Source organism: Cornus florida, unplaced genomic scaffold (assembly GCF_030987335.1).
Source record: "Cornus florida cultivar Cherokee Brave unplaced genomic scaffold, ASM3098733v1 CherokeeBrave_3.0.0_Hap2_Chr10, whole genome shotgun sequence".
NCBI lineage: Eukaryota > Viridiplantae > Streptophyta > Magnoliopsida > Cornales > Cornaceae > Cornus > Cornus florida.
In genome coordinates, this window is record NW_026775580.1 from 82,145,520 (window position 1) to 82,214,178 (window position 68,659).

The 68,659-nt window shown below is 34.2% G+C and overlaps 1 pseudogene; it reads left to right on the forward strand.

Annotated features, from left to right (window-relative positions):
- Positions 1-24,332: 24,332 nt before the first annotated feature.
- LOC132279205 (tubulin beta-8 chain-like) lies at positions 24,333-30,907 on the forward strand (annotated as a pseudogene).
- Positions 30,908-68,659: the final 37,752 nt, after the last annotated feature.

Here is a 68,659-nt window from a genome sequence, read left to right on the forward strand (position 1 = left end):
AAATATACAACTACATCAGGCTCTAAGCTATAAATAGAACTTTTGGATCATATAACTTGTACTTAAATTATCATTAGAATGAAAAGTAATGAAAAATAAAGACACATGCGTCATAAACACTTACTTGGACCCTTAACGATTGCATCACCAGCTACGTACTTCAGCAGAAAAGGCATTATTCTCAACATTGGTTGCATCACTAACAACATCCGTAAACCATCGCCGCCCATCACAAGTGTTCCTCATCAGTCATCATTTGCCACTAACAATACAATAATTCAGTCAGCCAAACTATGTACTTTTTTTCTTTTTCCTTCTTATTTTTTTTTTTAATAAAGACCTTTACTATGTTCTTCATATAGCATATTTAACAAATATATATATATATATATATATATATATATATATATATATATGTTGGAAATGGGGACATTAAAAACATAAACTTTGGATGAGATTTGAAATAGATTCTGCTAATAATTTTTTACGGATCTCTAGACAAGCGCGTTTCTCTCCGCAAGGAGATGAACATGGTATATTTACTTTCTGAAATCCATTTCCGGATGAATGAGAAATTAGCTCCAAAGTGTAGTGTTTTGATAAGCCTAAATGGGTATGCAAAATGTGGGAAGTGTTTGTCCCACATGGAAAAAATGTTGAAACAAATTGAAATTTAAATAAGCTGAGTTTAGGATTTGGGCTTGGGCTTCGGCTTGGGCCTAATTGTAAAGTCCAGATTATTCTTTTTTGGAATTTTGGATTGGGCCTAATTTTGGGCTGGGCTTATTTAAATGGGTTTCACAAATGAGTGGAGTTTTTGGGTGGTTGGTTTTTTGAATTAAAAAAACTACTTTTTAGTTTTTCTAAAAGGTTACACCTTTTAAATTAAAAAACCATATTTTAGTTTTTTTCCAAAGGGTTACACCTTTTTTCGAACCATCATAACCCATAGTTGCACCCACTCGAAAAGGCACATTGCAACCTATTGGAATGGATGTGTCTATTGGTGAACAGACACCATGTGAACCATTGCAACCTATTGGAATGGATGTGTCTAGTGGTGAATAGACACCATGTGAACCATTGCAACCTATTGCAATGGTTGTGTCCAATGATGAAAAGACGCACCCCATTCGAAAAGGCATTTCTGTTTCTATAAATACCCCCCTTTAGATCATTTGCAATTCATTCATTTTCATTTTCTTCTATCTCCCTCTCTAGACTAGAACCCAACCCAAGTGGGTTCAAACCTTAGGTTAAGTGGTTCGAGCCACTTCGATCCTAATCCAATTTCATCGAGCTATATTAAGATTAGTCTGAACCATTTGGTTTGGATTACACCCAATTCAGCATTTCTATAGTATATAGATGCATTTTTGAGTCAGAGAGAGTATTACACGGAGGAGGTTCGCCGTATCCACGAGTTTGTAGTGCTGCTACTGGTGGATGTAGACCGTTGTATCCTGGGAGATAGACGCCACTGAGTCCGTTAGCACTATAGCGGGGCGAATCTGTCTTAAGGACATAGTATCCAATACTAGCCTCGGTCCAGGTTCATTCCTTGCATATTATTATTATTTTATTGCTTTATTTTGTATATTTAATTAAATATAGAGTTGCATATTTAATTAATGATTTATTAGCATATTGTTAATTATCTCATGACATATTAGTATAAAGGTTGTTATATCTTAAAAGTCACATTAAGCATATATTTTACCAACAATCTTAAGACAGATTCCTTCCTTGCGTAGATTTTATTATATGTTTCTATTTAAGATATAAACAAGTAGATATTATACTAATAGTTGAGATATGATAAAATAATGTTATATACATTATTATATGATAATATGTTAAATATTAATGCATTCAATATTATGTGAAATTGAAGCATGTTATATAAGTGGATTATTGAATTATTCAATATTGGTTGAATTATTTACTTTTGTAATATGATATTATGAAGTATATGACATTACCTTAAACATGTATCAACTAGAGGTGAAAAAAGATACTTCGTTACTTTTATCATTGGTTGCACAAGATACCGTTATGTGTATTTGCCACGAAGCAAAGATGAAACCTTAGAAATGTGACACCATATGAATTAAAAAAAAAATTCGAAGACCTTCTTATAAATTCTTAAAAATGTGGGGGTGTCTAACTAAGGTTGTACTTTCTCCTAAGAAAGTTAAAGTGAGACCTATAATGTGACAACCTTGTGGGTGGGTGTGCCGTGGGCAGGTGCAAGAGGCACTGACATGTTATCACATTGAGCAAGTTACAGGTGCACAGTCCCACACTACCTACGTAAGGGAAAGGTAAAGTGATTTTATGTAGTGGTGTTATCTCCAATTGGTACGAGGCTTTTTGAGATAAAATCCAATAATAAAATCGTGCGGGCTTGATCCCAAAGTGGACAATATCATACTATGTGATGGAGTGGATCGTTACATAAAACCTTTGATAGGTTATAACATCAGTGCATATCATTTTCTTGTAGGCTAGAACGTCTACATCTTTTGGTCCTAATTTTCTAGTATGTTTATTGGAGAATGAGCCACAAATCTTTTTTTCTTAAATTAATTATGTGATATAATTAATCATGTGATATAATATGAAACTATATTGTTATGCAAATTCAATATTATTTTTACAAAAGTTTATTATTTGAAATTATAATATTGAGATATATGGTTGAATTACTTAGTGTGCGTAGTAATTTAATTTTACAATATAGCTTATTTAATGTGTGATATTATTAATTTTGTATGAGTTCATGACTGGTTTGTGTATTTAATACAGCAGACAAAAATTGATTAGTCTAAGTATGTTAATTCTTCCAATAGTCAAGGGAGAAAGATCTATACTAGTGTCTAAGACACGTATAGCTGTGAATGGGCTAAATAAGAAAAGATTTTTCAATAACGCTAAAGAGTTTAATGTTATGGATACACTAAGTTAGTACACTGAGACAAGCTAAATCAAACTAGTTAACTCTAATATACAATTTAGCTAAAAGCTAAAATGTTACTGAGTTGCAAACAAGGTAGCTTAGTTATAAGCTAAAATGATTAATGAGGTGCACAGAACCTAAGAGGAAGATGGAAAATCTGTTAGTTGGTTCTAGCTCTCAACTTGATAGTAAAAAACACGAGGGTGATGAGTAGCTATTTTAGCCATAAGTTATTTGAGCTATTCATCATATCTGCTCATGTAGGAGGGAATAATACTACTTATAAAGTAGTAGTTTTTGAAGAATATTCTTTAAAACAAATTACTTTACTACCAAGGTAAACTACTTAGATAAGTGTGTACTAAAATTATGAACTACTAGAATTGATAGCTAAACAAACTTAACTTCAAGCTAGCGGTAATAGCTAAAAAGTGGGTGCTCATCATAACCTAGTAGTGAAATATGAGAAGAGTGTACTTAATCTAAGCTAGTAATGATAGTTAAGAACTCACTTTTGACTAGTAATGATAGCTAAGAAGTGAGTGCTCATTCTGTGGTGATTGTATCCAAAGCTTAAATAATAAGATAATTATTTGCTTAAATGATTGAGTTATGTGATGTGTGACACATGAAAGGTTATAACATGTTAATATGACTGACTTAATATGAACTTAAACATGAATAACTCAATTTACAAATATAAAAGAAGTAAAAACAAATATTAATTAGAACCCATTGTAATTAATATCTTTAGCATTAATTCACGGTAATTTCGGTGAATTATTATAAGAATATGCTAAAGATAAAGTGAGTACATATGCACTAGAGACTATTGTATATGCTTGTTGAGAAGCGAATATGGAACCTTGAAAAGGTAGATGAGGTGAAGTATTTAATATATGGTACTTTCATAGTTGAAAAATCATAATAAATACATTAGAGATAAAATTTCAGGATTATCCTAAAGTTGTGGGGAGATATTATCCATAAATGAAATTTGTTACGAGTCACTCATCTTAACAGAAATACTTATAAATGTAGAGTTCTTAATCCTAAGAAATTTTGGATAGAACCAAAAATCATTTATAGTATTATAACAATAGTGCATGTTGTTTCCTATGAGGAAAATATTATGGAACAACTAGAAAAGTTCTTTTTCCAGCAGAAGAGCTGAGTTATTTGTTCTAGTTGAAGAGTAAAGTGTGCAAGCTTATAAGTCCTTGAGTGGATTAAAACTAGTACCAAGACAATGACATAAATGTGATGTATAAGTCATTGTATGCCTTAAAAAAAAAAAAAAAAAAAAAAAAAAAAAAAAAAAAAAAAAAAAAAAAAAATTATTAATGATATACTAATTAGTATATTTGATATGAAAGATTTAACATCTAATAACATAGTATATTCTCAATAGAGTGAGATTGAGATAATACTAGTTATGATAACAAAAGCCTAGCTAACTTTTGTAGATGTAAATCTCAAATATAAATACTAGTCAAAGTATATCATTGGTTGAGATTACAAGGCATCTTAATAACTGTGTTTAATTGCACATTTTCAATCCAGGATCGGATCACTAAAAAACAATAAATTGGGTAGTTGAGATACACCCTAAATCCAATATTGCATAGATCGAGGTATCTAACTAAATTGGAGGTGTAACAGTGATGCAATCTGGATATGGGATATTAAAGACTTCAAATCCAATAGTGGATATGTCTTTTATATTAAAGGTGTAGTTCTATGTTCTTAATATAACTCAAAGTTAGAAACTTTGAATAAATCAAATAGGGAAGTCAATAGACTTCACTTAGAGGAAAATTCAAAGTAAGTCTACACCTGTGCCACTAAAGAAAATGATATTGCTAACAATAAGCAATTTTAGGGCACAAAGTATACAGTTGCTCTCACCTGGAGAAATCTCTGCAGAGTGTAATATTTCTAAACACAACCTTGTGGCCACATATAAAATTGAAGGTTGTACTAGAGAGCAATTGTACAGTTCATCAAGGGGAATGGGGTTTAAAGCCGAAAGCTAACGAGTCACCTTAATGGAAACCCAACCTAGCTAACTGGAGATCCCAAGATCTAGGTTCAAAGGGACAACAGAAATTCTGAGTGACTCACCAGAAGCACTGGGAAGATATAAATCTTCTACCCATTTCTATGATGAGACAGTGTTGCCTACAGCGATGATCAGGATAAGCTACGCTTTTAATGACTCTTATACCTTGAAAATTCAAGTGGTGTTTGGTAGGATACTCTTAATAAGAAGTCACCTATATGAGTGTGAAGTAAGGCCGCTTCTATGAGAACTATAAAGGCTAAGTTTTCTAGAGCACTCATTGAATACCAGGACTTGTTCAGGGCCAAAATGAACACAATAATGAGAACCAACTTTGTGAGGAAAGCTACTGTGTGTTTGTTATTGTCTTGGTTTACACAAATGGCTGAACAGTTCAAGACATCGCGTTCACTGGTTAGCCAGTAAATCCGATAGCAATACACTAGGGAAGGTTCAAAGCCAAAAGCCACCTATCCTGATGCAGTAACTTTTCGATTATACTCTCTCTAGTGTCTGCATGATCATCTTTTGCATTTTACGCAAATTTCCATTCATGTGGGGGATTGTTGGAAATGGGGACATTAAAAAACATAAACTTTGGATGAGATTTGAAATAGATTCTGCTAATAATTTTTTACGGATCTCTAGACAAGCGCGTTTCTCTCCGCAAGGAGATGAACATGGTATATTTACTTTCTGAAATCCATTTCCGGATGAATGAGAAATTAGCTCCAAAGTGTAGTGTTTTGATAAGCCTAAATGGGTATGCAAAATGTGGGAAGTGTTTGTCCCACATGGAAAAAATGTTGAAACAAATTGAAATTTAAATAAGCTGAGTTTAGGATTTGGGCTTGGGCTTCGGCTTGGGCCTAATTGTAAAGTCCAGATTATTCTTTTTTGGAATTTTGGATTGGGCCTAATTTTGGGCTGGGCTTATTTAAATGGGTTTCACAAATGAGTGGGGTTTTTGGGTGGTTGGTTTTTTGAATTAAAAAAACTACTTTTTAGTTTTTCTAAAAGGTTACACCTTTTAAATTAAAAAACCATATTTTAGTTTTTTCCAAAGGGTTACACCTTTTTCCGAACCATCATAACCCATAGTTGCACCCACTCGAAAAGGCACATTGCAACCTATTGGAATGGATGTGTCTATTGGTGAACAGACACCATGTGAACCATTGCAACCTATTGGAATGGATGTGTCTAGTGGTGAATAGACACCATGTGAACCATTGCAACCTATTGCAATGGTTGTGTCCAATGATGAAAAGACGCACCCCATTCGAAAAGGCATTTCTGTTTCTATAAATACCCCCCTTTAGATCATTTGCAATTCATTCATTTTCATTTTCTTTTATCTCCCTCTCTAGACTAGAACCCAACCCAAGTGGGTTCAAACCTTAGGTTAAGTGGTTCGAGCCACTTCGATCCTAATCCAATTTCATCGAGCTATATTAAGATTAGTCTGAACCATTTGGTTTGGATTACACCCAATTCAGCATTTCTATAGTATATAGATGCATTTTTGAGTCAGAGAGAGTATTACACGGAGGAGGTTCGCCGTATCCACGAGTTTGTAGTGCTGCTACTGGTGGATGTAGACCGTTGTATCCTGGGAGATAGACGCCACTGAGTCCGTTAGCACCATAGCGGGGCGAATCTGTCTTAAGGACATAGTATCCAATACTAGCCTCGGTCCAGGTTCATTCCTTGCATATTATTATTATTTTATTGCTTTATTTTGTATATTTAATTAAATATAGAGTTGCATATTTAATTAATGATTTATTAGCATATTGTTAATTATCTCATGACATATTAGTATAAAGGTTGTTATATCTTAAAAGTCACATTAAGCATATATTTTACCAACAATATATATATCACATTGTTGTCGATGACCTTTGGTTTGAACCTAAATTATAATCTTCTGTGGGAGATCAAATTTAAAGGGAAGGGAAAAATCTTATTCAAGCCAAAATTATCACATTGATCAAGTTGGGATAATCATCATTTTATTTATTTATTTTGATAAGTTTGACATCATCATCATTATCCCTCCCTTTATTCCATATATATGAAATCAACCATATATATTCTCTTATTACATTCTTTACTGAAATCCATTTCTCCCATATATTTAATTTTTCAATCGGGTCTAATTATTCCATCCTATATTGGTTAGCCTATTTTTCTTTTATTTCTGTTGAAACTAACGGTGCATCCATGGGTCTAAATTATGCCAGGATCGTGGTCATCCGTCTCCAATTTGCGCCATTTAGGAGAAACAGTCCACCACAACAAAAATACTGTCATGGCCCCCGTGCTGTCTTCGAAAGTCCCAACAGAAAATCGATGCTAATATGAACCTAAGGAGCTTCTGCCACCGGTAAGGGTGTGTAACCTGTGTTTTGTGAACTTCCCTTCCCATACTAGCAAATCTGAGAACTTCGAACCAGCGTATTCACATCCAATAGTAACGATAAGCCACCATTGTCATTGTCTTATCCTTACCAAAATGTCCCCCTAACCCATTTCCATGAAGTTCTCTAATAATTTGTTCCCGTAATTGTACCTCTGGAATGCACAGCAAGTTTCCTTTAAACAAATACCCATCATGCATTCTAAATGGCAGCATCTTCCAACCTGCAGAGCCTTGAAGTTCAGCAACTAGCAACTACAAAGCTGAAATATGGATCTGCAACATACTGAGTTTTCAACTCCTCAACCCCAATAACTTGAGTACTCTGCCAACAATAGATAACTCCAACTCAAAGCATCTGCAACTTTATTAGACTCGCCAATTTTGTACTTCAGAGAAAATTTGAACTCTTGAAGGTATGAACTCCATTAGACATGTCTGCAACATACTGAGTTTTCAACTCCTCAAACCCAATTACTTGAGTACTTTGTCAACAATAGATTCCTCCGACTCAAAGCATCTGTAAATTTATTAGACTCGACAATTTTGTACTCAAGAAAAAAATTGAACCCTGGAAGGTATGAACTCCATTTGACATGTCGAGCATTCAACTTCTTTTGAGAATTCACGTACCCTAGGGCTTGATGATCTGAATAAACCACAAATTCTTTATAGGCTATGTAGTGTTCCCAATGTTGGATTTCACGAACCAAAGCATAAAATTCCAAATCATAGGTGTAATAACAACATTTAGCACCTGACAACTTCTCACTAAAAAATTCCAACGGCCTTCCTTCTTGACTCAAAACAGCCGCTATTCCTGCATGCAATGTATCATACTCAATAATGAATAGCTTCACAAAATCTGGTAGTGTGAATACCAGAGTATCTGTCATCAATCTTTTCATTTGTTTAAAGTCTCTTTGTGCTGATTTTGACCACTCAAAACATTTGCTTTCAATTTTTGAGAAATTGGGACTCATAATGGAGCTGAAAGTGTGAATGAACCTCCTGTAGAATGAAACCAATCCATGGAAACTGCAAACGTCATCCACAGATTGTGGTACTGGCCACTCCTTAATAGCTCTTACTCTCTTAGAATCAGCTTGCAAACCATTGGCTGAAACAATAAAGCCAAGAAACACAACTTTGTCGCACATAATAGAGCATTTTTTCAAGCTTACATTCAACTTCCCCTTACGGAGAACCTCCATGGCTTAGCGTGAATGGACTAAATGCATTTTACTTGTATGACTACATATTAATATGTCATCAAAATAAACCACAAATGAGCCCAAGAAAGGTTTGAGTACCTCGGTCATAACTCACATAAGTGTGCGAGGAGCATTCGATAGTCCAAATGGCATCACTAACCACTCGTAAAGTCCATTTGGAGTTTTGAAGAATATCTTCCATTCATCACCACTCCTCGTACAAATCTGATGATACACCGCTTCTCAAGTCTTATTTTGGAGAACACCTTGGACCCCCACTACCATATCAAACATATCCTCTAATCAAAGGATGGGAAGCCGGTATTTTATTGTAATTATGTTGATGGCACGACTGTCCACACACATCCTCCATGATCCATTTTTTTTTGGATTTATTTAATACTCCTAATTTTCAGTGGATTTTAAAAGGATTTATTTAATTATTTTATTTGTATTTTAATTGATTATGTGACTATGTGTTTATATGCTTAAATGGTTTGATTGTTGTTTGATTTATTTGTGTGTATTTGAGTTATGTGTTATTTGAATTAGTTTTGTGTGTGTGTTTATTTGTAAATTGTTTGATTATGTGTTTAATTGTTTTATTTTATTTTATTTTTATTTTTGTTAATCGACCAACTAAATGGGTCATGGATTACCTGGAAGGGAAGCCTAGATGGGTAAGGATTATGCCCATGATGTATTAGTTACATATATACATATATTGATGTGTGTGTGTGTATATAGGTATATGTATTATTATCATTATTATTATTAATAATACATGGGTTTATTAGTGTTATATATATATATATATTGATGTGTATATATATTGTGTGTGCAGATTGTTACTATTATTATTATTATTATATATTTTTGGATGTGGTTCAGCCACGTCACCAAGGGTCAAGTCAAACGGTCAACACTTTGACAAAGTCCACAGCAAGACAAGTAATAGTCGACCACTGGCCCTGAACTTTGACCTAACATTCGGTCGATAGGCCTTGAACCTTAATCTGGCCCAACTATGAACTATTGATCGACGAGCTTTGAACCTCGATCCGACCTTTTCACAAATAGTTGATCGACGGGCCTTAAACCTCAACCCAACCTTTTCACAAACTGTTGATCGACGGGTCTTGAACCTCGATCCGACCTTTTCACAAACTGTCGATAGACGGGCCTTGAACCTCGATCCATAATGTTTGCCTTTCTTTGATCATAAGATGTAACGAAAATACCATAGTTACTGGAGGATTATATCCCAAACAATATAGATTGGTTTGTGTAACGTTTCTGATTTTTAATATTTTTCGTTTTTGGGTTTTTTAGATCTTTAATTTTTTTTTTTTTTTTTGCGTTTTTTGCCTCGTTTTGCGTGCTAGATACTATGGGATGTGTTGGGTGAGTTCTGAGAGTTGGTTGGGGTATTTATTTGAGTTCAGGCTCTTACAAATGTATTGTTGGTCAATTCAGTATTTTTCAGTTTTTCAGGCTGGAAGGTCCTAGACGTGACCCGCATGGGACCTGCACCATGATTTTTCATGCATAGGATTATTTTTCAATATTGTTGCTTTTCATATTTATTTATTTAGTGCATGCTTGAATGGCTATGTACTAAATCTCGTGCATCCTTTCATTTTATGTTTGTCAAGAAATCTACAATCTGTTGGGAGATTTCTACATATAGAGTCGTTTTGTAAGCTGCCAAAATGCTGGCACTACATGACTCACACAGATTTCTTGGATTGGTGGCTTACCACAAAAAAATTTCCATAGGAGACAGGATATTGTGGAATTTATCCCCACCTTTGTGATTGATTTTTCCCTTAGTAGTATCATGCGGAAGCCAATTAGGTCCTTTCGTTGGGAGCCCCCACGAGAAGGTTTTATTAAAGTTAATGTGGATACCTGTTATAGGTCATTTGAGCACAGGGGCGGAGTCAGGAATTTGTTTCAGGGGGGGCGCCGTATTATATTTTTTTTCAAGCGAATAGTGATGCAAAACAATAAGTCAAAAAATAGAATTGTAATAATGGTGGAATAATAGCATTTAATAATTTGAAAAATAATTATTTTAAAAAAAAGGACCTATCTTAAGAGTCCGTTTAGTAACAAATTTAATTACCAAACTTTGAAAAGAAAAAAAAAAATAGTTTGAATACAGGAATGCAACTTTTTTGTTTTTTAAGAAAATATAAAAAAGAAGAAGAAAAAAAAAGAAGAATATAAAGAAGAAGAAGAAGAAGAGGAGGAGGAGGAGGAGGAAGAGGAAGAATGAAAAGAAAGGAAAAATAAAATATATTTTTTAAAAATAATTATTTTAGTGGGCATTTTTGTAAATTTTTATAAATTATAGGCCTATTTGCAATAAAAATTAATTGGCACATGGGTAAATAATTATCTCAAGGGACATTTTTCACTTTTTTATAAATTATTGGCCTATGTGTAATAAAAATCAATGGCTATTTTGTAGAAAAAAATTATTTCAAATGGGGCATTTTGAAACTTTTTATAAATCATAGGCCATTTTATAATTAAAACTAATGGGCCAGTATGGGCCCCCCCGGGCCTATGCTGGCTCCGCCCCAGTTTGAGCATGTGTTTTGAGAAATTATTTGGGCATTATCGATGACATACGTGGGATATCTGGTTTATACCTGCGATATCTGATTTATACCTCAGGTCCACATCATTGTGAGGTTTGGGCACTGTTCCATACCATTTCATGGGCATTAGGTAAAGAATATGATAATGTCATTATCATTTCTGATTGCTAGAGCCTTGTTGAAATGTTAAACGATGATCTAAGTAAATGAAAAAAGCAAGAGCTATAGGGATTTTCCTTGATCTATGCATAATTTAATTGTTTTTTCTTTTTCTATTTTTATGTATATAAAAATTTTAATCCTTTCTAATAGGTCAGTTTATTTTTTCAGGCTAATTAAATTATTAAAAAGCCTGTTTAAGGGTGACTGTGATATAGTGTTCCAGCACAGGGATAAGAATCATCTGGCAGATTACTTAGCCTATTGTGCCATGGCCAATGAACCTGTCAACAATTGGACATTTGAAACAATTGTAGGAAAATATATATTTGGTATTTGGCATAGAATTAATCATAAAACTAAGTCTGAGATAATTTTCGACATTGACGAGTATACTAAGTATACTTCTTCTGATACTTCTTCTGAAAAGTCTACTACTACTAAAACCAATACATAGTGTTTGTTATTGTACTTCTGAAATAAACTAATACATAATGTTTGTCTTTGTACTTTTGAAACAAACTAATACATAGTGTATACCTTTGTACATCTGAAAGTAATATATTGTGTTTGCCTTTTTTTGATCGTAGGATGTAACGAATACTAACATACTTGCTCGAGGATTATATTTCAAACAATATAGATTGGTTTGTGTAATGTTTCTGATTTTTAACATTTTCCGTTTTTGGTATTTTAAAATTTTTGATTTTTTTTTGCATTTTTCACCTCGTTTTGCGTGCTGGATACTACGGGGTGTCTCAGGTGAGTTCTGAGAGTTGGTTGGGGCATTTCTTCGAGTTCAGGACTCTTACAAATGTATTGTTAGCCATTTTGGCATTTTTTTTATTTTCAGGCCGGAAGGTCCTTGACGGGACCCGCACCATGATTTTCCGTGCACGGAATTATTTTTCGGTATTGTTATATTTCATATTTATTTATTTAGAGCTTGCTTGAGTGGCTATGTACTAAATCTCGTGCATCCTTTCATTTTATAAAATTAATCATAAGACTAAGTCTGAGATAATTTTCGACATTGACAAGTATACTAAGTATACTTTTTCTGAAAAGTCTACTACTACTAAAACCAATACATAGTGTTTGCCATTGTACTTCTGAAATAAACTAATACATAATGTTTGTCTTTGTACTTTTGAAACAAACTAATACATTGTGTACACCTTTGTACTTCTGAAAGTAATATATAGTGTTTGCCTTTTTTTAATCATAGGATATAATGAAAACTAACATACTTGCTGAAGGATTATATCCCAAACAAAATAGATTGGTTTGTGTGACATTTCTGATTTTTAATATTTTCCGTTTTTGGGATTTTTAAATTTTTGAATTTTTTTACATTTTTTGCCTCGTTTTGTGTGCTAGATACTATAGGGTGTGTCGGGTGAATTCTGAGAGTTGGTTGGGACATTTCTTCGAGTTCAAGTCTCTTACAAATGCATTGTTAGCCATTTCGGCATTTTTCAGGCTTTCAGGCTAAAAGGTCCTTGACAGGACCCGCACCATGATTTTTCGTGCACAGAATTATTTTTCGATATTGTTACATTTCATATTTATTTATTTAGTGCTTGCTTGAGTGGCTACGTACTAAATCTCGTGCATCCTTTCATTTTATGTTTGTCGAGAAATCTGCAATCTGTTAGAGATTTCTACATATAGAGTCATTTTGTAAGCTGCCAAAATGCTGACTCTACATGACTCACAGATTTCTTAGATTGGTGGCTTACCACAACAAATTTCCACGGGAGGCAAGAAATTATGGAATTTATCCCCGCCTTTGTGATTGATTTTCCCCTTACTGGTCTCATGCGGAAGCCAATTAGGTCCTTTCGTTGGGAGCCTCCACGAGAAAGTTTTATTAAAGTTAATGTGGATGCCTCTTATAGGTTATATGGGAATGGGAGATCAGGGGGGAGTGTGGCTGGGCATGTGTTTTGAGAATTTATTTGGGCATTATCGATCATAGGATGCCTTTGTACTTTTGAAAGTAATACATAATGTTTGTCTTTCTTTGATCATAGGATGTAACAAAAACTACCATATTTGCTGAAGGATTATATCCCAAAAAATGTAGATTGGTTTGTGTAATGTTTCTGATTTTTAATATTTTTCGTTTTTGGGATTTTTTAAATTTTTAGAATTTTTTGTGTTTTTCGTCTCGTTTTGCTTGCTGGACACTGTTGGGTGTGTCGGGTGAGTTCTGAGAGTTGGTCGGGGCATTCTTCGTGTGTAGGACTCTTACAAATGTATTGTTGGCCATTTAGCATTTTTCAGTTGTTCGGGCCGAAAGGTCCCGGACGAGACCCGCACGGGACCAGCACCATGATTTTTCGTGCACAGGATTATTTTTTAGTATTGTTGCATTTCATATTTTTTTATTCAATGCATACTTGAGTGGCTACGTACTAAATCTCGTGCATATTTTCATTTTATGTTTGTCGAGAAAGGCTAAAAGAACTATCTACAATCTGTTAGGAGATTTCTACATATGGAGTCGTTTTGTAAGCTGCCAAAATGCTAGCTCTACATGACTCACACAGATTTCTTGGATTGGTGGCTTACCGCAACAAATTTACACAGAAGACAAGGAATTGTGGAATTTATCCTCGCCTTTGTGATTGATTTTCCCCTTATTAGTCTTATGCGGAAGCCAATTAAGTCTTTTTGTTGGGAGCCCCCACAAAAAGGTTTTATTAAAGTTAATGTGGATGCCTCTTATAGGTTATATGAGGATGGAAAATCTGGGGGGAGGTGGCTGGGCATGTGTTTTGAGAAATTATTTGGGTATTATCGATGACATGGACCTGGGATATCTAGTTTATACCTCTGATCCACATCATTGTGACATTTGTGCACTGTTCCATACCATTTCATGGGCATTAGGTAAAGAATATGATAATATCATTCTCGTTTCTGATTGCCATAGCCTTGTTGAGATGTTAAACAGTAATCCAAGTAAATGGAAAAAGAAAGAGAAAGAGGGATCTTCCTTAATCGATGCGTACATTAATTGTATCTTCTTTTATTATTTTTATGCATATAAAAATTTTAATCTCTTTCTAACAGGTTGGTTTGTTTTTTCAGGCTGATTAATTTTCTAAAAGGCTTATTTAAGGGGGATTGTCATATAGTGTTCCAGCATAAGGATAAGAATTATCTCGTAGATTACTTAGCCTATTGTGCCATGGCCAACGAACCTATCGACAATTGAAAATTTGAAGCAATTGCAGGAAAAGATATATTTGGTATTTTGCATAAAGTTAATAATAAGACTAAGTCTAAAGTAATTTTTGACATTGAAAGTATACTGAGTATACTTTTCTAAAAAGTCTGCTACTACTGAAACCAATACATAATGTTTGCCTTTATACTTCTGAAACAAACTAATACATTGTGTTTGTCTTTATACTTAAGAAACAAACTAATACATAGTGTATGCCTTTGTACTTCTGAAAGTAATACATAGTGTTTGTCTTTCTTTGATCATTGAATATAACGAAAACTACCATACTTGCTGGAGGATTATATCCCAAACAATATAGATTGGTTTATGTAACGATTCTGATTTTTAATACTTTTCGTTTTGGGGATTTTTTACCTCGTTTTGCGTGCTGGACACTGTTGGGTTTGTCGGGTGAGTTCTGAGAGTTGGTTGGGCATTTCTTCGAGTTCAGGACTCTTACAAATGCATTGTTGGCCATTTCGGCATTTTTCAATTTTTTGGGCCAGAAGGTCCTGAACGGGACCCGCACCATGATTTTTCGTGCACAGGATTATTTTTCAGTATTATTGCATTTCATATTTATGTATTCAGTGTATGCTTAAGTAGCTACATACTAAATCTCGTGCATCATTTCATTTTATGTTTGTCGAGAATGGCTAGAATGACTATCTGCAATCTATTGGGAGATTACTACATATGGAGTCGTTTTGTGAAGAGTCATTTTGTAAGCTGCCAAAATGCTGGCTCAACATGGCTCACACAGATTTCTTTGATTGGTGGCTTACCGCAACAAATTTCCATAGAAAGCTAGGAATAATGGAATTTATCCCCGCCTTTGTGATAGATTTTTCCCTTACTAATATCATGCGGAAGCCAATTAGGTCCTTTCGTTGGGAGCCCCCATGAGAAGGTTTTATTAAAGTTAATATGGATGCCTCTTATAGGTTCATGTGAGGATGAGAGATCTGGGGGGAGAGTGGCTGGGCATGTGTTTTGAGAAATTATTTGGGCATTATCAATGACATGGACTTGGGATATCTGGTTTATACCTTAAATCCACATCATTGTGAGGTTTGGGCACTGTTCCATACCATTTCATGGGCATTAGGTAAAGAATATGATAATGTCATTCTTGTTTTTTATTGCCGGAGCCGTATTGAGATGTTAAACGGCGATCTAGTTAAACGGAAAAAGCAAGAGCAAGAGGGATTTTCCATGTCCTATGCATAATGTAATTATTTCTTCTTTTTATGTATATAAAAATTTTAATCCCTTTCTAATAGGTCGGTTTGTTTTTTCAGGCTGATTAATTTTCTAAAAGACCTGTTTAAGGGGGACTGTTATATAGTGTTCTTGCACAGGGATAAGAATCATATGGCATATTACTAAGCTTATTATGGCATGGCCAATGAACCTATCGACAATTGGACATTTGAAGCAATTGCTGGAAAATATATATTTGGTATTTAGCATAAGATTAATCATAAGACTAAGTCTGAGATAATTTCCGACATTGACAAGTCTACTAAGTATACTTCTTCTGATACTTCTTCTAAAAAGTCTATTACTACTGACACCAAAACATAGTGTTTGCCTTTGTACTTCTAAAACAAAAATACACAGTGTTTGCCTTTGTACTTATTAAACAAACTAATACATAGTGTTTGCCTTTGTACTTCCAAAAGTCATACATAGTGTTTGACTTTATTTAATTATAGGATATAATGAAAACTACCATACTTGCTGGAGGATTATATCCCAAACAATATAGATTGGTTTGTGTAACGTTTCTAATTTTTAATGTCTTCTGTTATTAGGGCTTTTCAAATTTTAGGAATTTTTTGCGTTTTTTGACTCGTTTTGCGTGCTGGACACTATAGGGTGTGTCGGGTGAGTTCTGAGTGTTGGTTGAGGCATTTCTTCGAATTCAGGACTCTTACAAATACATTGTTGGCCATTTCGGCATTTTTTAGTTTTTTAAGCCGGAAGGTCCAAGACAGGACCCGCACTGTAATACCCCTAATTTTAAAAGGCTATTCCTAGAATTTAATTTATGATTTATTTGCATTTTATTTGCTTATTTAATTAAGGTGCATTTGTTTAATTAGTCATGTTACTTAATTAATTGCTTAATGGTTTATTTGTTTAATCAGTCATGTTACTTAATTAATTGCTTAATGGTTTATTTATTTAATCAGTCATGTTACTTAAATTGTTTTTGGTAATTGTTTATTTAATTTTTTATTATTATTTAATTGTTTAATCAATTTTATTTAATGGAAATTTAAATTTAAGGGAATTTAGTTTTTCTGTTCTCTACGTGAATTTAGGGTTGCAATTCACATGGGTGGCCGACGTAGGTATATATCCTAGGTTGGTTTATGGGCCGAGATGGACTCTGGCTTTAAGGTTACAAGGATTAGGGTTCAGAGTTAAGCTTATAAATATATTACGTGCAGTAAGCTTAGGGTTTTTGGATTCATAGTAGTTAACTCGGAGACGTGAATTGAGTTCTGTGAAAGACACAGAAACTGTGAGGTATAGAGGGAGAACAGAGGCAGATAGAAGGTGTCTCTGGATTGAACCAAGTTACTGGGGAAGCAGACTTGCAGTTTAGGACACAAACATATCATCACAGAAGCTGAGAATTTAGAGTTTCAAGTCTGAAACTCAAAGGCAAGTTCTTTTCCTTCTTTTTTCCTTTGCTTGTGTTCTATGCACCTAGGTGGCCTCTAGGATTTAATTAAGAATTAACTGAGTTTCTTATGAATATTTGATGGTATATCAATGTTCTGTATGTGTGAAAATTTATTCAGTTACAGTTTGTGCGTGTCAGTGATTTATTTGTTTCTTGAAGCATAAAAAATCTGATGAATCTGTAGCCTCTGTTTTTGTATTTAACTGTTATAAATACATCTTGGGAATGATACTAGACTTAGAGGGAACTCTTAGGATCAGTTTAAAACCAACTAGATAGGTTGTGAATGGCTGGAAACACTGCAGAAAGTTGTAGGAGCAACAGAGGTTGAAGGAGGCTCGACGGGGAGGAGAGAGCCGGTTCTGGAATACAAAGAGCCGCCTCCCCCATCAAAGAGCCGGATCTAGGAGAGGTAGAGCCGGCTCTACCCTCCTAGGAGGCAGCTCCAGGTGAATTTAGAGCCTGCTCCAAAATCTGGAGAAGACTCTTTCTCACGTATAGTTTCAGAACTTGTTTTTTTTTATATAAATTTTGAGACTGTAGGAATTGGGGACTGTCTGGACTGAGTTTGGGACTTCATTGTATGACTAAAAAGTTAGTCCTAGGTATTATTAAGACCTTTAAATGGCTAAAAGCTTATGTTTAATCAATGGGACAAATGGTATAAAAATTACTAATTTTCTATACGGTTAACGGAGGAAAGATGGATTAATTGTCTAACTAAATTTTGGCAATGTAGTGGGATGTAGGATGGTTACAAAAACCTACTAGAATGCATGATAGGATCCTCTATATATTTATTTTTGATCTGTACATGCTTTGGGATCTAAATCGTTGAAACAGTAAACTTTTATACTATTACATAGATTACTGTTGATTTTCAATTGCTAGTATAACAAAACCATTTATGAAATTATTTGGATACTAGTTGGGACTATAAATTACTCAGTTATGATTTATATATTGTAATTTGCATGGATATGGAGGATTGTATGCATCGGTATGGGACGGTGGCATACTGGGGACGGTTTAGCTCAAAACGCTAAGACCTAACCTACCGGATGGAAAATATGGATTGTAAATTATTGAATCCATTAATGTGTTGAGTTGAATCAACTGACTAGGTTGAATGACTCCTTGGATTAATTGGTTGTGGTTAAGTCACTTCAACTGAATAAGTTGAGTGCTTATCTGGACGGTATTTTGTATGTCTCCTCATTGAATAAGTGAATGACATACTATGGTTTTGGATGGACTTTAGATATATGATTATGATACCACGATATGAGTGTGAGTCTCAAAGTCGTTGGTTAGGGTGCGTATATGCAGTGGATGCGTAGCTGGGTTTAGTAGGTAGGTGTACCCTGTTAAGTCTAGGTACTTATGCCCACCTTTGGGTGCGTTTTCGCATGTTGCCTTCTATTCAGGTTGAGACCTCTACTGTAGTCTAGTGAATGTCCTTAGTATAGATATATATGTATATTTATGGATTATGTAGTTATGTTGAGGGTATCTAGGGTGTATCTGCGTATCGAGCACTGTATGGATTACAGTTGGAATAGGACTTGCATGTGGGCCTGACCCACTTCTTTATTATTCTTTTCAGGTAACAGACGGTTCTAGTCTCAAGCTTGATCGTACTAAGCAGGGACTCTCATTCATTCTACCGACGATGTAGGATTTCACTTCATGATTTAGTTTTGGAATATCTATACTTTCAGTTTTTCAATTTCAGTTGGAGTTTTATTTCGGGGTCCACTAGTTGGATTCCCAAGTTGTAACCTTGGAGGTTTCTGAGCTGGATTATTGAATCTTTATTATTTGAGGATTTTATTTTAGTTTCTATCAGCTTAAACTTCATTTCTTATTTCAGTTTGTATTCTGTGTTCATTATAAAATATTAATTGTTTGATATCCCTCGGGTTTGGGCCTGGCCTGATCAACCCGTGTCTCGGATCCGAGGGGTATCACACGCACCATGATTTTTCATGCACGGGATTATTTTTCGGTATTGTTGTATTTCATATTTATTTATTTAGGGCATGCTTGAGTGGCTAGGTACTAAATCTCGTGCATACTTTCATTTTATGTTTGTCGAGAAAGGCTAGAAGGACTATCTGCAATCTGTTGGGAGATTTCTACTTATGGAGTCGTTTTGTAAGGAGTCATTTTGTAAGTTGCCAAAATGCTGGCTTTACATGACTCACACAGATTTCTTGGATTGGTGGCTTACCGCAACAAATTTCGAGGCAGGGAATTGTGGAATTTATCCCCGCATTTGTCATTGATTTTCCCCTTACTAGTCTTATACAGAAGCCAATTAGGTCCTTTCATTGGGAGCCCTCACGAGAAGGTTTTATTAAAGTTAATGTGGATGACTCTTATAGGCCATATGAGGATAGGAAATCCGGGGGAGGGTGGCTGGACATATATTTTGAGAAATTATTTGGGCATTACCGATGACATGGACATGGGATATCTAGTTTATGCCTCAAATTCACATCATTGTGAGGTTTGGGCACTGTTCCATACCATTTCACGGGCATTAGGTAAAGAATATGATAATGTCATTCTCGTTTTTGATTGCTAGAGCCTTGTTGAGATGTTAAACATTAATCCAAGTAAATGGCAAGGGCATGAGCAAGAAGAATTTTCCTTGATTTATACGTAAGTTAATTATTTTTTTTTTTCTTTTTATGTATATAAAAATTTTAATCGCTTTCTAATTGGTCGGTTTGTTTGTTTAGGCTGATTAATTTTCTAAAAGGCTTGTTTAAGGTGGACTATCATATCGTGTTCCAGCATAGGGATAAGAATCATCTAGCAGATTACTTAGCCTATTGTGCTATGGCCAATGAACCTGTTGACAATTGGACATTTGAAGCAATTGCAGGAAAATATATATTTCGTATTTGGCATAGGATTAATCATAAGTCTATGTTTGAGATAATTTCCAACATTGACAAGTATACTAAGTATATTTCTGATACTTCTTCTGAAAGGTTTACTACTACTGAAACCAATACATAATGTTTGTCATTGTACATCTGAATCTAATACTACATAGTGTTTGCCTTTGTACTTCTGAATCTAATACTATATAGTATTTGCCTTTGTACTTCTGAAACAAACTAATATATAGTGTATGTCTTTGTACTTCTGAAAGTAATACATAGTGTTTGCCTTTGTACCAAGTAATACATAATGTTTGTCTTTTTTTAATCATAGGATGTAACGAAAACTACCATACTTATTGGAGGATTATATCCCAAACAATATACATTGATTTATGTAATGTTTCTAATTTTTCGTTTTTGGGATTTTTCAATTTTTCGGAATTATCTTGTTTTTGCCTCATTTTGCGTGCCGGACACCGTGGGGTGTGTCGGGTGAGTTTCGAGAGTTGGTTGGGGCATTTCTTCGAGTTCATGACTCTTAGATATGCATTTTTTGCCATGCAGCATTTTTAAATTTTTTGGGTCGGGAGATCCCGGTGGGACCCGCACCATGATTTTTTGTGCACAGAATTATATTTCGATATTGTTGCACTTCATATTTATTTATTTAGTGCATGCTTGAGTGGTTACGTACCAACAGGTGTGTTTGTGGCACACGTGTATTTGTGTATATGCGTATATTTGGGAAATGAGATATTCGAGGTCACGTGGACCCTACTTGTGTATTGTATGACTTAAAGGTTTGACCCATTTCTTTTCATTTCTCCCATTTCCTCTACCACAGTTCCCTCTCTTGCCTTCTTTTCTTCTTTTTTTTTTTTTTTTTTTTTTTTTTTTTTAAGCTTTAACCTTTCCTCCCATTTTCCGCCCGATCGGACATGCGTGTTTGAGGCTCAGATACGTGTCCGACACTTTTATAAATTGTTCAGAAATTATTTTTTATTAAACACGGTTAGGACATGCGGAGAACACGTACCGAACACGGCGTGGTATATTTTGTAATTTTTTTAAAGAAAAATAGGGTACCTAATTTTATTTTAGAAGTTTAACTCTTTTGACTCTTTTGTCTGAGATTCTGAAATTCTAATTTTATTAAATTTTAAAATTTCATTATGTTTATTTTTTTTTATTTCATTCCTTCATCTCAGTACTGGAATTAAATAAACTTTTAGAACTTAGTAAGAAAAACAAAGAAAAATCAGAACAATTATATTTGTGGATATATGTAAAATGTAAACTGTAAAGTTGGTGATAACTTTGCTTTGTTCTTAATTTATTGATGTATTTCTTTCATTGCATTATTTTTTGGGGAAAGGTTAGATTTATGGTATTGTGAATTTTGAATATATAATTATAATATATATATATATATATACATATATATATATATATAATTTTAGAGGCATATCCCTGCCATATCCAATTTTTTTGAAATTTGCCGTGTCATCGTATCCGTGTCATGTCGTACCAGTATCTTGTGTCCATGTCCTAGTTTCTTGAAAGTTTTTAAGGGGACATGCAATTAATGCATTGTCTCCTTTTAAAATTACCAACTTGTCCCTTTTAGTTTAAATATATATATATATATCTATTTACCTTATAAAAGTGTATTCTATTTGTATTTTTTATATACATTTTTTTGTAATAATAATATATACTTTTCAAATAACTACTAAAACCTTTTCTAAAAGTCACCTTTTATTATTTATATACAATTAAATTATTAAATTTATTTTAATAAATAAATGTGACTTTTCAAATAACTACTAACACCTCTTCTAAAAGTTACATTTTAACTGCACTTTGTATTTTTTATATATACTTTTTTTGTAATAATAATATATACTTTTCAAATAACTACTAACACCTCTTATAAAAGTCACCTTTTATTATTTATATACAATTAAATCATTTATTTTATTTTAATAAATAAATGTGACTTTTCAAATAACTACTAACACCTCTTCTAAAAGTCACCTTTTAACTGCATTAACATCTCTTCTAAAAGTTACCTTTTAATAGCAAACACCTATTTATCACCCTATATCTCACTCCTCTCTATTTTTTTCTAACTCTCTTTGAAAAGAATTTCTTCACAAAAAGTTTGTTAGAGGTTTCTTCTTCCGCTAATAATTTCAACGGCTTTGAAAGGAGACTCGTCTTTTGGTTCATGTACATTAAATTACAACTCAAAACCCTTTCAAATTTTTTTTTTAAAGGTATGTTTTAATTTGAATTGAAGACCAATTTATATATTTTATCTTTCTATCTAATCATATATATATTTATATTATTTCATACATAATTAGTACATGAGTAATTATTATATTTTATATGTTCTCCTAATAGTTCAATTTTGGAATTCTTTTATTACGATGTGAAAAAAATATGTATAAATATTAAATTTGTTCTGTTTAGAAAAATTACATGGATAAAATATATGAAATATTGAATTTTAAATGCAATATACGTGTACACGTATATATAGATAACTAACACGTATAATCATTGGTTGAAATGTCAGTTAGTTATAATAGAATTCTATCACGAATGAATCATTATATATACAACACAGAATTAGTACATGAGGAGTTTTTATACTTTATATGTTAAAGTATATTCAATTTTGATTTTTATAACTTATAAAAGTGTATTTGATTTATAATATTTATATACAGTTTAAATAATAATGGAATACTTGGTAAATGTTCTTTTGTGAATATGACAATCTTGGGACCTTTCAACTCTCCAACAGGCCAGAAGTCTCTTCCTCTCTATTACTTTAATATATTTTTAGTGATATTTTATTGGACTGCTATTATTTTATAATACTTTATTTGTACTATTTATATTATGCTATAACTAAGTGTTTTGGTCTAACTGTATTCTGATCATATTTAAATATTAAAAAATTCACATTCTTTGCGTATATAACGTGTTTACTGTTCTTTATTGCTTTTATGTCTAATTTTGTATTCCTATTCTATTTAATTTTTTAAGAAATATTGTTCGTTTATATACGTTTGCCTAATTGTCTCCAAAGTATTTATGATTTCGTGATATACTTTGTTTATATTTGGTAGTCTGTTACATGAAGATTTTTGGAAGTATTGAGAAATTGCAATGTAAAATAAAAAATAAAAAACAAATACTGAAAAATTAATAAATTCTCTAAAGTTACATTTAGAATAAAACGGCATTTAGTTCAACCATTTTAATATATACTTTATCTGTACTATGTGTATTACATATACATATATATATGTGTATATATATCATCATAAACCAATTTCTATTTACTTATATTTATATATATTTTTTAAACATGGATATGATCTTCAATTGAAAAAAAAAAAAATATTTCATCTCAAAACATCATGTTCTTCAAATAAAACTCACGTTAATTTCACTTCTTTAATCATTTATATTAGTCAAAGTTACAATTTTTTTTTAGAAAAGTATCATAAACTAAAACTCTTCTTAATTGTGAAATCTTTTTCTTTTCACTCTTTTTCTTTAGCGTTAAGGAAAAACGTGAATTAATTTAGCACTTTTATCTGTAAGTTACTTTAATTTCATTTTAGATTTTACTTCTCTATTTCATTTTCAAATTATTTTTACATATTATCTAAGATATTTACTATCTTAAAATATTGTTAAGTTTCTATCTGGTAGTTACAAAGTTTGAATTTTTTAAAAAAAATAAAGAAGAATGATGGGAATATAAAATTTATTTTTACAAATTTTTCAAAAAGAATAATTAATTACTAATGAGTCAGTAACCTAATCGTATCAGCCTCTTACTTTATTTTCAATTATAATTTGACAATATAGTTGCAACAACGCAATGGCTGGCACGTGATCATCTTCAATATCACGTCTTAACTTTAACAATTTCATGCTCACAGGACAAGTGGACAACTGGCAGTTGCGTTTACTTCAACCACCGTAAGAGGACTTGCTCAAATATAAGGATTATATTGAAATAGCCGAACTTTGCCAGACATTTATGATTCGTTAGAATTGTGCCGAACAGATACTCAAAAAGATGTACGATTACTGCATCTTTCATGCTGTACCCAATCCCGTAGAAGACCGTGTATGAATCAAAAATATTCAAAATTTGAGTTTCTAATTTCAAAATTTAAATTCCCACCTAAATCAGACGGTGACGTTACCATTCTCCTCCCAACTCCCTAAGCTCACATAACGGCGGACAACGGCCGTTAACATACCTCGATAAAACCCCCTCCTCCTCTCTCATTTCCCCCAAACTGCAAAACTAGACCTCCCCTTCTCTCTCTCTAAACCCCCGATTCGCCGCCCCTCCTCTCTCTGAACCCCACCGCCTTCTCCATCTTAGTTCTACTTTCTCTCTCTAGAAAATGCGTGAGATTCTGCACATTCAGGGCGGCCAATTTGGCAACCAGATCGGGGCAAAGTTCTGGGAGGTGGTTTGCGCCGATCACGGCATAGATTCGACGCGTCGATACCAAGGTGACACGGACCTACAACGGGAGCGGGTCAATGTGTACTACAACGAAGCGTCAATGTGTACTACAACGAAGCTAGCTGTGGCCGGTTCGTCCCACGCGCCGTTCTTATGGACCTCGAACCAAGCACCATAGACAGCGTCCGATCCGGGCCCTTCGGCCAGATCTTCCGATCCGACAACTTCGTGTTCGGGCAGTCCGGTGCCGCCAATAATTGGGCCAAAGGTCACTCTACTGAAGGGGCAGGGCTCATCGATTCTGTTCTTGATGTGGTTCGGAAAGAGGCAGAAAATTGTGACTGCCTTCAAGGTAATATATATATATATATATATATATATATATATATATATATATATATATTGTGCTTTTAGAACAATTTATTCAGTATGTGTAGTGTAGATCTGACGATCTGACTATGCGTTGAATTAAATTAGAAATGGTTAAATCATCAAATCTAGTTCTCCCCTTTTTTCTTTCAAAGGCCATAAGATCTGTTTTCCAATTCCTAAAACAGACCCAAAGATCGATTCTTTTTTTAGCTGCTAAATCAAATCTGTTTTCCAATTCCTAAAACAGATATCTTTTCCAAAGATCATTCTTTTTTAGAATATGATATCCAATATATGTTTCAATTCTATTTTGTTTAAAGATCGATTATTTTAGAGTATGAGATCCAGTATATCCAACGTTTAAATAAATTACAAGGATTGATTTAAGTGAAGAGAATAAGATCCAATATATCAGCATATGTTTCAGTTCCTAAATAATTTTCAACATATGAACGGTTTCAATTCCAATTTAAATTAAGTTAAAACATATTTGTTTTCCAAATATATATTTTTAGTATTATTATTATTATTACAAGATTGTGTCATGAAATTCAATTGAAATAATTTATTTTTATTTTTCTCCCTTTTCATGTTTCTCCAATTTTTCTCAATACGAGTCCATGTCCAAACAACGTATTCAAATTCAATTGGAAACCCTATTCACTCCTCTCCCCAATCAATCTCCAGTTTTTCTCAATATGGGTTGAAGTCCATCCAAATTGGAAACCCTCTGTCCCCTATATAAAAGATAAATCAAAACCCTAGAACAGTCCCATCAATCAATCAATCAATCACCTTCCAAACCCTAACCCTAAATGACTCTCTCTCAACGTTCGTCTCCCAACCTCTGCTGAGCCCTTCCTGGGCTCATTCTCAGTCATTTCCTTGCTTGTCGTGGCAGGTAGTTGTAGGTTAACGTGGCAGTTTTTGGTGGGATGATGGGCTTGAACATCCACCGTTTCAAGGATAAGCAATTCATAATATTTGTCTATTATTTTATTTTCACGGTTAAACATTTATAGACTATTTGTAATAGATAGGTCCAAAATTAAAGAATTTAAAGTTGCATGGATACAAAATTGAAGTAACGGGTTTTAAGTGTGTTTTCATTATTATCTCACTTATCAAACTATGACCACAATGCATGTATAATTCATATCCCTCAATCTTTTTGATGCAGGTTTACATTTTGGAATGGGAGGAATAGGAAAAAAAAGGGTAAGCTCAGATCTATTGTTCTGTTAGTGCTAACTTGTCTATTTTCATTGTTTTTCTATCTATTTTTTTTTATTCTTCACATTTCATGGTGTTTTACTTTATACTGTATATGCTTTACAATAAATAGATAATAAGATCACCGTTTGCATGAACGAGACCATAAATTATGTTAAGGGCACAATGCAATAAAAAAAAAATTTAGAGTGGACAATTCTAAAATTTTAAAGAATTATATATATAGGGTAAAGTGTAAATAACCCCTTGAACTATTATTCTATTACAAATAATTGATTTGTTGTAATTAAGGTCAACTCCTTTTGCATTAAAATACACATTTATTATAGTATTATTTTTATTGTATTTTTTCTTATCTAAATATTAATTATACTATTTACCTTAATTTTATTATTAATATAAATTTATAATAAAAATGAAAAAAAGATAAATATATCTGTAACTAACATTTTCTAAAATGATTAACCTATTATTAAATTTTTATTATTTATAATAAAACTTATTATAACCAATGTAAACCTTTTTACGATAGAAAAATATCTTCTTTTTTTTTTTCCCATACAATATATTGATGAAAAAATAATAATACTTAAATAAAAAATACTTTCTTTTCATGCAATATATATATATATATATATAAAGTTGAAAAAAATATTTAATTTTTAAAATATTTTTCTACTAGGCAATTAATTTAAAATTTTAAAGGTAAATATATGCAAATTTAATGGAGAAATGTCATCAAATTAATATGATTTTTTTCATACTTTATTTAAATAAGAAAATAACTTAAGAGTAATTCAATAAGAATGAATATTATGGTTATTTAATGAAACATAGTATAGGTATTGTGGTATATTGCAACAAAATGTGATAGTTTAGGGGGTTTTATGTACAAAATATAGTTTTAGAGGATATTTTTGCACTTTACCCTTATATATACAAAATGTAACTTTTTCAAATTTAAGAGGATTAATTAAAATTTTTTTTTTAAAAAATATACATATAAAAATGCAATTTTCTAAAAAAAAAATTTCTGACACATGTCTTGGACCTTAGTTGGCCCCATCGCTTAGCAATTTCACGATTTCATACCCACTGAAATGAAGGAAAGCTACCAAAATTATGGCAGCTTAGTACTTCGGTCCTTCAAAAATCAAGTTATTACCTTCCCCAAAAATATATAAATTTATCAAGTTATTCTTACCTGTTAGCTTGCATGAGCACCAAAACCACACATGGACATGGTTAAAGTACAAGAAGTTGTTGCACATAAGAAGCAAATAATGAGCATAATGCAGTTAATATTCTTGATTAATATATAGGATTTGTTGGCACTTTTTGGACCAGTTAAAGAATTATAGGAGTCTATATATGTGTGTGTGCGCGCGCGCGCCATGCACATGGAGATCATATAGTTCATTAAGGGAATGTGGTGACTTGTGAATTGCAGTCCAACTTGTTGATTGACTGCTCTATAATATTATTCAAAGAGATTAAATAGAAGGAAGAGTTATGCATTGTGTAGAGAAGAATCATTTTTAGAAGCCCAAGTAGGTTGGGTTGGCCAATATTGAAGTGTGGCACTCTGATCAACCACAAAATAATGAAACACCAAAAAAAAAAAAAAAAAAAAAAAAAAAATTATTTGTCTCAATCCGAAAGAGACCAATTAAAAGACACTTACTTGTATGGAACTTAGGTGTGGGTCTTTTGTTTAAATGGAATGGCCTTTACTTTTATTATTTTATCGTGAATAATGGAATCATTACACATAATATACCCGGCCCCATTAGCATATTTTTTGTTTTTGTTTTATGCACTCCTTAACTCTTCCTTAACCAGGCTTGGGCAGAATAACATAACAAGTACAATTATTAGTAGCATAACAAAAATACGTTCCTCGTCATTAATATGTTTGCTCGTGATAATTGTGGTCTCTCGGGAGAAAGTATTAAACTACACAAATCATGGTGGAAACAAAATTTATATATATAGCAAAGGTTAAGACAAGAATCACAACACTAATCTCCACTAATTACAAAGCATCAAAGTTTAGAAGACATGCTTAAGGCTAGCTTTAGCCCCAAGAAGATGTTTAGCCACTCATTGATGTTGTTATCTAACCTTCAAGGGTTATTTCCATGCTAGAAATGATCTTCTTCCTCGGTGGAAACCCTAGAGGAGAGGAAGAACTTTCTCAATTTGTGTATATTTCTTTATAATATCTAACCAAGTTTCTCTAATTTCACCAACTTTCTTATGCAGAATAGTCAAAATCCTTATATAGGTAGCTCAAATGTCACACCTAATAGTTAGACATCGTGCACTAGGACTTCCTAATGATTGCATCACAAGTACATACTTAATTTGGCTTAAAATCAACTTTTTACGCAACTCGAGGTAGTTCGATCGATCGAACCTAGGCGGTGCTTTTTTGGAATAAGGACAAGGTTGAGATATTTTTGGGAAGAGGACAAAAGTGGTAGGTGAGGATAAGATCAAAGATGTTGGATTGATCGAAGGAATGTTGGATCGATCGAAGAAGGTATTTTGCTGAGGATAAGGACAAAAGGCTCGATCCATCTTGGCATTGTTGGAACTATCATTGTGTGATCGATCTGAGCTTTGTTTGATTGATTAAAGAGTGTCTCCTTTCACTAATTTGCTTCTTTCTTCCATTAAGCTTGAGATTGTATCTTTTATGCTCTAATTTAGTTAGATTAACTTATTTTGGGGATAAATGCCTGAAAATGGAAATAACATAAAGTTAGACTAAAACGGAAAAATAAGATAGGATAAGGTATTTAGAACGTTCAAGCTTAAGGGGTTTAAATGCGCATTTTTCAGTGCTCATTACTAATATCATGCGGAAACCAATTTGGTCCTTTCGTTGAGAGCCCCCACAAGAAGGTTTTATTAAAGGTAATGTGGATGCCTTTTATAGGTCATATGAGGATGAGAGATTCGGGGGAGGGTGGCTGGGCATGTGTTTTGAGAAATTATTTGGGCATTATCGATGACATTGAACTAGGATATCTGGTTATACCTTAGATTCACATCATTGTGAGGTTTGGGCACTGTTCCATACCATTTCATAGGCATTAGGTAAAGAATATGATAATATCATTCTCATTTCTGATTGCCAGAGCCTTGTTGAGATGTTAAACGGTGATCCAAGTAAATGGAAAAAACAAAAGTAAGAGGGATTTTCCTTGATCTATGCGTAAGTTAATTGTTTCTTATTTTGTTCTTTTTATGTATATAAAAATTTTAATCCCTTTTTTAATAGGTCGGTTTGTTTTTTTAGGTTGATTAATTTTATTAAAAGCCTGTTTAAGGGATAAGAATCATTTGGTAGATTGTTTAACTTATTGTGCAATGGCTAATGAACCTGTCAACAACTGGACATTTGAAACAATTGCAGAAAAGATATATTTGGTATAGGATTAATAATAATAAGACCAAGTCTGAGATAATTTTCGACATTGACAAGTATACTAAGTATACTTTTTCTGAAAAGTTTACTACTACTGAAACCAATAAATAGTGTTTGCCTTTGTACTTCTGAAACAAACTAATACATAGTGTTTGCCTTTCTTTGATCATATGATGTAACGAAAATAGCTATACTTGATGGAGGATTATATTTCAAATAATATAAATTGGTTTGTGTAACGTTTTTTGGTTTTTTTGCGTAATATTTTTTCGTTTTTGGGATTTTTTTGAGTTTGTTGCCTCGTTTTGCATGTTCGACACTGTAGGCTGTGTTGGGTCAGTTGTGAGAATCCGTTGGAGTATTTTTTTGAGTTCAGGACTTACAAATGCATTGTTGGCCATTTTGATATTTTTCTGTTTTTTGAGCCAAAAGGTTCTGGACGGTACCGGCACTGGACCCGCACCATGTTTTTTTATGCACATAATTATTTTTTGGTATTACTGCATTTCATGTTTATTTATTTAGTGTATGCCTGAATGGCTACATATTAAATCTCGTGCATTTTTTTATTTTATGTTTGGCGAGAAAGGCTATAAGGACTATCTGCAATCTGTTGGGAGATTTTTACATATGGAATCGTTTTGTGAGGAGTCTTTGTAAGATGCCAAAATACTGGCTCTACATGATTCACGGATTTTTTGGATTGGTGGCTTATCGCAACAAATTTCCATAGGAAGCAAGGATTATGGAATTTATCCCCGCATTTGTGATGTTAATGTCCTTTTATTAAAGTTAACGTGGATGCCTCTTATATCATATAAGGATGGGAGATCTGTGGGGGAAGGTGGCTGGGCATGTATTTTGAGAAATTATTTGAGCATTATCGATGACATTGACCTGGGATATTTGATTTATAGCTCAGGTCCACATCATTGTGGGGTTTGGGCACGGTTCCATACCATTTCATGAACATTAGGTAAAGAATATTATAATGTCATTCTTGTTTCTAATTGTCAGAGCCTTGTTGAAATGTTAAGCAGTGATCCAAGTAAATGAAAAAAGCAAGAATAAGAGGAATTTTCCTTGATTTATGCGTAAGCTAATTGATGGTTTTTTTTTTTTTTTTTTTTTTTTTTTTTTTTTTTAATGTATATAAAAATTTTAATCCCTTTCAAATAGGTCTGTTTGTTTTTTTAGGTTAATTAATTTTTTAAAAGACTTGTTTAATGGGAACTGTAATATAGTGTTCCAGCAAAGGGATAAGAATCATCTAGCAGATTACTTTGCTTATTGTGTCATGGCCAATGAACGAACCTTTTGACAATTGAACATTTTGCAACAATTGCAGGAAAAGATATATTTGGTATTTGGCATATGATTAATCATAAAACTAAGTTTGAGAAATTTTTTGACATTAACAAGTATACTAAGTATATTTCTTTTGATACTTCTTCTGAAAAGCCTACTATTATTGAAACCAATACATAGTGTTTGCCTTTGTACTTCTAAAACAAATTAATACATAGTGTATGCATTTCTACTTTTGAAAGTAAAATATAATGTTTGCCTTTTTTTGATCATATGATCTAACGAAATTATCATATTTGTTGAAGGATTATATCCTAAACAATATAGATTGATTTGTGTAACTTTTTGATTTTTAAAATTTTTTGTTTTTAAGGTTTCTCAAATTTTTGGAATTTTTTTTTACGTTTTTTGCTTCGTTTTATGTCCTGGACACACAGTTGAGTGGACCCCACTTGTGTATCGTATGGCTAAAATGTTTTACCCATTTCTTTTCATTTCTCACCTTTCCTCTACCGCAGCTTCCTCTCTTGCCTTCTTTTCTTCTTCTTTTTTATTTTTTTTTTAAGCTCAGCCTTTCCTTTCATTTTCCGGTTGATTTGACACGCATGTTCGAGGCTTGAATATATGTCTGACACTTTTGTAAATTGTTCAGAAATTATTTTTTAATAGACACGGCTAGGACATGCAAAGGGCATGTATTGAACACGGCGAGGTATATTTTTTAATTTTTTTTAAAGAAAAATAGGGTACCTAATTTTATTTTAGAAATTTAACTCTTTTGTCTGAGATTCTAATTTTATTAAATTTTAAAATTTCATTATGTTTATTTTTTTTATTTGATTTCCTCATCTCAGTACTGGAATTAAATAAATTTTTAGACCGTAGTAAGAAAAACAAAGAAAAATTAGAATAATTATATTTGAGGATGTTAGTAAAATGTAAATTGTAAAGTTGTTGATAACATTGTTTTGTTCTTAATTTATTGAAGTATTTTTTTTATTGCACTATTTTTTAGGGAAATGTTAGATTTATGGTATTGTGAATTTTGAATATATAATTATAATTATATATATATTATATATTATGTATATATATATATACATATATTTATAATTTTAGAGGCGTATCCTTGCTGTATTCGTGTCTTATTTTTTTTTGAAATTTGTCGCGTCGTGTCGTACCCGTGTCTCGTGTTCATGTTCGTGCTTTTCTAGTGCACGACATCCATAAACCGGTCCATGACATAGACTGGTTTCCAGTGCACCCATCAAAGAAGGGTGAAATTTCAGACATCGAGCATCCCTTAGGGTTGCTTGAATGCAGGCATCCATACCTAACAAGGTTAAATGTTTAAAAGCAATTTGAGTTAAACCTATATGGATATACTTGTATTTATGCATGTGCCTCTGAAGGTCACGGGAAGACAATAATTTAATTATTGTATCCTTATTGCTTAATTTAATTATTATATAATGACAATAATGACGAGAATAATATATGCAATATGGATCGCAAGATTAGGAAACAAGAGTACTTATAGAAAACTTTCTTTATTTAATTTTCCAAGCTAATACAGAGAAATATTACAAAAGAGAGAATAGAAAATTGAAAGATGCATTGAAGGGAAACATTGCCTTCTATTTATACATAAAATGGACTTGAAATTAATAATTTGAAGTCCGCATAGTGCATGGGATCGTGTGCTGGAATAATGCAGTCGGTCGGCCCACCACTAAGTGCTGTCTCCTTATCTGATGGAAAGTAGACATCGGATAAAGGAAATACTGTTGAATCAAAGACTTTGGGGGAAAGTTCTTTGGCTTCTTCTGTCGGCAGGATAAGAGGAATCTTTACTTTTTGGGTGGATTCATCTTGTCCTTCAAATGTCCTGTGAGCAAATCCCAATAATCTGCTATTGAAATCTCATCTTCGGAATTAAGATCTTCATTGGGATCCTGAGCGTAACCTGCAAGACAAGAAAACTGATTTCCATCTTGACTGGTCTGGCTAGAGACTGATACCATGGATGCATCATCTCTTACTGTAGGGGTAGAGGATTCAAAGGATTTAACAAATTTATTCCTCATAAAATCCATGCATTTAACCATTAAATCTGTTTCGGTAATTAATGGTTGTTGTTTTCTGATCATATCTTTAACAAGTTCAAAGGGGTTAAAGATTTCTGGTTCCGGAATAGTCAACTTTGGAATCTTATCCATATATTCCATTGTTTTCTTTCTGATCTGATGGAGGAGGGCTTGTATAGGTTCTTGAGTCATGCCTGACCACCATCTGTAATAAAAGATCCTCTGGAGGACTGGTAACTTGTCAGTGGTATAACCACATTGGAAATCCCATTTCCAAATCCAAGGGATTCCAAATTCAGTAAAGAACAATAGGGTGGATTTCCCTACAGGAATATTATCCTATCCTCGTAATTGAGGATGAAATTGTTGCCATGGCAAATATAATTTGCTGATTGATTCAGGCAACATATCCAGATCAGGGCCAAATATAGCCCACCAAGGTATAACCCAGTTGGGGAAATCAGCCTTAACTGATTGAGGACATATCTTGAAGAACCAAGAATGCCTATGCTTCGGATTTTGATAAAAGAACGAATATGTCCATGCTGAGATATAATCCCAATAATTGTAACTGTGACCATAGGATATTTTCCTTGGCAAATTGGGATTTAATCCCCAGTCACTAGGCCGTATAAGCCTCTTAAAGATAGCTTTACTATAAGTAAGAGGACTATCTTTGGAATTCGGAAATTGCTTCGTGTGGTTGATTTCCATAGAGGAAGTTTCAGTAAGAATGGCTTCATAGATATATCTATGGCGACCATCCGGTGCAGCATATTGTTGAGTTTGGAAATATCTGGATTTTACTTCCCAAGGATCTGGCATCCATTGCTCATCTTGAGAATCCAGTACCAATGCTGTTTGAATGTACCTTTGATTAGGTATCCATGGAGTTTCTTGTTCAAGAACCTCTTTCATGGTTGGTTTCTGTTGTTGTTGCTGGGAACTACTACTTCCTTTAGAAGAAGTTTTGAGAAGATCAGCAACATGTTCCAGATATGGAAACTGATCATCAGTTAGGGGTATAACCACCTTGGCCTTAGCCTTATTTTTACCACGAGCCTTTGGAGTATTACCCCGGCCCTGCCCATGGGGGGGCTGATTCATGAACCCTGCAAAAATTCGCGAGTTAGAAAATCAGGTAAAGAATTAGAACTGCCTTTAATATATTCAATAGAAAAATCAAAAGCAGATAAATCAGCTTGCCAACCAGCAAATATTTGTTTGGAAACTAAATTCTTTACATCTTTTTCCAGTACTTGTTTAGCAGCACTACAATCAATGCGTAACAAGAATTTCTGATTGATTAAATCATCTTGGAATTTGTAAATGCATTTAACCAAAGAAAGAATTTCCTTTTTTATGGTTGAATAATTTAATTGTGCATTTTTCCAAGTTCCTGAAGTGAAGCGAACCAGCTCCTCTGTTCCTGTGTTTGGATTTTTCTGTTTAAGAATACCACCGTATCCAATATTGGAGGCATCTGTTTCCACAATTTTGAACCATGAAGAATTGGCTAGAGCTAAGCAAGGAATTTGTTTGGCCCTTAGTTTAATCTTCTGGACTGCCTTGGTGTGATCCAAAGTCCATGGGGAAGGAGATTTCCTTAACCTGGTGTACAAAATTGCTGTGTCCTGTGCAAGATTTTTGTAGTGGCTGCGAATATAATTCAAGTTACCCAGAAACCTTTGAAGTTGAGTTTTATCCTTGATTTCATCTGGAAATTTAGAGGCAAACTCAATACTGCGATCAATAGGTCTAATTTTCCCATCACAAATTTCATGACCAAGAAATCTGACCTTAGTTAAAAACAATTTTAGTTTAGGAGCAGAAACTACTAAACCACTTCGGTAAATAACATCTTTGAAAATTTTCAAGTGTTTATAATGCTGATCTATTGATTTTGAGAATATGAGAATATCATCAATATAAACAATAGAAAATTCAGTAAAAGAATTAAATATGTCATTCAAAATATGTTGAAATTCTGAAGGAGCATTTTTTAACCCAAATGGCATCACTGTTCATTCATACTGTCCGAAGGGTACACAAAAAGCTGTCTTGTACCTATCTTCTTCTGTGATTTGTACCTGGTAATATCCAGATTTAAGATCAAATTTAGAAAAAATTACAGCAGATTGTAACCTATCTAAAAGATCTTTGATGTTGGGAATTGGGTATCGGATCCAACTTAAAGTAAGATTAAGTGGTCGATAATCAATAACCAATCGAGGAATTCCTCGTTCCTTTTCAGCATTTTTATTGACATAAAAAGCTCTGCAACTCCAGGGGGAGTAGCTAGTAGTGACAAGCTTTTTGGCCATTAAAGAGCTGATTTCAGTCTTACATAATTCCAAGTAGTCAGCTTTCATGTGGCTGGGACTAGCTTTAGAAGGAATCATGCTATCGGTAAACCCCTTTACATAGGGTAAAGAAACAATATGCTTCTTTCTGGCCCAAAAAGCATTAGGAATCTCACTACAGATTTCCTTTAGAAAGTGTTGCCGTAGTGACTCAATTTTCTGTTGCTCTTTGGGTTGTACTAATCTTTGACTAATTGCTAAGGAGGATACCTCCTGTTGCAAATAATTCAGTTGCTTTTCCTTAAAGATAATGTTATCTTTAAGGGCATTGATATGCTTATTTACTGGTGGGGTCAAGAACTGGAAAGTAATTGACTGGCCATGTAAAGTAGAGTATATTCCATGAGAATCAATTTTCTCAATTGGCATAATCAAAGCTAAAAAGGGAGTGCCCAAAATAACTTGTTGTGCCATGTTTCTGATGAGTAAGAAAGTAGATGGTAGACAAATACCTTCTTTACAAATGAAAACATGATTAAGCTTATACTTAATCTGCATCTTACCACCACTTGCACTGGTAAGACCTTGAGTGGTTTTCTCAAAATATTGAGTAGGAACCAATCCTTCCTGTATGCAGTTCATGTCTGCACCACTATCAACTAAGGCAATTGCATTAGTGATTGTGTACTCCTGGTTAATTACCAAATTGATAGAAATATACCATTTTTGGTAAGTAACTTGATTCAGGAGTTGAAGATAATTAGGACCTTCTGATGGAAGAACATCATCATTGGATGATGAAGATGGGATTGCAGATTTTGCTTTTAAAAGAGTAATTTCCAAATCCATCGTAGTCTGACGAGACTTTAATTGACGAATTTCTTCTTTTAAAAGATTAATCTCCATTTTAAGATTAGGGAGATTAGCAGGACGAGAGTTTTGTCCTTGGTGTTCTAATCTGCGTAGAACTTCTTTCATACTGTAATGATTTTCTGCTCGCAGAAAATCTGGGTTATCCGTGTCCTCATTAGATCGTGCCAAAGCAGAACCTATTTCAAAGACTTTCATCTTGATTTGAGGATCCTGGATATGATCTGTAAGATCCAATAAGGATTGTTGAGTTGAAGTTAAAACATTTAAGCTTAACCCATTCATCTCAACAATTGCCTTATAATAATCATCATGTGAAGGATTACAGGAACATCTAGGGTTTTCAATCTCTGCTTCAGAGGAAGAAGAAGACTGTAATTCCATGACGACATCTCCGTAATCACTTGATGATTCTGGTTCAGAAGAACTAGTATTAAGTAACAATTTACTTAATTGAAGTCTCAGTTCCTCTTCTATGTGAAGACTACTGAGTTTCTCCTTAGTTCTGCACTTGTTTGCATAGTGGCCAATACGTCCACATTTGAAACATTTAGCCTCAGCCTTGGGCTTTCCTTTACCCTTTGCTTTAGGAGTATATCTCCTTTTAGGCTTAGTATTCTGCCTCGAATTATCCTTTTCCTTTGAATAATTCTTCCGTTTGGAATATTTCCTTTTATAAGGTTTTTCAACCTTATTTCTTTTCCTAGGTTTAGGATAAGATAAGGGAGTTTGATAGGCAAATTGATCACAAAATTCACCTACTTCCTTTCTAACAGTTAATCTTTGGGATTTTAACTGGGATTGTAATTTCAGATCATTACAGAGAGCTAGACCTTCCTGGATTACAATGTTGACCAATCCACCATAGGTATAGTTTCTGTAAGGGATAGAGATACCATTATTCATATCTCTAAGCTTTTTCCTGATTCTTTCAGCAAAAAAGGTTGGTAAACCATCTACAAATTTGGCTTTCCAGTGCTCATGATTTGCATCATTGAGCTGGAGAACCTTTGCCAAGAATACATCTTTATACCACCGGAAATGAGTTAAAGATGGACATCTTAGATTTTGTAGAAGTTCACGACTCCGTTCACTATTAGCACCTTCAGGGCCAACAAAATGTTGGATAATAGTGGTAATGAGTGTGTAAACCGCATCAGGAGCAGGGCCTGATTGTTGAGTAGCTTCATCTTTAACAATCTTAGTGGCAGCAAAGATTTCAGCTTTCTGAATGTCAGTGAGAACATTATCCCACCATCCTTTAAGGATTCCTGTAAAACCAGCAACGACAAACTTAGCAATGGTTGGGTCAGTATTGTTGTTGATTTTACAAACTTGGCTATACATCAAGATTTGATGAATAACCTCGTAAATCTGATAATCAGATTTGCCATCTATGTTCCATTCATAAATGGTCTTGCCATGAAAAGATTTTTGTGTATGAAAATAATCTTCTTCATACAAGATATCTTGAGGTGTGGGTCTGGGATAATAATATCGACTCGGAGCAGGGGCTGTATTTGAGTGGATATTCTTATCATAGACGATTCTGTTGAACTCAGGTAGCTGAGTAAGATCCTTAAGGACTTCCTCAATATGAGGTAACACATTCTCAGAATCAGAACCAATTTCAGATTCATCATGGGATAAAGTCTGAATTTTAAGTCCTTGAATTTTCTGAGTAAGAAGAGTAAGAAATTCTTCATTCTTCTTAGGATGTGTCAGATTGAAGCCTTGAACTTCAATTGCAGGTTTCACCAATGCTTTGGATAAGGAAGCTTCTGGAGGAGAAGTTTTTACAGAAATACACTTAGTATTAATTGTATTTAATACCGTGTCGATTCCCGTTTCAATTCTCCCAAGCTGGGACCCTATCGTTTGTAAGCAAACATTGGTATAATTGTTCTGCTTGTAAACGTGAGTAATGTCCTTTCTAGTAGCAGTACTAGTTGGATCAATTACTTTCGGTTGGCTATAAGCCTTGGTTTCCACTTTAGAACCACTGTCCGGGTCAATTCTTTTTAGAATTAGATGGTCAGGGGGAGGATGGACAGAGTGGAAAACCTTATCTTCAGATGTTGATATTAACATCCAATATCATCCAATATGTTGATATTAACAAGAGAATGATTGGTCATGTAGAACCAAGAAACAAAAGGTATAACCATTTTGCGTTCTTGTACAAATTCATAAAATTGGGTTTTGAAAAGTTGCAATTGATTTTGTCAAAACTTTTGAAATACCAACTTCTGAATTCTTTATATTGATCCTGTTGAAATTCAGCATTAATGGCAATTCTATCAGTGACAAAATCCATTAAAACTAATATTCATGTGGGTCATTAATGTCTGTGGGATCGTCAAACTGATCCTTGACAGATTCATTTCCGATTCCCATTTCAGATGGAGTTGGGCTGAATTCAATTCCAAATTGGCGACGAGACATACCTATTGGTGCTTTCTCGTAAACTCCTCTTGGAATTTGATTCGGAGATTGTTGTATTCCTTTCAGCTTGAGCTTGGAATCAACTGCTTCAGGGAGTCCTTCTTTATGGTAATTTGAAGAGATCGAATGTCGAGAAGGAGGACAAGAAACACGATAAGGAAGATGACTTCCTTTAGATGATGTCGATCTGGATAGATTGATGGATTTTCTGAAATTCAGAAAAACATCACCATCCTGATCCTGAATAACACAGTCTAAGCTATGATTAGCAATTGGCTGTGCTGGGACGGCATTAGAAATCGTCCAGTGTTCAGGAAATGTTATCTCACTCTAAGGAATCATCCTTTTTGTGGCAACATTTGATGTGTACATGTTAGTATCCCATAACGCTGTTACTCCTTTAGAGTCTTTGCGTATGGCCTTGGGACACATAGTATCAAGTACTTTGTAATGGATGCGATAAAAAACACTTATCACTTCCGATCCAGGTAAGTAATCGTATCCATAAGTCTGTACCCTAAGACTAACTGCCTCATGGATGTTTTTATCTGTTAAAGATAAATTCAGACTAGGATAGACATCAAAATAAACCGGTCCATGACATAGACTGGTTTCCAGTGCACCCATCAAAGAAGGGTGAAATTTCAGACATCGAGCATCCCTTAGGGTTGCTTGAATGCAGGCATCCATACCTAACAAGGTTAAAGGTTTAAAAGCAATTTGAATTAAACCTATATGGATATACTTGTATTTATGCATGTGCCTCTGAAGGTCACGGGAAGACAATAATTTAATTATTGTATCCTTATTGCTTAATTGCATGGTCTGTTCCATGGTCTTAATAGTCCATAGATCAGCTAAATTAAGCATTCCGATTTTGTAAATGCTTTTTGCACTTACTGGAGGGATAGTCCATTTGTTCAATTGGTTTTGAACATTGGTCCATTCCACTACTTCAGTATTTTTTACCAGTTCTGAATCCTAGTTATCCTGTAGTCCTGAAGAGGAGGACGAAGAGGGTTGTAACATGGCTGTTAATTATTGTTAATACTTTAAGGTTTGCATAGTATAAATATCATTACAGTATGAAAGAAGTTCTACGCAGATTAGAACACCAAGGACAAAACTCTCGTCCTGCTAATCTCCCTGATCTTAAAATGGAGATTAATCTTTTAAAAGAAGAAATTCGTCAATTAAAGTCTCGTCAGACTACGATGGATTTGGAAATTACTCTTTTAAAAGCAGAATCTGCAATCCCATCTTCATCATCCAATGATGATGTTCTTCCATCAGAAGGTCCTAATTATCTTCAACTCCTGAATCAAGTTACTTACCAAAAATGGTATATTTCTATCAATTTGGTAATTAACCAGGAGTACATAACCTTATTTCTTTTCCTAGGTTTAGGATAAGATAAGGGAGTTTGATAGGCAAATTGATCACAAAATTCACCTACTTCCTTTCTACCAGTTAATCTTTGGGATTTTAACTGGGATTGTAATTTCAGATCATTACAGAGAGCTAGACCTTCCTGGATTACAATGTTGACCAATCCACCATAGGTATAGTTTCTGTAAGGGATAGAGATACCATTATTCATATCTCTAAGCTTTTTCCTGATTCTTTCAGCAAAAAAGGTTGGTAAACCATCTACAAATTTGGCTTTCCAGTGCTCATGATTTGCATCATTGAGCTGGAGAACCTTTGCCAAGAATACATCTTTATACCACCGGAAATGAGTTAAAGATGGACATCTTAGATTTTGTAGAAGTTCACGACTCCGTTCACTATTAGCACCTTCAGGGCCAACAAAATGTTGGATAATAGTGGTAATGAGTGTGTAAACCGCATCAGGAGCAGGGCCTGATTGTTGAGTAGCTTCATCTTTAACAATCTTAGTGGCAGCAAAGATTTCAGCTTTCTGAATGTCAGTGAGAACATTATCCCACCATCCTTTAAGGATTCCTGTAAAACCAGCAACGACAAACTTAGCAATGGTTGGGTCAGTATTGTTGTTGATTTTACAAACTTGGCTATACATCAAGATTTGATGAATAACCTCGTAAATCTGATAATCAGATTTGCCATCTATGTTCCATTCATAAATGGTCTTGCCATGAAAAGATTTTTGTGTATGAAAATAATCTTCTTCATACAAGATATCTTGAGGTGTGGGTCTGGGATAATAATATCGACTCGGAGCAGGGGCTGTATTTGAGTGGATATTCTTATCATAGACAATTCTGTTGAACTCAGGTAGCTGAGTAAGATCCTTAAGGACTTCCTCAATATGAGGTAACACATTCTCAGAATCAGAACCAATTTCAGATTCATCATGGGATAAAGTCTGAATTTTAAGTCCTTGAATTTTCTGAGTAAGAAGAGTAAGAAATTCTTCATTCTTCTTAGGATGTGTCAGATTGAAGCCTTGAACTTCAATTGCAGGTTTCACCAATGCTTTGGATAAGGAAGCTTCTGGAGGAGAAGTTTTTACAGAAATACACTTAGTATTAATTGTATTTAATACCGTGTCGATTCCCGTTTCAATTCTCCCAAGCTGGGACCCTATCGTTTGTAAGCAAACATTGGTATAATTGTTCTGCTTGTAAACGTGAGTAATGTCCTTTCTAGTAGCAGTACTAGTTGGATCAATTACTTTCGGTTGGCTATAAGCCTTGGTTTCCACTTTAGAACCACTGTCCGGGTCAATTCTTTTTAGAATTAGATGGTCAGGGGGAGGATGGACAGAGTGGAAAACCTTATCTTCAGATGTTGATATTAACATCCAATATCATCCAATATGTTGATATTAACAAGAGAATGATTGGTCATGTAGAACCAAGAAACAAAAGGTATAACCATTTTGCGTTCTTGTACAAATTCATAAAATTGGGTTTTGAAAAGTTGCAATTGATTTTGTCAAAACTTTTGAAATACCAACTTCTGAATTCTTTATATTGATCCTGTTGAAATTCAGCATTAATGGCAATTCTATCAGTGACAAAATCCATTAAAACTAATATTCATGTGGGTCATTAATGTCTGTGGGATCGTCAAACTGATCCTTGACAGATTCATTTCCGATTCCCATTTCAGATGGAGTTGGGCTGAATTCAATTCCAAATTGGCGACGAGACATACCTATTGGTGCTTTCTCGTAAACTCCTCTTGGAATTTGATTCGGAGATTGTTGTATTCCTTTCAGCTTGAGCTTGGAATCAACTGCTTCAGGGAGTCCTTCTTTATGGTAATTTGAAGAGATCGAATGTCGAGAAGGAGGACAAGAAACACGATAAGGAAGATGACTTCCTTTAGATGATGTCGATCTGGATAGATTGATGGATTTTCTGAAATTCAGAAAAACATCACCATCCTGATCCTGAATAACACAGTCTAAGCTATGATTAGCAATTGGCTGTGCTGGGACGGCATTAGAAATCGTCCAGTGTTCAGGAAATGTTATCTCACTCTAAGGAATCATCCTTTTTGTGGCAACATTTGATGTGTACATGTTAGTATCCCATAACGCTGTTACTCCTTTAGAGTCTTTGCGTATGGCCTTGGGACACATAGTATCAAGTACTTTGTAATGGATGCGATAAAAAACACTTATCACTTCCGATCCAGGTAAGTAATCGTATCCATAAGTCTGTACCCTAAGACTAACTGCCTCATGGATGTTTTTATCTGTTAAAGATAAATTCAGACTAGGATAGACATCAAAATAAACCGGTCCATGACATAGACTGGTTTCCAGTGCACCCATCAAAGAAGGGTGAAATTTCAGACATCGAGCATCCCTTAGGGTTGCTTGAATGCAGGCATCCATACCTAACAAGGTTAAAGGTTTAAAAGCAATTTGAATTAAACCTATATGGATATACTTGTATTTATGCATGTGCCTCTGAAGGTCACGGGAAGACAATAATTTAATTATTGTATCCTTATTGCTTAATTGCATGGTCTGTTCCATGGTCTTAATAGTCCATAGATCAGCTAAATTAAGCATTCCGATTTTGTAAATGCTTTTTGCACTTACTGGAGGGATAGTCCATTTGTTCAATTGGTTTTGAACATTGGTCCATTCCACTACTTCAGTATTTTTTACCAGTTCTGAATCCTAGTTATCCTGTAGTCCTGAAGAGGAGGACGAAGAGGGTTGTAACATGGCTGTTAATTATTGTTAATACTTTAAGGTTTGCATAGTATAAATATCATTACAGTATGAAAGAAGTTCTACGCAGATTAGAACACCAAGGACAAAACTCTCGTCCTGCTAATCTCCCTGATCTTAAAATGGAGATTAATCTTTTAAAAGAAGAAATTCGTCAATTAAAGTCTCGTCAGACTACGATGGATTTGGAAATTACTCTTTTAAAAGCAGAATCTGCAATCCCATCTTCATCATCCAATGATGATGTTCTTCCATCAGAAGGTCCTAATTATCTTCAACTCCTGAATCAAGTTACTTACCAAAAATGGTATATTTCTATCAATTTGGTAATTAACCAGGAGTACATAACCTTATTTCTTTTCCTAGGTTTAGGATAAGATAAGGGAGTTTGATAGGCAAATTGATCACAAAATTCACCTACTTCCTTTCTACCAGTTAATCTTTGGGATTTTAACTGGGATTGTAATTTCAGATCATTACAGAGAGCTAGACCTTCCTGGATTACAATGTTGACCAATCCACCATAGGTATAGTTTCTGTAAGGGATAGAGATACCATTATTCATATCTCTAAGCTTTTTCCTGATTCTTTCAGCAAAAAAGGTTGGTAAACCATCTACAAATTTGGCTTTCCAGTGCTCATGATTTGCATCATTGAGCTGGAGAACCTTTGCCAAGAATACATCTTTATACCACCGGAAATGAGTTAAAGATGGACATCTTAGATTTTGTAGAAGTTCACGACTCCGTTCACTATTAGCACCTTCAGGGCCAACAAAATGTTGGATAATAGTGGTAATGAGTGTGTAAACCGCATCAGGAGCAGGGCCTGATTGTTGAGTAGCTTCATCTTTAACAATCTTAGTGGCAGCAAAGATTTCAGCTTTCTGAATGTCAGTGAGAACATTATCCCACCATCCTTTAAGGATTCCTGTAAAACCAGCAACGACAAACTTAGCAATGGTTGGGTCAGTATTGTTGTTGATTTTACAAACTTGGCTATACATCAAGATTTGATGAATAACCTCGTAAATCTGATAATCAGATTTGCCATCTATGTTCCATTCATAAATGGTCTTGCCATGAAAAGATTTTTGTGTATGAAAATAATCTTCTTCATACAAGATATCTTGAGGTGTGGGTCTGGGATAATAATATCGACTCGGAGCAGGGGCTGTATTTGAGTGGATATTCTTATCATAGACAATTCTGTTGAACTCAGGTAGCTGAGTAAGATCCTTAAGGACTTCCTCAATATGAGGTAACACATTCTCAGAATCAGAACCAATTTCAGATTCATCATGGGATAAAGTCTGAATTTTAAGTCCTTGAATTTTCTGAGTAAGAAGAGTAAGAAATTCTTCATTCTTCTTAGGATGTGTCAGATTGAAGCCTTGAACTTCAATTGCAGGTTTCACCAATGCTTTGGATAAGGAAGCTTCTGGAGGAGAAGTTTTTACAGAAATACACTTAGTATTAATTGTATTTAATACCGTGTCGATTCCCGTTTCAATTCTCCCAAGCTGGGACCCTATCGTTTGTAAGCAAACATTGGTATAATTGTTCTGCTTGTAAACGTGAGTAATGTCCTTTCTAGTAGCAGTACTAGTTGGATCAATTACTTTCGGTTGGCTATAAGCCTTGGTTTCCACTTTAGAACCACTGTCCGGGTCAATTCTTTTTAGAATTAGATGGTCAGGGGGAGGATGGACAGAGTGGAAAACCTTATCTTCAGATGTTGATATTAACATCCAATATCATCCAATATGTTGATATTAACAAGAGAATGATTGGTCATGTAGAACCAAGAAACAAAAGGTATAACCATTTTGCGTTCTTGTACAAATTCATAAAATTGGGTTTTGAAAAGTTGCAATTGATTTTGTCAAAACTTTTGAAATACCAACTTCTGAATTCTTTATATTGATCCTGTTGAAATTCAGACTACGATGGATTTGGAAATTACTCTTTTAAAAGCAGAATCTGCAATCCCATCTTCATCATCCAATGATGATGTTCTTCCATCAGAAGGTCCTAATTATCTTCAACTCCTGAATCAAGTTACTTACCAAAAATGGTATATTTCTATCAATTTGGTAATTAACCAGGAGTACATAACCTTATTTCTTTTCCTAGGTTTAGGATAAGATAAGGGAGTTTGATAGGCAAATTGATCACAAAATTCACCTACTTCCTTTCTACCAGTTAATCTTTGGGATTTTAACTGGGATTGTAATTTCAGATCATTACAGAGAGCTAGACCTTCCTGGATTACAATGTTGACCAATCCACCATAGGTATAGTTTCTGTAAGGGATAGAGATACCATTATTCATATCTCTAAGCTTTTTCCTGATTCTTTCAGCAAAAAAGGTTGGTAAACCATCTACAAATTTGGCTTTCCAGTGCTCATGATTTGCATCATTGAGCTGGAGAACCTTTGCCAAGAATACATCTTTATACCACCGGAAATGAGTTAAAGATGGACATCTTAGATTTTGTAGAAGTTCACGACTCCGTTCACTATTAGCACCTTCAGGGCCAACAAAATGTTGGATAATAGTGGTAATGAGTGTGTAAACCGCATCAGGAGCAGGGCCTGATTGTTGAGTAGCTTCATCTTTAATGTATTTCATAGCACGTCTGTACAGGTTAAAGAGGTGATCTAACTGATCACTTCACCATTGGGCATCATTTAACGAGTTAAATAGGGATATTTATCTGGTTAGATGAATGGGGCAGTAAGGGAAGTTAGATGGATTCACCTAACCAATTAGAAGAAGTCTTCTACCCGGTTAGATGAATTGTTATTTGCACATTGACCTCATATTTTAATATAATTACACAATTACCCCCAGACATTAACTAAAGCATATAATGACCATGGAAATGACAGTTTTACCCTTAATGAGTCGAGAAGGCATATTAAATGTACCAAGTGATTAGTTTATTACTTCACAATCATGTAGTAGTGTCCTTATACAAAAAGAGTTTTGTAAAAAAATTATTTTTACAATAAATATAATTAATAACAAACAAAAACGGAGAATAAGTTGTTAGGAAAATATTATCAATCAAGAAGCAATAAATTAAACATGAGTAGCAGCCAAAAAACAACAAATTAGAGTGGTGGTAATCCCCCTTTGGCAAATTAAATATAGATTAATATCGAATGGCATTGTGTTTATCAATACACTAGTAAAACAATCAATATTAATATTATTTTAGTAAAATTAGACAAAAAATTAAAAAAAAAGGCTAGAACAAAAATAAAATGTTAAAATTAATAATATATTTATAAATCATTTTTTTTTAAAAAAAAAAAAAAATTTAAAATAGAACTAACTTTAACACTAATACTATAATGATACATTTGGTGTACATGAATAGAATGAAAATCTTATTTTAACCATTCGTTTGTTTGGTATGTAATTTTTTGTGCGAATGGTCGAATATTGAAATGAATAATTCATTCAATAACTAAACTTACATACTAAACAAACGAATGGTTAAAGTAAGAATGGTTGAACATAACCATGAGGGTTTATGAATCGAATGGTCGAACATAACCATTGCTGACTTTAACCATCACCACCATCTCCATTACCTTCCATCACTGTCACTGTAATCGTCACCATCGTAGCCATTTTTAACCAACACATCATCGCTATCTCCACTGCCTTTAGCCACCATCGTCGCCATATCCATTGTGGCTGCCACCACCACTGTCACTGCCTTCCACCCACTACCACCTTCGACCACTACTACTTCCACTACCTTCCACCACCATCATTGCCACCATCGTTACCATCGCCACCATTACTACTACCACTGTCACCGCTAGAGTCGCATTTCACCACCACTTCCATCGTTATCACTGCCACCGCCACCGCCACTACTGTAACTGCCTTCCACCATCACACCATCGCCGCCTCCACTGCCTTCTACCAATACCCTTTTTCACCACTAACTTCTATCACCACCACCACCTTCTACCACTGTCGTCGCCACTTCCACCTTTACCGCCATTGTATTCCATCACCACCGCCACTGCCACTTCTACCACTACCGCCACTGACTTCTGCCACCGTCACATCCACTGTCTTCTTCCACCACCACCACCATTGCCACTTCCACCTCCACCACTACAGCCATTGACTTCTGCTACTGCCACATCCACTGTTGTCTTCCACCACCACCACCCATACCATTGTCATCTTTCACCAATACCACACTACTGCGTTCCACCATTACCACTACCTTCTACCAACACCCCATTGCCTTTCGCCACCATCACATTCCATGACCATTACCTACACCACTATTGTTTTCCACCTCCACCACCTTTGCCACTACCATCAACCAGTGCCACCATTTCTTTAAAATATATATATAGAATAATTTTTTAAAAATTATTAGCAGGGGTATTTTGGATAATTCAATATGAAATTCCTTATTTTCTAAATTTTACTTTAGTCCATTCTTAAAGATTTCATATTTGCAATCGAATAATAGAATGAGAATGACCATTCCTTTCTCACTTGCATCCCATTCCATTAATGCACACTTAACGCAGTATAAGAGAATTAAATTATTATTAGTAATTTTTTTTGACAATTCCAAAATAATTACAATTTTTTTATTTTTTTCATTGGTAAGAAACTTACACACACCACTTGCACATCCACTTAGCTCATTTGGAGACTGAAACCATCATCATCCACTTTGAAAGTTAGGACAAAAATATCAATAGAACACAAAACTCTTGGTTATTTCAAATTATTTACATAAAAATTGTAAAAAAAAGTTTGGGTAACTTTATTATCAATAACAATAAAAATAATACACTTCGAATACTCGTTGGATTTTGAAGTTTAGTAAACCCAAGGTCTGAGGTTCAAGTCCCGCTGGATGTTCTTTGTGACTAACTTCCCCTGCCCCTGTAGTGACTTACCTGATTCGGTTCCTCGGGGATTAGTCGGATAGTTGAGGGGTCCTAAGGGTTCGTGCCATCCCGGACACTTTGGGTTCACTAAAAATAATAATGATATATATAGATATATAAATTCTACTTATATATATATATATATATTGATATATATAGATATAATATGTTCCTTCCATTATTCTATATATTTTTTAAGTTTAAACATGTATAGGGGCCAGAATTATTTTTAAAAACTTAAAAAAATAATTATGGAAAGATATTACTCCATATTTATTTTGATTTGACTTTTCAAATGGGTAATTATAACAAAATTTAGATGTTACAACACTCTTAAAAATTTGATCTTCCATCTATTGTTTCAAATTTCTTTGTTATTTTGTTTCATATATACTTTTTCAATTTTTTTAGTGTTGAAAATAAAAGTAAATTTATCACTATGATATAATTTAAACTAGGGTTAATTTTAGCTTGACCCCCTGAGGTTGGCGCATATTTCACCTAGATGAAGATTTGATTTTTAACGACCACTTAGACCCCAATTTGTAGTACTTTTTAGGTATAAAATGACAATTCTACCCTTTTAACCATATGTTGACTTAAAAAAAGTGTATTTCAAACTTTTCATGACAAAAATACCCTTCAAGTTTTTTATGACAAAAATACCCCCAAATGAGCTTACCACAGTTCCCTCTGCTATAAATTATTTTTTTCTCGACAATGACCATTGCTAATAAAAAAGTAAATTTCAAAATTTTCACTCTTATTTCTTTCTTAATTTATTAATTGCCAAAAAAGTGAATTTCAAAATTTTCAGTCCTATTTCTTTCTTAATTACTTGAATATTAACATGTAAAACACCTGTTATAAAAAAAAAAGCCTGTTTCTTTTTTTAAAAAGCCTTTAAAGCAACTGTTACAATCATGTAAAGTAATTAGTCAACAAATTTTAATTTAAATTTAAAACCTGTAAAAGAATTGTAATTTTTTTAAGCCTCTAAAAATCAGATGCTGATACAGTCCAATTGCATATACTGTTGTTGCAGATTTTTTTTTAAACCTGTAAATCAGAACCTGTTAGAGGATTGCAAAATTTTAAAACCTGTTACATTCCCAAAATATATTAATACCTGTTAAAGTCTCAAAATATATCAATACATTCCCAACATAAAGTCTCAAAATACATCAATACACTCCCAACTTAAAGTACAGAATATCATATATACCAAATATCAAACTTAATGTACTAAATAACTGCCACAAATAGAAAATGTCATCAAATTCATTCCATCTCAATGGTGTTAAGCTCTTACTTCCTGCTGGTGCAACATGAAGGCTGAAATGAAACAAAAAAATATTTATTACAATACAATTATTTTCTTGAGAGCTTTGTGTTTTGTTGTTATTAGGATCAATAAATGAATTACATACCTGAGAGCCTTGTGTTGATATGGTTTGAGTTGCTCTTGTTGCTGCTGCCTTACTGGGAGCCTAATATGAAAATTGAAATGAAGAAATCTTTATTGAAATGTGAAAAAAAGAAAAAAAAAATTGAAATGAAGAAATCTTTATTCAATGAATTTAATACCTCAGAGCCTTGTGTTGCTGCTGTTACTGCTCTATTCCTTTTTGATCTTTTTGGTGGATGTCTTCTTCCTCCTACTCTTGGGCCTGCTGTTGCTGATGATGATGATGGGCCTAAAGCTGTTGCTCTTGCTTGTTTTGCAGTAGGAGCCTTTTGACATCTCCTCTTGTTGTGTCCAAAATGTCCACATACACTGCATTGCATAATAGTTGACCTTTTCTTTGCTTCTGCTTCACCATCCTCCTTCTTCCTTGACACTCTTGGTCTACCACAGGGTCTTTTAAGCTTTGGTGGATCTGATAAGCGCCGAATACTGTATATTCAAGCGCCCTAAATTGCATTAGTTAAGTCCGTTGTTTGTTTAATTCTGTAGATTATCTTCATTTGTGTGTTTTTATGCATTTTCAGGTTTAATTGCAAAAAGGGAGCAAAAATAAGCCCTTGTGGATTTTTGATCAACAATGTGCTCAAAAGCTGAATTTCTGGCAGCAGTGAAACCTGGATTTTGCTCGCCATTTTGACCTTCCAAACTCGAGAACTGGACTTCCCTCATAACATGAAAGATTTAGAGCTCTGAATTAGCTTTCTAAATCTTCAAACGTTTTGTCATTCGGAGCTCGGAGCAGAGAGTTATGACCTTGTTACCAGAGGTGCGCAGAACTGCCTGGCAGCAATAAAATTCTGCCTTGATCTTCATTTTCGACCAACCATTCTTGAGAATTGGATCTCTACCAAAACATAAAGTATTTAAAGCTCTGAATTAACTTTCCAAATCTTCAAACGGTTCGTCATTCGGAGTTTGGAGCGCAAAGTTATGGCCATTTCATCAAAGTAGGTCCGGGAGGAGCAAATAGAGAATAGGGCATTCTGCCCAATTTTCGAGTGCTCGAGGCCCTATTTCGAGCACTCGAAATTAAGGCAGAATTATACACGACTCAGCCCACTTGTGCTCAGATTTTACCTACTTTGGAAGCTTTCCTTTATGAATTGGTTGGGGATGTTTCTTGGAGGAGAGAGAGAGCTTTTTAGGTGGATTTCTTATCTAGATAAAGAGGGGAGAGCCACACATTTTCATTATCCTTCATTTCTTACAAGATTAGAGGAGAGAGAAGAGAGCAAATAGGGTGTTCTTCAAGCTCCAAAGAGGGTGCACGAAAATGGAGATGAGGATGATGCTTCTTCCTTCTTCTAGCTCACCAATGGGCAACTAAACCTCATCTAGGGAGGTGATGAAACCCCTCCCTTGTAAGCATGTGTTAGTATAGTTTATTTTTGGGGATTATAATGTATTTTTGATAGTCTTTCCATGATCAAGAGCCTCATTTTTGTTGTAATGAATGTTGAATGTTTATAAATGATTATTGTGAGTTATTCATCTTGTTTTGGATGGTTACTTTTTTTAATCATATTGCTTGCACTTCCATGGTGACAATGGAAGTTAGATCATGGAATGGTTTTAATGGCATGGAGTTGGAGAACCTAGATAGTTCATGGCTTAGGGTTTCCCTTTGATGGTCTATACTTGATTCTTAGCTTTATGTGCATTCACCATTTAAATTAGGGCTTGATAATCCTTGACTTAGTAAGCATGTTCTAAGCTACATTTTAGTTTAGGTAGTTAATCATGTGAACCTTTGATGGTTTATTCTTGCCTTTCTATTTAAATGAACTTCTTGAGGATATTATAGCAACCTAGTATTGTTATGTATCATGATTATCATATATGTTGTTTTTCCCTTAAATTAATCTTAACCTAGCATGTGTATAGGAATGGAGGTGGATTCATTTCCCTAGCCTTCTTTACTTGTACTTCACTCCCTTGAATTCTTGCAATTTATTGTTTTATGCACTTTTAATTTCCTAGCATAAGTGACATCCAACAAAACCTCTATAAACCCTTCATCATTCTAAAATGACTCTAGACACTTAGGTTGCCATAGATTAGCGCAGTCCCAGTGGTTCGACTTACCCGACCAATAGCCCTATTTTACAATGATTCGTGCTATTATGAAGGTTGATGTTTAATTGACCAACGGATCAATTTTTGGCGCCGTTGCCGGGGAACGAACCCGGGTCACCGACGTGACAGGCGGGAATACTTATTGCTATATATATATTTATATATATAAATAATAATAATAAAAAATAATATTAATAATACTAAAAAAAAATAATAATAATATTATTATAAAAAAAGAATATATATATATAAATAAGTAAATAAAATAATAATAACAATAATAACTATACTGAATATAAATAAATAAATAAATAAATATATATATATATATATATATATATATATATATATATATATAAATAAGTCCTGTTTTTCTTTTTATTTATTTTTTGATTTTTACCTGTGTACATTAGTTGTATTTTGATAGGTCTTCATGTCCATGTTTGGGGGAACGCTTTTGCGCACTCACATAGCTGAACATCTTCGCCTTTGTCACTCCACTTGGTATTATTGTTCTTTAACCCTCTCTGCGCTTATTTTGATTTACTTGTCTTTTCACATTGAGGACAATGTGACATTCAAGTTTGGGGGTGCATTTATGCATTTTTGGTTTCATAATTTTGCTAAGCAATGATAGTATAACTTGACACTTGTCGGAGATGAAGCATATGTTTAAAACTTTGTGTATAGAAGCAATTGATATTTTTGAAAATAAAGAAAATTTGAGTTGAAATGATCATGTAGATTCAAATTAGTCTGTATAAATGTCTCAATTAAATTCTCGCTGGATTTGACACTCTTTTAAGTTTCACAATGCACAGATGCACATTGGAAACTTAACTGTGAGGCATGCAACTTGATCGACCTTGACCTTGGCCTAGTTAATCTGATTTGATGAACCTAATAGATGAATATCTTTGGCATGATTTAAGTTGTCTAAAAAAAAAAAAAAAAAAAATTGAGAAGGAAAGAAAATAATGACCAGTTGACGTCCGTAGCCTTTCCAACTGGAGCTATTAAGCCTTTGGAGTGTCTCTACACTTAACACCTTAAAGCCATCTGGTTTGGGAGATGTTGGCCTAACGTTTGCTACAGGGGTTGGTTAGAAAGCTTAAAGGACTTAAACATTGCACAGTCATTCAAAAAAAATTGTAATAAGCATGGTTCGCTGGAGTTCGGAGCCTTTCCAACTTGAGCTATTAAGCCCTTTGGAGTGTCTCTTCACTTAACACCCTAAAGCCATCTGGTTTGGGAGTTGTTGGCCTAACGCTTGCTACATAGGTTGGTTAGAAAGCTTAAGGGACTTCAGCATTGCACAACCATTCTATGTTTCGCTTATAAGTTACAATAAATTGTCAACAAGCAACAAAAGTTGTATTGTAAATAAAATCATGCCTTAAGGACCTCATTTAAAGAGGAATTCAATGATTTTAAAACTTGTGCTTGGAAATTGGAAAAGAAAGTAAAAGCCGCATGTTGAGAATCCAATCCACTTTCACTGAAGTTAGAGTTGATTTCCATTTAAGAGATGACAATTGAGTTATTTATATGGACTATGATGTTGATACATGCATGTTGAAATGTGTTTAGCATCAATGCTTCATATATGCAAGGTAGTCTTCCCAATGACCCAATCTCCAGCTCTTTTTCTGTTTCAAGTTATTTTTGAGCTATGTATATATCTCATTTTACCATGGATGATATTTTTGTACTAGCATGCCCATGGTTGTCTTTTCATTAAGTTTTTCATTGTAGTTTTGCTAAGGGACTAGCAAAATGTAAGTTTGGGGGTGTGATAAGCGCCGAATACTGTATATTCAAGCGCTCTAAATTGCATTAGTTAAGTCCGTTGTTTGTTTAATTCTGTAGATTATCTTCATTTGTGTGTTTTTATGCATTTTCAGGTTTAATTGCAAAAAGGGAGCAAAAATAAGCCCTTGTGGATTTTTGATCAACAATGTGCTCAAAAGCTGAATTTCTAGCAGCAGTGAAACTTAGACTTTGCTCACCATTTTGACCTTCCAAACTCGAGAACTGGACTTCCCTCATAACATGAAAGATTTAGAGCTCTGAATTAGCTTTCTAAATCTTCAAACGTTTTGTCATTCGGAGCTCGGAGCAGAGAGTTATGGCCTTGTTATCAGAGGTGCGCAGAATTGCCTGGCAGCAATGAAATTCTGCCTTGATCTTCATTTTCGACCAACCATTCTTAAGAATTGGATCTCTACCAAAACATGAAGTATTTAAAGCTCTGAATTAGCTTTCCAAATATTTAAACGGTTCATCATTCGGAGTTTGGAGCACAAAGTTATGGCCATTTCATCAAAGTAGGTCCGGGCGGAGCAAATAGAGAATAGGGCATTCTGCCCAATTTTCGAGTGCTCGAGGCCCTATTTCGAGCACTTGAAATTAGGGCAGAATTCTACACGACTCAGCCCACTTGTGCTCAGATTTTACCTACTTTGGAAGCTTTCCTTTATAAGTTGGTTGGGGATGTTTCTTGGAGGAGAGAGAGAGCTTTTTAGGTGGATTTCTTATCTAGATAAAGAGGGGAGAGCCACACATTTTCATTATCCTTCATTTCTTACAAGATTAGAGGAGAGAGAAGAGAGCAAAGAGGTTGTTCTTCAAGCTCCAAAGAGGGTGCACGAAAATGGAGATGAGGATGATGCTTCTTCCTTCTTCTAGCTTACCAATGGGCAACTAAACCTCATCTAAGGAGGTGATGAAACCCCTCCCTTGTAAGCATGTGTTAGTATAGTTTATTTTTGGGGATTACAATGTATTTTTGATAGTCTTTCCATGATCAAGAGCCTCATTTTTGTTGTAATGAATGTTGAATGTTTATAAATGATTATTGTGAGTTATTCATCTTATCTTGGATGGTTACTTTTCTTAATCATATTGCTTGCACTTCCATGGTGACAATGGAAGTTAGATCATGGAATGGTTTTAATGGCATGGAGTTGGAGAACCTAGATAGTTCATGGCTTAGGGTTTCCCTTTGATGGTCTATACTTGATTCTTAGCTTTATGTGCATTCACCATTTAAATTAGGGCTTGATAATCCTTGACTTAGTAAGCATGTTCTAAGCTACATTTTAGTTTAGGTAGTTGATCATGTGAACCTTTGATGGTTTATTCTTGCCTTTCTATTTAAATGAACTTCTTGAGGATATTATAGCAACCTAGTATTGTTATGTATCATGACTATCATATATGTTGTTTTTCCCTTAAATTAATCTTAACCTAGCATGTGTATAGGGATGGAGGTGGATTCATTTCCCTAGCCTTCTTTACTTGTACTTCACTCCCTTGAATTCTTGCAATTTATTGTTTTATACACTTTTAATTTCCTAGCTTAAGTGACATCTAACAAAACCTCTATAAACCCTTCATCATTCTAAAATAACTCTAGACACTTAGGTTGCCATAGATTAGCGCAGTCCCAGTGGTTCGACTTACCCGACCAATAGCCCTATTTTACAATGATTCGTGCTATTGCAAAGGTTGATGTTTAATTGACCAACCGATCAGGATCCAATTCAGGTTTGTCAACCTCAGTCCACATACTTTCATCGTGCATGGGGTGGATGAAAGGAGTGAAAGTCTTTGTATATGTATCCTTGTTGTAGAAATCTGAACATAACTTCTCAATATCCACCCTTGTGGTAGTAATGGCTGCATATGTATGCATACAAGGAACTCCACTCACTTGCCATTCCCTACAACAACAAGTCCTCTCCCCAAGCATAACAATATAACTCTTCAGTTTTGCATTATCAGTTACCTCATACACACCTTCAGCGGGCCATATCAATTCACATGTACCAGCTTTGGATATATTTGAGTTTAATCTTTTCTTAATTTTTGTTGTCCAATCTGCTGTCCTTCGAAACTTTTTGTTGAATTTGGACATCACCTTTGTTCTTATACATTCAAAAACAGCAGTGATTGGTTTTGCTCTAACATTCCCAAGCCAAGAATTAAATGACTCCACATAATTATTGGTGACATAGTCACATTTCACCCTATCATCAAATTTGTGTCTTGTCCATGTCTCCAAAGGATGCCCCATCAACCAAATTAAGGCATCCTGACTAATTGACTCAATCTGCCTCATTGCAATTTTGAAATCTTCTTCATTATATGCATTTACAGCTTCCCAGAATAGTTTCTTGTACTTCACACCTGGCCACCGTGTCCTAAAGTTAGCATATATATGCCTGCAACATCTCCTAGTTATTGCTTGCGGAAAAATTTCAGAGAGAGCAGTTAAAATGCCCTTTTGACCATTTGACATAAAAGTCCATGGTATATTAGTTGTTATTGTATCACCTAGGAATTTATGCAAGTGATCCAGAAACCATTTCCAACTGTCTTTAGTTTCAGACTGAACTACAGCTACTGCAAATGGATATAATCCATTATTCCCATCAAGTCCTATTGCACTCATCAAAATACCCCCAAATGGCCCCTTCAAAAAACAACCATCAATACCAATAAATGGTCTGCAACCATTAATAAAACCATTTTGACATGCTGCAAATGATAAAAATAAGTCTCTTGAACTTGGGAGGGTCATCTATACTTGGTTTTATAAAAATTAAACTCCCAGGATTAGTTTTAACTACCTCAGCTGCATATTTCCACAGCTTTTTACATGAAGTAGAATGGTTCCCTAGAATTTGATCTCTTGCTACATTTTTAGCCCTCCAACAAGCACTAGTACTTACAATTGCAAGAAATTTTTCTCTAACTTCTTCTTTCACATCTTTGACACTAATTTCAGGATTCCTTTTAAACTTCTCCATAAGCTGTTTTGCTATAAAATGTGCAGTCACACTCTTGAGCTTACTTATTCTGATGCAAGTGCGCTCTGGGCCTACAGACTTCACCTTATATGTCAACTGATCAGCCAATATAGTTGCATGAATTCTCCAACTGCAGCCTTGGTTGGCACAGTGACAAGTAATTCTACCGGTCTCATTTTTTTCCCTAGCAAGGTTAAAACCTTTTTGGACTGAATACTCCACCAAAACCTCTCTGAAATGGCAGATGTCATAAAAAATATGGCCCTTCTCAAATTCAATTTTTCCCCCTTCAGCATATTTGAACAACTTCCCCTTCAATGATTTATATAAATAATCCACGGTCCTTGTTTGCTTTTTTCCTTTCCCTTTCGTTACATTACTCTCTATTTCATCCTCACTTTCTCCGGTCAAATCTTGATTGTCACTGTAATAAGATAACCCATCACTGCTCACATCTGGAATTTCATTTTCCAAGCCAATGTTTTAAAGATTATGATCTCCCAAATTCTCAACTCCTTCATGAACACCAGTCCAATCTTCATCATCACTATCACAAAACTATACTCAGATCCACCAACATCACTCGCACAGTTCTCTTCTCCACTCATCTCTTCACCGACATTTTCTTCTTCACTGACCTCTTCACTAACATTCTCTTCTTGCCTCACCACTACTTCTATCACCTCATCAACATCATGCAATATGTCATATGCCATTTCAAACTTGAATAACACACAACAAAAATGAAATGAAATGCAGAATCAGAGAACTCACAAGACAAAAAAAAAAAAAAATCAAATATATATATATATATATATATATATATATATATATAGAAAAGAATCGAAATGGTGAGACATTGAAGTCCCAGTAAATTGTAAACACACTTAACTCGAATTCAGTGACTATCTGCTGTTTTTTGCAGAGACATGAGCAGGAAGCTGCCATGACAAGACCCCTTTCTCTCTCTCTTCTCTCTCTAAATAGTATCTACAATATAAGAAGGGAACAGCGGGACAGAAACATAGGGTTTGATTAGGATCGTACCTGAAATTAAGGTTCTTCAATGAATGGCCTCTGAAAATTAGGGTTTGATCTACCACATTGAATTACTTGGTTTCGCCTTTAAAAATGGTCACAAGAATCTACTCAGGAGCTTCGGCAAAGAGGATCTCTCGTACGGGCGACCTCTGTAGGAGAATCACTGAGATTTTAGAAAAGCGGCAAAACCTCCTCGTACGGGCGGAAGCTACATCATTAAGGTAGATGGCGAGATGGAACGACGACGGAGGCTAGGTTTGGTTCGGAGATAAGGGTGTTGGGTGTTAGATGCAGAGACGATTGAGGGTGTTAGATGCAGAGGAGAGTGTAGGTTTGTGTTTGCCGTTTGGTTCGCCTATTTTGGGTTTTTTTGTGTACAATGTCATTAGGTGTACAATGTCAGGGGTAATTTTGCCTTTTAAAATTATAAATTTTTTGGTATTAAATTGTATTAAAAATTTAAGGGTAAATGGGTCAATTCCCTTGTGTCAGGGTCCAAAAAACAAATTGGGGTCTAAGTGGTCCCAAATCTCCATCTAGGTGAAATATGCGCCAACCTTAGGGGGTCTAGGTGAAATTAACCCTTTAAACTATACAAGACTCTTTTACTTTTGTTTTTATATTCTCTGTTCTTTTTATTTAAGATGCACTTTTGTGATTGTATTCTTAATCTATTTTTATTTGAATCTTTATACTTTTGTTAATAGTATAGATACAGAGAATAAAATTAAAAAAAAGAAGATAAATTATTATTTAGAGAAAAAATACCAAAAAGAGAAGAGATGCAAAAAAAGAACACACGCTCGAATTATAATTTATAAAATTGCCAACACTACAATTTAAAGCGAAAAAAATATTAAAAACTTTTCTCTAGGATCTGTTTGGTTATATAGTAATTTTTGATGAAAGGTAAAAGTGAAAGAAAGTAAAGAAAAGGAAAAGAAATTTTGAGGAAAATTAAGCAGTTGCAAAAAAATTACTTTCCTGAAAATTTTCTTTGTCACGCTAACCAAACTCCTAAAAGGTTAAATATTTTCCTTTTCTTTTCCTTTCTATCAATTTCATGATAACCAAACAAACCCTAGAGACCAAATTTCTTACAAATATTAAAAAAGTAAAAACTAAAGAGTTGCAAGAAGCTGCAAGTCCTACCTCTTAAAAAAGGAAAAACATAACTGAGACCTTGGTTAAACTAATATGAACACATGAAGGGGATTTTATTTAAATAACAAATGGCATTAAATGAAATAATAACAAAATATGAATTATTTAAATAACAAATGTGGTAAAACCAGTCATAGTGAATAAATTATTAAACAATAAAGGCGGTAAAATCGGTCATAAATCATTAAATAATAAAGGTGGTAAGACCGATCATAATTAGTAGATCATTAAATAATAAAGGTGGTAGAACCGATCATAATGTGAGCACATATATCATTTAAGTGAATAAATTTATTTTATAAACAACAATCCATAATTAAAATTTTCTTACCCTTTAGAATCAGAACTACTATTTTATTCTATAAATCAAATCAACCCAACAATCTATCAAAACGAATATCACAAAATAGATATATAGTTGGGATAGAAAGAGGGAGAGAAAGCTTTTTCTTCAAATCTCAGATGGATAAAGCTCGTGCTGATAACGTGTAATAAATATATGTGTGAGTGTATACCTATATAGAGAGAGAATAATATTGAGTGAGAGTTTAGAGAGAGAGAATATAAGAAAGAGGAAGTGAAAAGCTTTTATTAAGCACACATACAAAGCAGCAGAGAACATGGCCTTTTATAGGCTCCAATATGAGGCTTCCTCAATATGCTACAGAATGAAAGCTTCCTTGATAAGTTATAAGATTTGGGCTTCCTTTTCACGCCAAACAAGTGTGTATACATTGTTTTTAATCTAAAATATCATTGCATGTGGACCACCCCCCCCCCCCCCCCACACACATATATATATGTAACACTCCCCTTTGGGGTCCACTGCACTACACTAAGAATATGCCTCATTAAAACCTTGCTAAGAAAAACCTAGTGGGATGAAAATCTAACGAAAGAAAAAAAGTACAGTATTCTTGTGTATCTGAAAATAGTATTGCATAGATTAAAACTGTCTCATTAAAACCTTGCTAAGAAAACTAGTGGGATAAAACCTGGACAAAGGAAAAAGAGTACAGCATGCCAATATCTCTTTGATCAATTGTTCCTCCTCATTAGTTTAACTATGAAGATCCTTTAGTTGACGCATTTCAAAATTGTGTACTAGCTTCTTGAATGTTGTCGTTGGAAGCGTTTTAGTGAATAGATTTGCTAAATTTTCCCATGAACATATCTTCTGAATATCAATATCACCCTTTTTCTAGAGTTCATGTGCATAAAAGAATTTTGGTGAGATGTGCTTGGTTTTGTCATTTTTAATATACCCTTCTTTCATCTGTGCAATGCATGCCGCATTATCTTCATATAATACTGTTGGACTTTCTTTTTTTGATGAGAGATCACATGTTGTTCAAATATATTGGATCATTGATCTCAACCAAAAGCATTCCCTGCTTGCTTTATGAATTACGAGTATCTCAGAATGATTTGAAAAAGTTGCAATCATTGTCTGTTTCAAAGATCGCCATGATATAGCAGTGCCGCCACAGATAAACACATATTCTGTTTGTGAATAAGCTTTATGTGGGTCAGAGAGATAACCAGCATCTGCATATTCAATTAATTGAGAATTTGGTGCTTTTGAATAAAACAATCCCATATCAGTTGTGCCACGAAGATATCGCAATATGTGTTTGATTCTATTCCAATGTCTGCAGGTTGGTGTAGAACTGTACCTTATTAATAAACTGACTGAAAAAATTACGTCAGGTCTTGTGCAATTTGCAAGATACAAAAGAGCACTAATCGCACTAAGATAGGGCACTTCAGGACCAAGGAGTTCTTCATCATCCTCTCGAGGACGAAAAAAATCTTTCTTGATCTCAAGTGATCGGACAACCATTGGAAAACTTAATGGATATGCTTTATCTATATGAAAACGTTTCAGAATCTTTTCTGTATATGTTGATTGATGGATGAAAATATCGCTCAAAAAATGTTCAACCTGTAGCCCAAGGCAGAATTTTGTCTTTCCGAGATCTTTCATTTTGAATTCTTTCTTTAAATAAGTGGTCGTTTTTTCGATCTCGTCTAATGTTCCCACAAGATTTAGATCATCAACATATACTGCAATAATAACAAAAGCAGATTCTGATTTGTTAATAAAAATGCATGGATAAATATGATTGTTCATATATCCTTCTTTGAGTAAGTAATCACTAAGGAGATTGTACCACATTCATCTAAATTACTTCAATCCATATAAGGATCGCTGTAATTTTATCGAGCACATATTACGTGGTTTTATTTCAGGCATTTTAAATCCTTTTGCGATTTTCATATAAATATGATTATTTAGTGATCCATATAAATATGCTGTAACTATGTTCATTAGATACATATGCAATCTTTCTATGACTGCCAAATGTATTATGAATCTAAATGTGGGTGCATTTATCATAGGGGAGTATGAATCTAAATGTAAATGTATTATGAATCTAAATGTGGGTGCATCTATCCATATAAATATGCTATAACCAGGTCTTTGTGAGAAACCTTAAACTACCAGTCGAGCTTTGTATCTCACGATTTTATTTTTCTCATTACGCTTTTGTACAAACATCCATTTGTACCTAACAGAATTAACACCCTCAGGTGTCGGACTACTGGCCCCAAAATTTCATGTTTAGCTAATGAATTTAGCTCTGTTTGTAACGTTTCTTTCCATTTTAGCTAATCATTTTTTCGTCGACATTCTTCGACGTTTTGAGATTCCGGATCCTCATTATCAATGTCAAGAGCAACGACATATGAGAATATGTTGTTGACAACAATTTCATTTTTATTCCATCTCGTTTCATAATTTAGTGAGATCTCATCATTTTCAAGTATCTTTGTCTCATCAAGAGCATGTGTCTCTTCAAGGGCCATATCATTATTTGTTGCTTTTGCCTTATCAATATTTATTATTTCATCATTTTAAGGTACTTGAGACTCATTAAGAGCCTCTGCCTTGTCAAAGGTTATTATCTTAGATTGATCAATAATATCTATTGCTCCTTTTGTGGTCTCTCAGGAGTTCCAACTTTTATTTGTGGTTTCCTCTTACAAGGGACAATATATTTTGCACCGATTGGTCTGCCACGCTTTAGGCGTGTTTTAGACGCATTTGTTGCACTATTGACAGTAGGTCCCTTAGGGATAGCAATTCGTGCTGGAATATTTGCAGCTGGTATATGTGATTTTATCACTTTCTTTGTATCAGCAAATACATCAGATAATTGATTTACAACATTTTGCAAGTGAATGATCCTCTGAACTTCTCGTTCACATTGATTTGTACGAGAATCAAAATGAGACAATTCCAGGTCATTCCAAGTAAGATCACGTTGCTGCTGTGCCTTTTCTCCCCATAATGGTGGGAAAACAGTCTCATCAAAATGACATTCAGCAAATCATATTTTAAAGACATCACCTGTCAGGGGTTCAAGATATCTAATAATAGATGGAGAATCAAAACCAACATAAATTCCAAGTCTACGTCGAGGACCCATTTTAGTGCATTGTGGTGGTGTAATTGGAACATATACAACACAACCAAAAACTCGTATGTGCGAGATATTTGGTTGTTGACCGAAAATAAGTTGCAATGGTGAGTACTTATGATAAGCGGTTGGTCGTATACCAACTAATGATGCAGCATGTAATATGGCATGACCCCAAGCAGAAACAGGTAATTTTGTTCGCATAAGCAAAGGACGACCAATTAACTAAAGTCTTTTAATAAAAGATTCGGCCATACCATTTTGAGTATGAGTGTATGTAACAGGATGTTTAACATTAATTCCAACTGACATGCAATAATCATCAAAAGCTTGAGAACAAAATTTAGCGGCATTATCAAGACAGATTGTCTTAATTAGGTAATCAAGAAAGTGTGCTCGTAATTTGATTATTTGAGCAAGAAATCTAACAAATGCAACATTATGAGTAGAAAATAGACAAACATATAACCATCGTGTTGAGGCATCAATTAAGACCATAAAATAACGAAATGGTCCACTGGGTGGATGAATTGGCCTACCTATATCCCCATGAATTCGTTATATAAATGGGGGAGATTCAACAATGACATTTGAAGGGGATGGTTTGATAATCAACTTACCTTGTGAGTAGGCGGTACATAGATGATTATTTGGTAAGATGATTTTTTGATCCTTTAGTGGGTGTCCATGTGAATTTTCAACAATTCGACGCATCATTGTATTCTCCGGGTGAGCAAGTCGATCATGCAAAGCATAAAAAGTTTTGAGTCACAAGATTTTTTATGTATCACAACATTGGACTCAATTGTCCTAATGGTTGTATAGTATAACCAAGAAGAGAAAACAGGGAGTTTTTCTAATATCTGCTTCTTGCATGAGGTAATAAAAGTAATGTAAAGATATTCCACATTTCTTTCATTTACGGTCTCAATATGATACCCATTACGACGCAAGTCTTTAAATCTCAACAGATTTCTTCGAGATCATGTGGTAAAATGTTGTTGGCTCGTCCGGAGCCTTCAATCAAGTTGGTGGGACCTAATATTGTACTGACACTGGAGTCTGTCAGAGTTAGGTAAGAAAAATATTTTTGATCTCGAAGGATTGTATGTATTCCACTATCTGTAAGAAATATGTCTTTACCATTTATTTTGGAACTAGTCAGATCCATTCCTATTCATACAAATTTCTTTATCAGAAAAGAAACATTTATAATAAAAGAAACTTTAATACAAACTAGAAGATAAAAACTTTAATACAAGGAAAACAAAAGCATAATAGACATAACATGAAAAGAAAATAGGATTAATTGGTGTGGACATTTCCATCACTAATCAGGAAGTCTATCTTTCCATCACGGTCCTCAAAAAAATCTAATACATCCAGATTTGTAATGTCAACTGGCTCATCATGATTAATGAAATTCATTTCCTTTTGTTTCCCCTTTTCTTTCATTGAGGCTTGGTAAAGTTCAACCAGATGCTTAGGTGTACGACAAATGTTTTGTCAATACGCTGTCATTCCACACCGATAACAAGTATTATTATTTGCCTTGGGAGGTTAAGCCACATCCTTCTCTTTTACTTGTTTTATTTCATTATGATCTCTCTTTTAGGAATATGGTGTGGATTTCTGATTGCGAAAATGTGAGGATTGATATCCTTCACGGTAATAAGAATGATTTCTACCACGACCATATTCATTATTGTGGTAGTTATTTTTACCACGACCATATTCATTATTATAGCCATTTCTACCACCACGACCACATTCACGTCCACGTCCACGGGATGAGGCAACATAAGTTTCAGGGATCGGTATCGATCCAGTTGGACGAGACTGATGGTTTCTTAATAAAAGCTCATTATTTTTTTCTGCCACAAGTAAACATGATATCAGCTATGAATATTTTTTAAATCTACGCTCTCGATATTGTTGTTGTCAGAGCACATTCGAGGCGTGAAATGTGGTGAATGTTTTTTTCAGCAAAAGTTCATCAGTAATGGTATTACCACATAATTTCAATATAGAGCTGATTTTAAATAGGGCAGAGTTATATTCAGTCACAGTTTTAAAATCTTGCAACTACAGTTGCTGCCAACCAACCCGAGCCTTTGGGAGGATAACTATTTTTTGATGATCATATCTCTCTTTCAAATTGTTCCATAAACATAGTGGATCTCTTTCAGTGAGATATTCAGTTTTTAGCTCCTCACTAATATGGCACCGAAGGAAAATCATGGTCTTCGCTTTAACTTGTAATGATGCATCATTCTCTTCTTTAATTATGTTTTTAAGGCCCATGGCATCTAAATGGATCTGAGCATTCAGAATCCAAGATAAATAATTTTTGCCAAAAATATCCAAAGTCACGAATTCCAACTTTGTTAAGTTTGACATTTTCAGAATAACTAGATGTAACAATATAAAAATATAATTTAGAATACTATATAAATAAATAAAATGGCATTAAATGAAATAATAACATTATATGAATTATTTAAATAACAAATGTGGTAAACCAGCGATAGTGAATAAATTATTAAACAATAAAGGTGGTAAAACTGGTCATAAATCATTAAATAATAAAGGTGGTAAGATCGACCATAATTAATAGATCATTAAATAATAATGGTGGTAGAACTGACCATAGTGTGAGCACATATATCATTTAAGTGAACAAATTTATTTTATGAATAATAATCCATAATTCAAATTTTCTTACCCTTGGAATTAGAACTACTATTTTCTTTGATAAAGCAAACCAACCCAACAATCTATCAAAACTAATATCACAAAATAGATATATAGTTGGGATAGAAATAGGGAGAGAAAGTTTCTTCTTCAAATCTCAAATGAATAGAGCCCGTGCTGATAACGTATAATAAATATATGTGTGAGTGTATATATATATATATAGAGAATAATATTGAGTGAGAGTTTAGAGAGAGAGAATATAAGAAAGAGGAAGTGAAAAGCTTTTATTAAGCACACATACAAAGTAGCAGAGAACATGGCCTTTTATAGGCTCCAATAGAAGGCTTCCTCAATACGCTACAGAATGAAAGCTTCCTTGATAAGCCATAGGATTTGGGCTTCCTTTTCACGCCAAACAAGTGTGTATACATTGTTTTCAATCTAAAATATCATTGCATGTGGACAACCCCCCCCCCCCCCCCCCCCCCAAACGCGCGCGCGCACGCACACACACATATATAATAGAATATGCTTATAATTTATTATGTGCCACAATTAATGCACAAAATATATTTGATTAGTGAAAATTTTCAATAACATAAATAAATATTCTCTCAGTCTCAATAAAAGTGTTCCTTTTCGAGAATCTAACTTTTTAAGTAAATGATTTTTATTTATTTATAATTGTTTTTGTGACAACTCCGATTTCTACGTATAAGTTAGTCAGCCTTATACATAAAAATTAAGAGATATCAAACACTTGGTAATAAACAAGTATAGAATAGAAGATGCAATAATGAAATAAATAAAAGTAGAGTGATACTCACACCGAACATTTACAGTTAATTACCTAACCAAATAATTTTTAATTGGTTATTTATATCAAATACAACTAAATGGAGAGCTCCACTTTCTTATTTGTTGTATAATTGACCAATTAAAAGAGTAGGTCTAGCAATTCACTACAACTATTCGGTGCAAGAATCATTTTTCAATAAATAAAAAAAATGGAAGGAATATTAGCATTAAATAAAACCTTAAATTCATAAAACCTCAATTGATACAATTCCGGATTCCCGTAAATCAAGGACCCCTAAATCCAAATCCATAACCCATAAAAATCTAGAAAATAAAATAATAATATCTACACAGAAATAGACTAGAAAGAATGAATGATGAAGACCAAACTACGATGAACGAAATATTCAATTATGTGGCCGAAACTGTCTAGAGCCTAAAATCATCAAAATGTAGGTTAAATTAGGTTAAATTCACGAGCTAGTCCTCTCTTTTACAACCCAACAAAGAATCGATAAAAAGATCATCTCTAACCAATACCAACCCAATAACAAGATACTTATGTAACGACCCGACCCCAGATGATCCGAGTCATTCACGGGTGAAGAAAATAGGTCCGGATCCTTATCTGAACATGAGGGCTCACTAGGGGTAAAATAGTTATTTTACACAAGGAATCAAATAAGTTGACATTAACCCAGTCAAATGAGATCCATTCAATCTATTTTAATCATTTGGTAACATTCCAAGGGGTTCTAAGGAACTTAGACATGGTTTCCCACAATCAGCCATTCCCGGTTCAAAGATTTCCCGACATTGTCTCACTAAAACGTAAATATCTCTCAGTAAGATGGGAATTTTAAAATCAGATTGGTATTATTGAAAATCTGACTCAAAACCTTCAAATTGGATTCAAGAATAACTCTATTTAAATTTGAAATGAATAAGTTATGATTGTTGCAAGTTCGAATCACAAAATTGACCAATACATAAATAGTAGCTACGATCTGTCGCAAGAGAAGGACGATCGGTCGCAAGAGAAGCCAATATTCTGCCTCGAACATAAAATTAAGCCACAATTAACTTTCAATTCCCATGGAACCGATCAATCCTAGAATGTCCAAATACATCCAAATAATTCCGAAATGTCCCGTACTGGTCGACTTGGTTATTAGAAGTTACAAATGAGTTTAGGAAGATCATTTTAAGGTTGAACCTTGCACCAAGTCCTATATCTTGAGCAAACCCAAACCCAAACCCAAACCCAAACCCATAAGCTAATTATAATGGCAATGGTGGTCCTCTTGTCCACGTAAACCTTAGTCATCATACTGAAAAGGAAAAGAATACGATGTCATGACGTTCATGTACTATCTATCACCAACCAATCACTATATAATGCCATATATGTATTCTGTGCTTTCCATGTCAGCTCAAGGCTCTGGTTTAATGATGAACCCAATAGCTTCAATAAACTTGATTATGTGACATTCGATTCAGATAAATATGTAATTGCTATTTTGTTTTTTTTATTAATACTAACAAAAATTTTTGTTAAACTTTATCTCTTAGAACTATAAAAAAAATAAAAAAATCAATTGTTAAACTTTATCTCTTAGAATTATAAAAAAAAATTAAAAAAAATCAATTGATTGTCATTGTTAATATGACGTGTCGTGAATGTTTGAATTTTTTGATGGGTAAATGCGAAAAATATTGTCCTCTTAAATTTAAAAGGTACAAAAAAAATCCCTTGTTATATTTTTGGTGCACAAAATCTTGAACTATTTGCTCTGGTGTAAATTACCTGCTTTCTAATCATCTATTTTGACCAATTTCGTTTATAAAAATTTCAAAATTGCCCTCCTAATACATACAGAGAATGCTATCCCTGGTTGACACCATTTCCGGCGAGCCGAAGCATATAAGACTGATTTGCAACATTTTAGTCTCTCTTGAAGACAGGAACCAAGCCGAAGCATGCATATCCCTTCCATTGAAGATTGCAAAAAGCACAGAACAGTGACCACCATTGCCGGCGAGCTCCAAAGCTCCACTACATACGTCGGCAAGCCCAAAAAGCAGCATCAGTTCCGAACTCTAACAGACGACCCCATTTCGAAGCTTTGGCTACTGAAACCCAGAAGTGTAAACTCCATTGGACCCGGCAACTGTCGACGAGCAAGAAGCGACCAAGTGACCGGAGAATTTCATCAACCCAACCGGCGACGAGCAAGAGCTCCATTGTTATTGGTGAGTTCGTTCTGTACACTTCTCTCCAGAGAACTGCAAATGTCCATGCAAAACATATGAGAGCTTTGAGCTCCAAGCAACGAAACCCAGTTTGATTTCATGAACTCCAAACGTCATCTATGCAACCGCATCCTCATTTGGTGTCTGCAATTGTTATCTTTGTTTATCTCATTTGGTGTCTGCAAATGATGGAAGAATCTACTCGGAGCTGTCCCGGACTCTAACGTGAGGATGGTAATTTTGGAATTTTCATGAACAAGATTGGTCAATATGAATGATTAAAGGGTAATTTGCGCAAAAAAAAAAAACAATAAATAAACAAACAGTAAGTAATACAAAATAGGGTGCAACTACTCGGTTCAATTGAAAAGTTTTAGGTGCATTAATTGATGCATTGAGGCCTGGAATTTAAGGGCGACCCGGGCAGGAGCTGGGTGTGGCGGGCCTAAGTGGTGGTGGTGGTGGTGGTGGTGCGCACCATATAAACTGGATGGACAAGTCACAATCACGTGTCTACCCACTTGGAACCAAAATTCCCTTCGTTTCTTTTCAATCACTACCAGATATATGCTGATTACTGACTCATCCTCCACAACTTTCTATCAAATCTCTCTCTCTCTCTTTCTCTCTCTCTCTCACACACACACACAGCCGCAAAACAACGACAACACAAAATAAAAACTATCTGGTCTCTTTATTATGTAAACCTATGAAAATCCAAATTACAAGGATGTTTGCAAAAATTAATGACCAAGTAAAAACATTAACACTTACAATATTTTATTTCTTAATTTTTGAGAACTTTTAAATTGAAGTATCACTACAAATATCTATCGAAATATTCCATTTTCATGCATTGTTATACAATTATGTAAGAGGACGGCTAGGGACGCTACTGTCCCTCCTGTGTGATTTATTGAACCA